This window comes from Lygodium microphyllum, chromosome 3 (genome assembly GCF_053477565.2).
Source record: "Lygodium microphyllum isolate KBCC chromosome 3, Lygodium_microphyllum_v1.1.10, whole genome shotgun sequence".
Lineage (NCBI taxonomy): Eukaryota > Viridiplantae > Streptophyta > Polypodiopsida > Schizaeales > Lygodiaceae > Lygodium > Lygodium microphyllum.
In genome coordinates, this window is record NC_141137.1 from 136,720,307 (window position 1) to 136,792,395 (window position 72,089).

A 72,089-nucleotide genomic window follows, 5' to 3' on the forward strand; every position below is an offset into this window, starting at 1 on the left:
CTGATGGCTGCATTGTCTTCGGAAGGGGGGTAAAACTCCAAAACATCTACTCACGGGTCTCCTAGATTACTCCTTTTTTCTCTTCCAATTCAAAGGGCAGTTTTCAGCCTGTCAACAACAATCATGATGCGCGTGATTTCACCCCTCTTTCTTTTTTATAAAAAATCCAATAATTGGTTGAAAAAGCAACTTGTTTTTTGCATGCCATCCTAATCTAGAAGTTTTCCTACCTTTTTCATATTTTTACAATAAATAATATCCAACATATCTAAAATGGGCTAAAATTGTCCAAAAATCTAGTATTTTTGGACTATTCATGCCACTCACACTAGCACTAATGACTCAGATCACATTGACCCTCTTCATCAGTAAGATAGTCGGATGATGATGCATTCCATGCGTTTTTCACACTATGTCCGCATAGCATCATGACATCGTAAACATAAAGCACTTTGAAAACAAAGTTCACTCTTTAAATAATCAATCCAGAAGATGATAGATAAACCTCACCAAATAAACCCCAAGGAATTGAATATATAGCCCTACAGCTTAGGATACCTCACACTCTCAGCGTCAGATCATCACTCATACAAACAAGTGCTATGCATCAAGGATTTGATATCATGAGGTGCCTCAATGGAAAAGTGAATATGACCATTGTGCTCAAACAAATATTTATTGAAAATCAACAATGTGAAAGTGCAAAGACAATTCTTTTTATGATTTCCTTTTCTACGTGAGTGCTTCATTGCTAAGGGCTAGCACTAAGTTTCCTCATCCTACTAGTCCCTATAATTTCAAACAATAGCAAACTCTATATGATATGCAATATTAAACATCAATATTCAATGCACTTCAACTACTCGCAAACCTCCTAATCTCTACCGTTTAAGATTTTGCTTGCGTTGATAGGTGTAGGCATGGTTTTTTATGTATTTTTCTTTATTGAAAGCGGTATAAACTCACTCTAACAAATAAATGGGACTGGACTAAGGCTGACCTCATGCTTCAGCTCCATTATAGGATCACACACATTAATCTTATTTTTTCTTATTTTTATGATGTAAAAAAACTATTTTTTTCTTTTATAAAATTTCCTATTTATTTATAGAAAATTACAAAAAATTATTGATTTGAGATGTAGACTTATTACTCTTATAGAAAATGATTTTGTTATCATTTTTCATTCCATGAGAATAACAAATACATACCAAACCCAAAAGCCGCAAAATTTTTCCTTCACCACATAGTCACGGATTTTGTGTGTTTTGCATACAATTATTGTATGTTTAATTTTTTATGATTCTTTCAACATGAGTGATCAAACAAAGAATTGGCAATCAAATCTAATCATTACTAACCATTTCCAACAAGAATCCGTATAAAACGGTAAAATCTGCCTTTTTCAAATAAAATCACTCATTATGATACGCATTTTTGAATGTTTGAAGCCCGTTGATGCTCTTCCATGGCCCCACTGACAATCTATCCAACTCCGATTTACGTGTCTCTCCACTCATGCTTCATTGTTTAACCAAAAATGCTCATCTCAGCCCATCCCCAGGAGAAGAGAGAAATACTAAAAACATATATCTTTGTTTAATGCATCAAATCGAGTGATTTCAACGGTGATGAAGAGCAAAAAAATGGTGGAGATCATAGCCAAGAGTGTTTCTCTCATCATTGTAGGCTCCAAAAATAAAATTTTAATGATCGGAGAGGGCGCAAAAAAATGACACCCCCAAAAAAGAAACTTTTTTTCTTCATGCCTCCTCATTCCACAATCTTAAACCAAGCTTAAAGTTAAAACCCCAAAAAATTGGTTCAATTTGGGGGTTTCACACTATGGGAAGAGTGGTTTTTTCACCTTTGAGGGGGCAAACATGCTCGCAATTGCGATCTATCTGAATGGCTAGCTTCATGACATTAAAATCTATAAATCTGCCACCCACCATACACTTTTTGGCTTTTGGATCATGTAGCTACTTCATAACAATGTGAAACATTATGGGGATTAAATGGGGGTTCAAATGCACTCCGATCGACAAACTAAGACTTGTGTTGGGTTCCTCGTATTGAACTCCATCTAGGAAAACCCTAGCTCATCGATCTCCAACCGTTTCATCTTGCATGAAAATTTGGTCTTTGATAGTCTCCTAGACTCTTTTTGGCTTCAAAAATTGACTTTCAACTCTGCTCTCATTAGCGATCACAGAATAGAGTGACTCAGCCCTCTATCAAATCCCATGAACTAATCTAACAAACAACAACCAGAGAAAAAATCAAATTGCCACAAAAAATATACTCAGCAAAGCACAATAACTATTGAAAATACATGGATCTAGAGCATGGCTATGGTGGATGGAACAAAAAAATAATGTTCATGATGACATAGACTAGAGAGACCAATTGTTACTCAAGTGAATTAGGTTCCAAGATGGAAGCTTGGACTCATAAACACAATCTTGAGTATGACACATATTATGACTGAAAGAAAAAAGTACAATAGTATTTCTTGATTGAAGGATAAGAAGGTACATTACTTTACAGGCTCATGATGGTTCCATTTTTCTCCACTATGCTTATGGGATTTAGGCATCCTGTATTTCGAGCATCCTTTCTAGCAAACTGCTTGTGTCTTGCCCTATTGCTCCATATAAAGAGGCTGTCACATGGGTGTGATTGCATATTTCTCAACACCCCTCCTCAATCACAAACGTGAAAAAGGCACTAAGTGTACAGAGGCTCTCATGAGTAGAACGTTGCTTAGTGTGGGTATGCCACAAACACGGTAAACTCCATAGGCTGTCATAGAAAAGGCCAAATGTGGGTACCAAAAAACATGGCTAACATCCAGGGGCTATTATAAGGCCTCACTAAGTGTGTAGAGGCTGTTATGCATAAGCTTACATGAGGAGTTTTACAAGGCATATGTCAGGATCTTAATGGTAAGTACATTCAATACAAAGTTCTAGTAAAAAATAGAGACAAGGACTGACAAGCCCTTGTGATTTTCTTCATTAGATATGTCATGGTAGGCATATTAGATCTTCTTTTCTTTGTCCACTTCTTTAAGTAGTCCATTTTACTTTCTTTGATGCTCTTTTTGTCTTCATGGTCTTCTTTTTCTTGGTTTGTTTCTTTCTGGTATGTTATGTCTTTTTCTTCATTATGGTCTTCATTGACTTTGATTTCATTAATCTTCATGTCCCCCTCAAGGAAAGATATCACCATTTTTGAGATTTGCATGATGACCAAGGTAGTTGAAATGTCTTCAAAATCTTCAAATGGAAACATTGATTGTACTTGAGTGTAGCCAACTTCATGTCTTCCTACAAGTAAAATAGAAACATCTTTTATGTAATACTAGTTAGTAAAGATTGCATCTCTCTTTATGAGAAAAAATTTCATGCTCCTCATTCTCATTAATGAGAATCAGCCTCAAATCTCTAATTTTGTAGCAGAAGAATTGAAAGAATTTGTGTCAAGAAACACAAGTGCAAGGTAGTGTGAAGACACACTCTGTATGTAGTATAAAGAGATAATATGATGATTGTTGCTTGCACTCTTGTTAAACTTGAGGGCTTCTATCCTTTCAAATCCAAATATTCTCTTGAAGTTGAGCTTGCTAAACCTTCATATCTGAATGGAAGAGGATTGAGTGTTGCAGCAGATCTTTGAGTGGCAAAGATTGAGCTAAGAGAATGTAGTGGAAAATGAGGTTGAGACTATAGCAATGAAAAACTTGGTGTTGATGTCGTCTCCAAATCTTCCAAAGTCTTCACAAATTTTCCTCCTTGATGAGAAATTCTGATGCCAGGAGGTATATTCCACGGTGGATTCTGTGAGGTTTTACGGTGGATTCCGTAAACTTAGATGACCGGGGCTCATACGCAAAGAGGATTCTTTGTGCGAGAAGTTGATGGGGACGCCTGTCCTTTTCGGGCGTTTCATTAATTTAGTGTGTACATGGGTGATTCCATAGCGGGTGATTCCGCAAAATGCATATTAAATTAATAAACGTTTATGAGTTTAGAGTGCGCACTCGTAATAAATTAAGGTTAGGATTTATTTCTAACCAGTTGATTTATTTATGTAGCTGAAGACTGCTAGGTATTCACTTTTGTCGGTTTAATTGTGTTATTTTACTAACGATTGTGAATGCTTCAGTTGATGTGTAGAGATAGCAGCAGTGGCGGAGGAAAGCATTGGAGTCTAGCGGGTTTTCGACCTTTGGACTATATTTTGATAGGCGCCACGCCTATATTTTGTTATGTCTATAGAGACATTGATTATTTATTATTATTTTGTATGCGCTTATGTGCCTGGATATGTCATTTCTATTTGGACATTGAGATTGGGCGTGCCAGACACTATGGGCACCGTCCATTAGCTTTATTTTCCTATTTTTGGTAGAAAGCAAACTCAAAAGCTACAAGCTTGTCATATTTTTGTAATTGGGCTATTTTTGAGCACAAAGATTGGAAATATACATTAAATACATGCTTTGTGAAGCGCTCACACAAGGCATGGGGGAGATTGAACCCAATTTGTCTCTTGTCTCATGTCGTGCTTGCTTTTACATGGGTTTTTGTGCTAAAAAGTAGAGTACTTTGTTCTTGGGGACCTTCCGGGATTCACCACGTGAGCTATCTGCGACCGATCTGCACACCAAATTCTTTTTGGAATCTTCAAATTAGAGTGGCATTAAATTTAGTGTACCAAGTAGATTGAGAAAATGAAGGAGAGATGAAGCCTTTGAGTTTTGGCTATGGAGTCTGCATTAGGGTTTCTGGGGGCAGCCTGGTTTTTCACTCTATGTGCAGTGCATACTTCATCATTTTCAAAACCTTTTTTATGGATAGAAATCTTATCTCATGGGATTCCAAATCCCTATGATTCTTGGTCAAATCGTTGCACGTGCTAGGAGAGAAATCGGCCCAAATAGGATTGTGCTTGTTTTTGATAGCGTGACACAATTTCGGGAATGTAGAGGCAATGAGTAGCTAATGTCGAGCTCTAACTTGATGGAGAGTTGCACCCTGTCCTAGGAAAGAACCTTTTAGAAGAAATCTTGTTTAATTATGTCTTGTAGATGGAGATTTAGGTTCTCAAAGTTGGTTGGGTCATCTTGGCCATAGCAAGCACATAGAGCAAATGTTGGGAAAAATGATAATGTTGAGCTACGTGGTAAGCAATGTTGACCTCTAAGGTGATGAAAAGTTTGCTCTTGAGTCAAGGAACAAACCCACAAAGAAACCTTGAGGAGATATGCTCTAATTTTGGAGATATGAAAGCTCCAATCATAGGAGGTCCTGTCTAGCTATGGGGCAGACAAGGGATAGGGAGTGTAGATGAAGTTGAAAATGGAGGCATACACCAATTCAAAGTTGTCTAGAGATGAAGAGGAGCTGAAAAAGTAGAGAGGAGACCTACAATATTCTAAGCCATGCTCAATTGCACTCTGATACCATGTTTAAAATGCGTGGATCTAGAGCATGGCTATGGTGGATGGAACACAAAAACAATGTTCATGATGACATAGATTAGAGAGAACAACTATTATTCAAGTGAATTAGGTTCCAAGATGGAAGCTTGGATTCATAAACACAATCTTGATTATGACACACACTATGACTGAAAGGAAAAAGTACAATAGTATTCCTTCATTGAATGATAAGAAGGTACATCACTTTATAAGTTCATGATGGTTCCCTTTTTCTCCACTCTGCTTACAGGATTCAGGCATCTTGTATTTCAGGCATCCTTTCTAACAAACTTCTTGTGTCTTGCCCTATTGCCCCATACAAAGAGGCTATCACATGGGTGTGATTGCATATTTCTCAACAATAACAACTCTCACTCTACCCCTTGACATAATGAAGGCATGAAACTCCATAAAGGATAGGCCCAACATAATATGATAGAAAGCCAAAGTGAGTCACTAACCAATAGCTTCAACACAAACTAGCTAAAAGAACTGTCAAGAGGTTATCCTATTGATGGTTTGAAACTACCTACCTAACTTAGGACAAGTAGACCAAGAACTCCTACTAAGCGAGGACTTCTATAGCTTGGGCATTAGAAGTTTTCTTTTAACACACTTTTCTTTCAAAGTTTCCAAACTCGGGAATGTAATAAGGAGCGAGCTGAGTGTAGAGTGATCCAAGGAGAACAGGTCATCGGCCTCAAGTCCTGACTTGGTACCCAAGAACCCACCAAGCTCTCACAAGGTGGCACTTAATCCTTTTCTTTTTTTCTCACTTTTATTTTCGCTCCAACCTTCCCTATTTATTTATTTCATCTAGCTACTACCCCTAGAAAGACAAGGCATTAGCCCTGGTTTTGACTCATCCTCAGAACCCTACCAAGCCTCCACAAGGCAATAATCAAGTGCTCATAAGATTTTTCTTTCTTTCCTTTCTTCTTTTTCTTATTTCTTTCTTAAGGGGTTAGAACCTATTTTTACACACCTTTGTAATTTTATCTTTACATATAGTCATCACCTTTTCTTATTTTCTATTTTGGCAAGCTTCTCTAATTGCCTCACACCCTAGCAAGGTCTCCTACAATAGCTGCCTTGTAGCTAGGAATGATAGGGTCACTAGGACCAAGTCTTTAATGCTTGACAATGTCTTGATAGGAGGTAGAAAACTACTCGAATATCCCCCAAATATACCTAACCTAATCCTATGACTTCATGCCTTGATTTCCGATCCCCAACAAACAAAAAGAAAATAACTCCCACATACACATATAACATTATCAACTTAAGGAATAAATTCCAAAAGGCAATGACACAACCTAGAATGGCCACAAGAAGCTCCTGCGCAGCAAAGGCTCCCTCCAAGCACTTCATCAAGCATGTCTAATGCAATCACTAAAACAGAAAACCATTAAATGCACCCACACCAAAGAAACATATGGCTCTCTTGGCCTAAAGGAATATAATAGTTCACAACCAACAAACTATCCCTCTTGGCCTTAAGAAATAAAACACTAGAATAGAACAAAGACAGTCCTCAGCCTAAAGAAATAATACACTTCACTACCACTCAGCAACGTACTGCTAAAACAAATCCTTGGTCTTGACATAACTCTACTAAAGCACAAGCCCAACCAAGGATACGGGCTCTACAAGCCCTACACTAAGTGCATCACGTTATTAACTAATCCCCCTATAGAAACAACAAGGGGTGTCTAACGAATATGATGATACACAATCCTATGTCATGAGTGTCCATGACAAAGTAGGAAGGTGCTCACTTGCTCCTTGATTCATAACCCACATTAACCATCAACAGCCAAAATATGATGTGCCAATAATAAGAAGACCCCAAAGTAGTCTAGGGATAATGTTATGAGGAAATCGTAAAGGATCCCCTCCTAGACCATAATTGAAAAAGGCATCTTCAACAAAAGCATAATTGACTAGGGAATCTGAAAGCGTTTCCATTGTCAAGGAACTAACTAACAAATCGGCATCTCAAAGATATGCAACATGTCCAAGGCTGCATAGCAGTACATCCGTAAGATGGGATCCTACACACTATAGGTCCCATTTAATTGATTGATTACTAACTGCAAATAACCTTTAACCAATAATGAGCGGTCATCACCACATTAGGCTACATTCATCCCCATTATCAAGGCCTTGTATTCTACCATATTATGAGTAAAAGAGGGTCCTAAATACACTTCCATCTTCATAACAACCTGACATTGAGGATCTTTAATGACCACACCAACACTCGCATATTTAGCGAGCCCTCTAGAAGATCTATTGAAATACAATGTATAGACCTAGTCTTGCGTGTGATAGACCATGTCATAATCATCAGCTCACTCATACTTATGATAATCAAAATTAAGCCGAGAGAGAGGATGTATATTAGGTACAATACCTCCTTCCTCGCTGCTAAACTCAATAGGAGTGCTAGTCAAAATTTGTTGATAATGGTGGCAATAGACATTAATCTCCCATGTAAAAGATCCATCTTACCACTCAATAACCTAATACCCTTTACTTCACCAGATCACTCAACCTTGGTGGTAACGTTGTTCTAGATACACATGCTCCAGTTATGGAATGATTCATCCCATCCGCTCGTCTTGGTACCTACTATACATCAAAGCTAAATCCTGAAGGACCTAAATCAGCACCAAGCCTCACGTCAACCCTTACACATAGTAAGGCTTTAGCTTATTAAAGTTAACTTAAGTCTTAAAATCTACCCCTACAAATCTGCTAGAAGGGCCATAGAACCATTCTTTCCTAAACATACAATCTTGTATGGTCCATCCCATTTAGGTTCTAATTTTTTTGGAAAGAACTCCTGACAAGCATCATAATATATTACTAATTGGCCATTTGCAAATTTATACTTCTTAGCCCGAAGATCATAAAGGGCTTTCATTCTCCTCTTCCCTACTTCTTGATGTAGTAACACCTACAATCGAATCTCATCAAGATGTTCCAAAGAAGTATATCGTTCTTGTAATGCCTCTGCCTCTCCCAACAAATGATTGAGAGCGAATCACACAGTGGGAAACTCTATTTCCAATGGAAAAATGCACTCCTCCCCATACACTAGCTTGAACGAGGTGTGGCCTATGGCTCTCCTGAATGTTGTGTTGTAAGCCCACACTACCACATATAATCTCTTATCCCCATCATGCTTAGTTTTTGATACAATCTTGGATAAGATTCCAACTAATTGTCTATTTGTACTCTCAACCTGACTGTTCACTTGAGGATTATATAGGGTAGTCTTGTTGTGCTTAATCTTCAAAGATTCAGTCAAATATCGTGGAAGTTACTATATGTATATCCTCTACATCACTTGCGCTCAAGGCCTATTTATAAATATCCTTATCTATGAATTTTTCTTGAATAAAACATAACACTTTTCTATTCAATCTGTAGATAAACCCTTTATATTATACCCTTGTGTATGTAAAAATAAAAATAAAAATAGTATTTTAAAAATACCTTATTTTAAACCCTTTATATTATACCCTTGTGTATGTAAAAATAAAAATAAAAATAGTATTTTAAAAATACCTTATTTTGAATCCATGTGATGCACACATATATTCATGAGTAACTTACCCAAGAGTCAAATATACTATAGCTTTGTTCAAGAAGTGTGTCCCTCAATTAGACACAATCTCCTTCGGTGGACCAAAATGGCAAACAATTTACTCCATAATAAAACTTTCCATCTCCTCCTTAGTATTATCCTTCACCATTGCTCAAACTTTAGATTACTTTGTAAAGTAATCTATCGCTACAATAATATATCACTTATGTGTAGTTGATGAAGGGTATATTGGTCCCACAAAATCAATACCCCATTTTTTAAAGGGTAACATAACCAAAATGGGATTTAGAGGCAGTTTACTATTTTCCCTTGCATCGTGTCTTTGGCATACATCATGATGCTTAACATAGCCGAAAGCATCTTGGAAAATTGATGGCTACCAATAGCTAGCATGAAGGACTTTTTGGGCGGTAAACCATCTAGCAAAATGTCCCCCACATGCTGAATCATGGCACTCCTCAAGAATAAATGGTACATCATTGGGTACTACACATCGGTGATAAATATCATCTATACCTCTTTGATATAAGACACCCGTAAAATAAAAAAATTTAATGCTTGTTGCTTGATCTTCCTCTTTTTTTACTTCAATAAAGTAATCCCAAATCCTCCTGTAGATAAATAATGTGTTATAGCCACATACCAGGAAATGGATGGAAGTTGTATCAAGCTTGAAGAAACCTTCAATATCACTTCCTTCAGTCATAATCTCCTCTAGTTCCCCGAAGTCCACAAGACATTCCACAATACCTTAGAGCTTCGATGGCTTACTCCTAATCTCATAATCAAACTCCTGCAAAGTGATTAACCACTTTGCTAAATGGTCAGGTGGCTCGAACTTGTTCAAAAATAGTCTAAGTCCTTCTGTCTTTGTGAAAAATGTCACCTTCTCATAGAGAATATAATGCCTAAATTTTTTCGTCACAAATACCATACGAAGGCACAATTTCTCCATGTAAGTATACTTGATTTCTTCAGATATCCCCAACTTCCTACTAGCAAAGGCAATTGGATGATACCATTTCTCTTTTCAAATTTGGACTAAACAACAGGTAATACTATGCATTGTGGCTACTCAAAATAGATAGAAAACTTCATCTCTTCCAGGTGCTTTTAGAATTGGCACTTTCCCTAGTTCCTGCTTCGCATCCTGAAAGGATAATTGATAGGCATCATTCCACTCAAATAGATAGTTAAAAGATAGGATGTTCGTTAATGGTAATGCTCGTTTTTCTACTGTATTGGTAAATCTTTGATAATATCCCACAAAAAGTTATGTACCTCTTTTGGAGTGTGGTGATATTTTCAGGGTTAGTTGCAATATCAACCGAACTGACCATATGGCCTAATAAGAACCTATAGGGCACCCAAAAGATGCACTTTCTTGGATTAAGAGCAATGCAAAACTATCTCTACAACAGTCAAAACATTTCCTTAGAATGATCAACTATCTATCCCTTGTGGTGGCTGCCCCTAGATCATCAATAAAAACTTTTAACTCCTCTAGGGGGATGTCACCAAAAGTCTTATCAACTATTCGTTGCCAAGAACCATGCACATTGCATAACCCAAATGCCATCACATGATACACACTGGTAATGAAGATAGTGATAAATGTCGTTTTTAGCTTATCTTCCTCCACAATAACCATTTGATTATATCCAGCAAAGTAATCCATGAACAAATAGATTTTCCTACCTAGTAATTGATCCAAAATTTGATCACAATGATTGGCAGCGGATAGTAATCCTTAATCGTAAGCTTATTAAGCTCTTTGAAATCTATGCAAAGCTGAATTTGATTGTTCTTCTTCTTCCTGGTAACAATTGGTGAACAACATTCTATGTGTTGAGCTGGAAATATCAAGCCAATTCTTCATAGCTTTGTCAATTCTTCGAATAGACCATCCCCTATGACTCACTTTTTGTCACATAGGGTGGCTAACTTCCTTTAAGGGGATAGTATGAACAACCAGGCTGGGAGGAATGTTTTTCAGCTCATCATAACTCCAAGCAAAGATATCACAAATTTTTGAATCAAGGACACATAGTCCTTCCTTTCTTCCGAACTGAACATGGACCCTAATTTTATTGGCCATGAATCATTCAATGTGCCAAGGTCTAACTCAATCACATTCGCATCTCTTATTCTCTCTTGATCTTCTATTGGCTCATTCAAGGTTACTTGGTAGATTTCCTATGTAGTGGACCTCTCGTTGGATTCGTCACTTGATGACGATAACTTGCTAGAGCAGATGGAATATCTAACATATAAATCTTGGACAAAGATAAAGGACCTCTCTCAATTTGAGGAGATTCAAGATAGGCATCTACTACTACATGTCTAGCACCTTTACCGAAGATCAATTGATTACTACACGTCTGGTACCTCTAGTGGGTATATCAACTTGACAATATGCTTGTGAGATCCATGATCTGCTTAGCAATACTTGATAGCTAGGTTTCCCTACAAACCTAATGACCCTAAAGTCTAGAATGCATTCCACATTGGCAACAGTCACATGGACTTTAGTAATGCAACCTTTAGGTTGTCTTAAACTACATAAGCCATTTGGAGAATCGTGGAAGCATCTTTTTTTACTTCTAATCCCAACCTCTCTAACAATTCCAAACTCATAATGTTGATAGAGAATCCTATTTTCACAATAGCATGGTCCACTAATATTCCATCAACATATGCTGCTACCCTTGGGCAATGCTTTTTAGCATGTTCAAACCCTTGCACGATTTCCAAGGGTTCAAAGATATACCTCGTGTGAAGAATCTTTTGAAATTATTTACGTCTTGGAGACAACTTAATAAATTGTAGAAGGTTTACATTTGGCTTAACTTCGGAAAGAGAATTCACTAAATCGAATTCATGATAATTAGCAAGAGCTTTCTTTTCTTGCCAGACCATTCTCTCCTTTGGTCGTTGAACTGGCTTTGGTGCTTCTTTCTTGGATTTTGCCTTCTTCTTTGGCGACTCCTTATCCTTCTTGGGGTTGGCTCTACCATCTATGGCCTTGAGAGGTCCACCTTCCATATTATGATTAAGGACTTACATCCCCTTATCATCTTGCTTAGGGTTTTCCTTAATAGGTTTTACCTTGTCTTTATCAGCTTCTTTACCCTTTTCCCCTGTCGTAACAACTTGTAGATTAGATGCTTCATTGCCATTAATAAAACAACTTCTATAAGGCTAACTCCTTTGCCACTAGGTAGCTCCTCTACCATATCTTTTCCTCTTTGTAGTATTTGTTTTGATTCTTCATCTTGTTGTAGATTATCTCCTTGTACTCAATGGTTAACCAAACCTCAATGTTTACTTCCTTGCTGGAGAGAGCTAACCTTACTCCAAAATGTACTAGCTAGATGGCCAAACTTCCCACATATGTCACATTTAACATTTGGACAATTCGTAGGAAAATGTTGGTCACCACACCACTTATAGCTGAATCTTAAGGAGGCACCCTCTTTAGGGCATCAACTCCCTATCAAATTCTACTGTTTTTTAAGAAAATTGACATCAAGGTCTATTTGTCTATATTTCTCACAAATAATATCAGTATAGTACTTTATCATATCCTTAACATTGCTAAGGACATTCGAGCACTTAACTCATAGCTGCAATCGTCTACCTGTCATTCCATTGGTCTAACCACTTGGTTAGGAATTGGCTATTGATTTCCTAGAACAATGGTAGGGTTTATTGTTTGGCTTCCAACATTTGGTGGAGCCATCTGACTAGCCATAGGCATGGTCACACTAGGAGGGATGTGCAACATGGGTACATTTTCAATTGGGCTTCCTCTCCCATTAGGAGGACTCATACATATTCCTTGACCTCCATTCGTTACTGTTAACATATTTCCAAACCCTAAACTTGGATTCCAATTTTTCCTAGAGGTATAAGCTACTTGCAATCACAATTCTACCTCCTTTGCTCTTGTAATAGCCGTATGAATATCAACAAGAGCAACAGTGCTCAACTGTACTTGAATATTAAAATATAGCCCATTCAAAAAGTATTGCAATCAAGTAGTAGCTAGAATAGGAATATTTCAACTTATAGAATACTTTCTTCAGTTTCTTGGCATATCCATGAATATTCTAATGATTTTCTTGACATGTTACATTATGGATATGTAGCCAATACTGACCTCCCCTTTCAAGGGCAAGCTCTCTTTGAAAGGCCGCAAAGAATAAGTCAATCATAGTTATAGTTCCAATCTCTAGGCTATGATACCATATTGTAGCTGTCCTTTCAGAGTCATGTTAAAGTATATCATCAAGTGTCCATCTTGAATTCAAAAGTTAAACATTAACTTTTGGAATTCATTGATATGCAGTTCCACATCTTCTTCTGCTAACCCATTAAAATGGATAGAGAAACCCTTAGGGCTGGCAAGTTTAACATCCCTGTTGGGATTGCAATGGGTTGCACCATGGTAACAATAGGATTTACTAAAGGAGTTTGAATGATTGGAACTACTACTCCACTTGAAGTGGAGTAGTAGATTGATTGGAAGAGGGAAAGTACTACTACTTCCTCCCACTAGACTATGCATCGAGCTACGGTTACTAAGACCCCACCCTTGTAAGAATATTGGACCACTCCTTTGCATAGAATATCTTCTACTTATTTTGGCACGTTATCTAGCCTGTTCAATTCTTTCTTGCTTTTGAAGCTTGGCTTGATGGTCTTCTGACTCTATCTCACTGCCTTTTGCCATACACTAATGAATTGGTCCTTATTGATTGAGTTCAAAAACTTCCCCTTATTAGTGGCTCCTAAAAAAATGCACCACCTATCGAGACCTAAAACAGGCCCGCTGACACTGGTTCTAAGGCACTAGTCGAGCCTCTATTACTCATCTAAAACCACCCCACATAGCCTCGCAGTAGCTAGGAGCATCAAAGACTTTGCATTTATACATTTTTTGCAGTCCAATGAATATTTCCACTCCTTAGAGGGATTCCCTAAATATCTTGGTGTTATACACCACATAGCACACATAGAGGGAGAACCCCTCGGTTCATCATCGTGGCTCCAGTTATTACGACTCTCTTACACCTTGAGGATTGGCCCCAAGATGCGCCATGAACATAAAGCACTTTCAAAATAAGGTCCACTCTTTTAATAAATGATCCAAGAGATGATAGATAAACCTCACCAAATAAACACCAAGGAACCAAATATTTAGCCTTATAGCTTAGGATACCTCACACCCTTAGCGCACGGGGGATTCATTAGTAATAATAAGGAGACGTCATCTGTGTGCAAGAAATATATGAAAATACCCCTTATCTACCCCCTATTTATGGGACCTTACCTTATAAAATATACATTCCTTCCCTTAAATAACCCCCCTCCCTTACACTCACGTGGTACCATACGGTAAACCCTAGTGGACCCCTCAGGCCTTAGCGTTAGGTCCTCACTCATAAAAATAGGTGATATGCATTGGGAATCCAATACCATGAGGTGTGTCAATGAAAAAGAAAATATGACCATCATGCTCAAACAAATATTCATTGAAAATCATCAATGTGAAAGTGCAAAGACAATTCTTTTCATAATTTCCTTTTCTACGTGAGTGCTTTGTTGCTAAGGGCTAGCACTGAGTTTCATCATGCTACTAGTCCCTCTAATTTCAAACAACCGCAAAATCTATATGATATGCAACATCAAACATCAGCATTTAATGCACTTCAATTGCTCACAAACCCCTTATTCTCTACCATTTAAGATTTTGCTTGCATTGATAGGTGTAGGAATGGTTTTTAAATGTATTTTTCTTTATTGAAAGTAGTAAAATATCGCTCTAACAAATAAATGGGACTAAAATGAGGCTAAACCATATGCTTTAGCTCCATTATATAATCACACACATTAATCTTATTTTTATGACATGAAAAACTTATTTTTTCTATTTCTTCTTAATTTTTTTATTTATAAAAAATTACAAAAAATTACCGAATTTGAGATGTAGACTGATTACTCTTATAAAAATAGATTTCCTTATCATATTTCATTCCATAGGAACGACAAATTCACACCAAACCCAAAAACCGCATATTTTTTCCTATACCACCTAGTCTCGAGTTTTGTGCATTTTACATAAAATTATTATATGCTTTATTTTTTATGATTATTTCAATATGATTGATCAAAAAGATAATTGGCAATAAACTCCAAGCATTACTAACCATTTTCAATAAGAATCCATCATAAAACGGTAAAATATACATTTTTCTCATAAAATCGCTCATTATGACGTATGTTTTTTTATGTTGGAGGCCCATTGACGCTCTTCCACAGCCAGTAATGATGTCTCCAACTCCAATTCACGTGTCTCTCTACTTTCGCTTCATTATTTGACCAAAAACATCCATCTCAGCCAATCTCCCTCTCTTTTACATTGATCCATAAGAACAATCCACAGGAGGAGAGAGAAGGGAGGAGATAGAAAGATTAAAAACAGATCTCTTTGTTTAATGCATCAAATCTGGTGATTTTAGCTGTGTGATGAAGAGTGAAAAAATGGTGTAGATCACAGATAGGAGGGTTCTTCTCATCATCGCATGCTCCAAAAATAAATTTTTAATGATTGGAGAGGGCACCGAAAAAATGGCACCCCCCAAAAGAATGTTTTTTTCTTCATGTCCCTTCATTCCACAAGCTTAAACCAAGCTTTAATTTAAAAGCCCAAAAAATTGGTTCACTTTGAGAGTTTCACACTATGAGGAAAATGGATTTTTCACTTTTGAGGCCACAAATATACTTGAAATTGTTATCCATCTAGATGGCTAGCTTCGTGATGCCAAAATCTATAAATCTAGCACCTACCACGCACTTTCCATATTTTGGATCATATAGCTACTTCAGAATGCAAAACATTGCGGGTGAATTGAGACTTGCATTGGGTTGTTGGGATCGAACTTCATTTAGGAAAACTCTAGCTCATCAATCCACAACCGTTTCATTTTGCATAAAAATTTAGTCTTTGACGGCCTCCCGGGCCCCTTTCCACTTTAAAATATGACTTTAAAAATCTACTCTAAAATGGATAGGTAGATGATCACGGCAATGAGTCAAGTGCCTCAAATGTCCTTCGCAAAGTTAAGGATATGATGAAGCACTATACTGACATGATCACTAAATGATATAGACAAATAGCTATTGATATCAATTTCCTTAAAAAGCAATAGAATTTGATAGGGAGCTGATGCCTTGAAGACGGTACCCCCTCAAGATTCATCTGTAAGTGGTATGGTAGCCAAGATTTCCTTAGGAATTGTCCAAATATTAAATGTAACATATCAGGAAGTCCGGTCACTTAGCTAGCACCTGTTGGAGCAAGATTAACTCTCTCCAACAAGAAAGTCAACAACTAGGTCCATTAATCATCAAGCATGAGAAAATAACCTCCAGTAAGATGAGGGAATGAAACAAATACTACAAAGAAGGAAAGCTATTGTAAAGGAGCTGCCTAATGGTAATGGAGTTAGTCTTATAGAAGTTGTTTGAGTCAATGGCACTGAAGCTTCTAATCTATTGGTATTATAAGAGGTCAAAAGGGTAAAGACATTGACAAAGATAAGGTAAAACATATTGAGGGAAACCCTAAGCAAGATTATAAGGGGACACAAGTCCTCAATCTCGATATGGAAGGTGGACTTCTAAAAGCCATTGATGGTAAAGATGACCCCAAGAAGGATAAGGAATTACCAAAGAAGAAGGAAAAAGCCAAGAAAGAGGCACCAGAGCCACTTCAAAGACCAAAGGAGAGAATGGTCTAGTGGGAAAAGCAATCTCTTGCTAGTTATCATGAATTTGATTTAGCGAGTTCTCTTTGCGAAGTTAAGCTGGATGTAAACCTCTTGCAATTAATTGTTGTCTCCAGGAGTGTATAAAGATTTTAAGCAGATTCTATGCACTCCGTATATCGTTGAGCCCTTGGGAATAGTGTGAGTAGGTGATGATTGGTTTTAACATGCTGAAAAGCATTGCCCAAGAATAACAACATACATTGATAGAATATTAGTGGATCATGGTATTGTGGACACAAGATCCTCCATCAACATTATGAGTTTGGAATGGATAGAGAGACTGGGGTTAGAAATAAAAAAAGATGCCTTCATGATTCTTTGAATGACTGATGATAGTTTAAGACAATATAAAGGTTGTATTACTAAAGTCCATGTGACCATTGCCAATGTGGAATGCATTTTGGACTTTAGGGTTATCGTGTTTGCAGAGGATAGCCTAGTTATCAAGTATTGCTAGGTAGGCCATGGATCTTACAAGGAAAGTGTCAGGTTGATATACCCGCTAACCGGTTGATTTTTGGCATATGTGCTAGACATGTAGTAGTAGATGCTTATCCTGAATCTCCTCAAAGGGAGACAAATCCTTTATCCTCATTAGAGTTAGACACATTAGATGCTCCATCTATTAGTGAGACTGTTGAGATATCGAGCTCCACTCGTGATACGCTAGGGTGACCGTTGTGTATTTATGTCACCGACTTTTCAGTTGCAGACGCGGTTGGTACACCGCCCATGAATAATAGCTACATGATAGCTATCCTTATCTACTCTAGTTTGTGGCTCAGTTAGTATGCCACCTTAGTTAGTTGAGTTTGGTTTGAGACCCATATATAGGGTTCTTCTATTTCTTTGTACTTGAGTTCTTTTTTGGCTTACACAACTAAGAAGAGGAAAACTGTTTTCAGCCTCCACCCTTGTGTGTCTTCCCCCATTGTGCAAGCAAGAAAGCTTCAAGCGAGACTCCTTCCTTCTCTCCCACAATCTTGACATGGTATCAGAGCCTTGTTCGTGGTAAGGAGCTCAAGAAAGCAAGCCAAGCTCGCGGTGTTCTGGTAAGAGGAGTAGTGTTGCTTTCATTTTCTGTTTTGGGAGCAGATCTCTGCAGGTAGCACAGCCGGAAAGTGCAGGAGTGCATTGTCTCAGGTTGAGACGCCCTTCGCGGTGAAGCAAGAGGGCAGTATATGCTGCGGGAGAAGGCTTTACCCTCGGCGACCTTGTTTTTTTGATTTGAGGCCATTTCGGGGCCTGTTTTGGAGGAGGAAGTTTTCTGCACGCACTCAGGAAAAGGCCCAGTTTTATGCTGTGCAGCCACTGTTCTACAGGTCGGTGAATAGTTACTGTAAAAATTGCATTGTATGCTTGTGCGCAGAGACATTGGGAGTTACAGAATCATCCCTGTTGCCTGTTGATGCAAAATCGTCACTAGGAAGTGACTGTGTGGTCAAATACCACTTTCGCCAGTTTTGCAGATTTTCCCTTGTGAGGGTGAAGCTGTGGTTTTTGCAGTGACAGAATTTTTTGCAGTCTTCTGTAATGGCATCTGATTCTCTTTCACAGATTGTCACTGAAAAGCTTGACAAGAACAACTTTCAATCATGGAAGTTTAGAATGATGAATTTCCTTATGGGAAAAGGATATTGGGAATTTGTTGCAGGAAATGAAGAAGAACCAGTTCTTCCTGATGTTCCCAATCAACAGCAAATGCAGGCATTTAAAGCATGGCATGAGAGAGCCAGGAAAGTTATGTATTGGCTGTCTATCAGCATTTCAGACTCTATGATTGTGCATATTCAGGATGCAAGTACGCCAAAGGAGGCATGGGATACTTTGTCAAAAATATATAGCACAAATACGCAAGCCAGGAAAATGCAGCTCAAGCAAGAGTTGCACAATGTGCAAAGAGAAAATATGAGCATCAACGACTACCACATGAAGGTGAAGAAGATTGCAGATGCACTTGCTTCCATTGGGTCACCAGTGGAATATGATGATTTAGTTTCTGTGACCTTGAATGGTCTAGGAAAGGATTATGCACAGTTTCGGACATCCATTTCAGTTCGTGAAAGATTTCCTGATTTTGAGGAGCTGATTGCTCTTCTAATTTCTGAGGAGCAAAGAAATGGTGGTGCATCTTCTTCAGGAGGAACTTCAAAAGAAGCTGTCTTCTACTCAAATGCTGGAAGAGGTAGAGGCAGAGGTAGAGGAGGCCGATATGGAGGCCGTGGTAGAAATCAGAATATGCAGTAAACTCAAGAAAATGAGTCCTATGGAGGAGGATGTGGTAACTCTAGAGGCATGGGGAGCCAAAGAGGTCGTGGTGGATGGCAAAGAGGCCAAAATGCAAACAATAATGTTGAATGCTACTATTGTGGTAAAATGGGTTATATGGCTAAAGACTGCTATAAAAAGCAGAATGACATCATGAATGGAAAACTGCAACAAGGAAATTATGCATCCTCTAGTAGACAGGGTGATGACAGAAATGAGCATCTGTTTATGGTGCAACACATGAACAATTCTGTGACAAGTGCAGAAGAAAGCAACGATGTATGGTCTGTTGACTCAGGTGCATCAAACCATATGACAGGTCATGCAGAATGGATGGAGGATGCAAGGAAAATGGAAAAACCAGGATTTGTGGAGACTGGTGATGATACTGCACATCCTATTGTGCAGATTGGAAAAATTCCTTTGTCTATGTAGGATGGGAAAAAGAAATACCTGTCCGATGTATTTCATGTCCCGAATATCACCAAGAATCTGGTTTCTGTTGGTCAAATGGTTGAGCAGGGCTTGCAGGTCAGATTTAATCCTCATGGATGCTTTGTTGAGGATATGAAAAATAAAGGTCGCTTGATAGCAAAAGGAAAGAAGAAGGGCAGAATGTTTACATTGGATGCAGACATGTCTGAATTGAGTGCAGCAATGTTTGCACATGGGACCGGTGTAGTTGCAGATATTGATATCTGGCATAAACGCATTGGTCATGTAAATGTATAGCGACTTAAATCAATGTAGACCCAAAATATTGTTGCAGGTTCGCCGAAATTCAAGGTTGTAGAAATGCATAAGGTATGTGAAGCCTGTCAGTTTGGAAAATAGGCAAGGAAACCATTTCCTAGACATGTTCAAGAGAGTAAGAAGCCATTGGAATTAATCCACTCTGATGTGTGGACAACTAAAGCTGCATCTCTTGGAGGCTGTCATTATTTTGTCAGTTTTATTGATGACTATAGCAGAAAACTTTGGGTGTATTTAATGAAAAAGAAAAGTGAAGTTTTTGGGCATTTCAAAACTCTTAAAGCTATGGTTGAAAAAGAAACAGGCTTGCAGATAAAATGCCTAAGGTCAGATGGAGGGGGAGAGTATCTCTCAAATGAGTTTGCAAGGTTCCTGCAGGAGCATGGCATAAAGCAGCAATATTCATGCAGTCATACCCCACAACAAAATGGAATTGCAGAAAGAAAAAACAGGCATATTGGAGAGGTATCTCGTGCCATGCTCAATGAAAAAGACTTGCCAGATTTTTATTGGGCTGAAGCAGTTGCTACAGCAGTCTACATAATGAACAGGACTCCCACTGCAGCAATACATGGAATGACTCCAGAGGAGAGGCATACTGGTAGGAAACCAGATATTTCTCATTTGAAAATTTTTGGTTGCATTGCCTATGTACATGTGCCAGATGAGTTGAGATCCAAGTTGGATCCAAAAGCTGAGAAGTGCATCTTTATTGGTTACTCTCTACAGCAAAAAGGGTATAGATGCTATAACCCTTCTACTCGTAAGTTTACAGTGAGCAGAGATGTTGTTTTTGATGAGATGAGTAGCTGGTATAAACCAGTAAATGTGATTGATGATGTAGATGCACAAAATGGTAATGCTGCACAAAATTCACAGCAGCAGTCACAAAATATTAGTGGACCTGGAGCGTCCTCTAGTAGTGGTTCACATTCTTCGTCATGGACAGGCAGATTGAGATCAGGAGAATCTTCTCAAAGTAATGCAAATAGTGGTATGCAGGTATCACGAAAAGGAAAAGAGAAGGTTGATCAACCCATGTTTGATGTGAATGCAGGTCACTCTTATGTGGATGGTGAATCCAGTGGCTCAGAACAAAGCATTGATGATGAGTTGGGTATTCCTTCTATTGTTACACCTAGAGTAAGGAAGACCAGGGATGTTTTGAGAGCACCTGGGAGTGAACCTACTTTGCGCAGGTCTACGAGAGCTAGGTATCCTGTGGATAGGCTGAAATATGATGGATTTACAGCCATTCACTATGCATATATGGTTAAAGTGATACAGGAACCAGAACCCACTTCTTTTGAGGAAACCATGGGAAAAGAAAAATGGGAGAAAGCCATGGATGAAGAAATGGATGCCTTGGAAGCAAATGCTACATGGGAATTGGTACCTTTGCCTAAAGGTAAAAATGCAATTGGCTGTAAGTGGGTTTATAAGGTGAAGCACAATGCAGATGATTCTGTGAATAGATACAAGGCAAGATTAGTAGTCAAGGGGTATGCACAAACATATGGCATTGACTATGAAGAAACATTCAGTCCGGTTGCAAGGATGGCAACCGTAAGAGCAGTCATTGCTATGGCTGCATCAAAGGGATGGTCTTTACATCAGATGGATGTAAAGAATGCCTTCTTGCATGGTGATTTGCAAGAAGAGATCTATATGGAGCAGCCACCAGGTTATCTGCATGCTGTTCATCCTGAGTTTGTTTGCAGATTGAAGAAAGCCTTGTATGGCTTGAAGCAAGCACCTAGAGCATGGTCTGACAAGATAGGACACTATCTTGTCACTATTGGCTTTCAGATTTCCAAGGCAGATTTCTCACTTTATGTGAGAAAAACAGAGAAATGTATTATGCTACTTGTCATTTATGTTGATGTTTTGATTATGACAGGTGACAGTGATGAAGATATCCTTCATGTGAAAATGCTATTGAAGCAGAAGTTTGAGATGAAGGATTTGGGAGAGTTGTGTTATTTCTTGGGCATTGAGGTGATTAGATCACCAAGTGGGATACAGCTCTTGCAGAGGCAGTATGGATTGGACATGCTATCCAAATATGGGATGATAGGCTGTAAGCCTATTTCAGTTCCTTTGGAGCAGAATGTGAAGCTGAGCACAGATGCAGGTGAGCTTCTAGAAGACCCTACTATGTACAGACGCATAGTAGGAAGTTTGATTTATATGACTATTACCAGGCCAGATTTGAGCTATGTTGTTGGATTGGTAAGTCATTTTATGCAGGCTCCAAGGAAACCACATTTGGATCCGGCTAGATGCATACTCAGGTATGTGAAGTCCACATTGCAGTATGGACTATTTTATGAGACTGGGGTTCAGATACAGTTGCATGGATACACTGATGCTGATTGGGCTGGTAGTATTTCTGATAGACGATCTACCAGTGGATATGTGTTCTCTTTTGGGAGTGCTGCAGTCACTTGGAGTAGCAAGAAACAGCCTACAGTTGCCTTGTCGAGCACAGAGGCTGAGTACAGGGGTGCAGCAATGGCTGCATGTGAGGTAGCTTCGTTGCATAAGCTACTTTATGATATGCATCAGTCTACAGATGGACCAGTTGTCATTTATTGTGACAACATGAGTAGTATACACTTGGCAAATAACCCAGTCTATCATGCTAGAACAAAGCAGATTGAGGTGCATTATCACTATGTGCGAGAGAGGGTTTTACTAGGTCTTATTGATCTAGTTTATGTCAGCACAGAGGATCATGTAGCTGACATATTCACGAAGGCATTGGGCGCAGAGAAGCTGCGCAAGTTCAGAGACCTGCTTGGTGTGCAGGAATTGGGATTGAGCTCGAGGGGGAGTGTTGAGATATTGAGCTCCACTCGTGATACGCTAGGGTGACCGTTGTGTATTTATGTCACCGACTTGTCAGTTGCAGACGCGGTTGGTACACCGCCCATGAATAATAGCTACATGATAGCTATCCTTATCTACTCTAGTTCGTGGCTCAATTAGTATGCCACCTTAGTTAGTTGAGTTTGGTTTGAGACCCATATATAGGGTTCTTCTATTTCTTTGTACTTGAGTTCTTTTTTGGCTTACACAACTAAGAAGAGGAAAACTGTTTTCAGCCTCCACCCTTGTGTGTCTTCCCCCATTGTGCAAGCAAGAAAGCTTCAAGCGAGACTCCTTCCTTCTCTCCCACAATCTTGACAGAGACATCATCAAGTGATGAATCCAACGAGGGGTCCACTACAAAGGATATCTACCAAGTAACTTTGAACGAGCCAATAGAGGCTCAGGAGAGAATAAGAGATGCAGATGTATTTGAGCTAGACCTCGGTACACTAAATGATTCACGGCCAATTAAATTAGGATCCATTCTCAATTTGGAAGAAAGGGAGGACTATATGCCCTTGATTCAGGAATTCTATGACATCTTTTCTTGGAGTTATGATGAGTTGAGAGGTATCTCTCCCAGCATGGTTGTTCATACTATTCCCTTAAAGGAAGGTAGTTGTCCTGTGCATTAGAAAGTAAGGTGTATGCCTTTCAAATTAAGGGACGGGCTATTCAATGAGTTGACAAAACTACAGAAAGCTAGCTTGATATTTCTGGTTCAACACATAGAGTGGTGTTCACTAGTTGTTATCAGGAAGAAGAAGAATAACCAGATTCAACTTTGCGTAGATTCCAAAGAGCTTAATAAGCGGATGGTTAAGGATTACTATCCATTACCATTCATTGATCGGATTTTAGATTAATTAGTAGAAAGGAAAATCTATTCATTTATGGATGGCTTTGTTGGATATAACCAAATGGCTATTGAAGAGGAAGACAAATTAAAAACAACATTTATCATTATCTTTGGTACCTTTGTGTATCATGTGATGGCCTTTGTGTTGTGCAATACGTCTTGTTCTTGGCAACGTACAACTCTAGTAAGACTTTTGGTGACATCTCCCCAAAGAAGTTAAAAGTTTTCATCGGTTATGTGGGGGCAACCACCATAAGGGAAATATAATTGATCATTCTAAGGAAAAAATTTGAGCATTGTAGATAGTTCTAGATCACTCTTAATCCACAAAAGTGCATCTTTGGGGTGCCCTATGGGTTGCTACTAGACCACGTTATTAGTTCATCTGGTATTGCAACTAACCCTAAAAAGATAAAGGTTATAGTCGCTATGAGCCTCCCACGTACTCCAAAAGAGGTACACAACTTTCTGTCTCATCAATGGGATATTATCAAAGATTTATCAATGCACTAGTAGAAAGAGCCTCGCACTTGTTATCCTTTAACTGTCTCTTTAATTGGAGCAAAGCTTGTCAGGTGTCTTTTGAGGATGTGAAGTAGGAAGAATTAGCAAAAACGCCAATCCGAAAAGCATTGAAAATAGGTGAGTTTTCTATATATCTTTTGCTGGCCACAATGCATAGTATCAGCTTGCTAATGTTGTTTAATCCAAATTTGGGGATAGAAGTGGTATCATCCAATTGCCTTTCCTAGTCGTAAATTGGGGATATCTAAAGTTAACTATACTTACATGGAGAAATTATGCCTTGGAATGGTTTTTGTGACAAAGAAATTTAGGCACTACATTCTCTATGAGAAGGTGATATTTTTTATGAAGGTGAAATGACTTAGATTGTTGATGAACAAGTTGCAGCCGCCTGACCATTTAGCAAAGTGGTTAACACTCTTCACAAGTTCAGTTATGAGATTAGGAAGGAGCAAGCCACCAAAACTGCAGGGCATTAAGGAATGTCTTGTGGATTTTAGGGAGCCAAAGGAAATTCTAGCTAAAAGAAGTGACATTGATGGTCTATTCAAAATCAATACAGCTTCCATCTCTTCTTAGTATATGCAGCTATAACACAATATCAATCTACTGGGGGATTTGGAGCTGCTTTATCAAAGTTTGAGAAAAGAAAGATTAAGCAACAAGCACTATGCTTTTTGATTATAGCGGGTGTCTTGTATCAAAAATTTGTGGACCACATTTATCGCCATTGTGAAGTACCTGATGAGGTATCATTCATTCTAGAGGAATGCCATGACCCAGCATGTGGGAGACATTTTGCTGGATGACTTACTGCTCAAAAATCTCTCCCTATCGGATATATTGAATATTAGTGGCCATCGATTTTCCAAGATACTTTCAGTTATGTTAAGTGTTGTGATGATTGTCGAAGACACAATGCCGGGGAGAATCGTAAGTGACCTCTAAATCATATTTTAGCTACATTACCCTTTGAAAAATGGAGCATTGATTTTGTTGGACCAATATACCCTTCATCAACTACGTGGAAGCTTTATATTATTGTAGTGATAGACTACTTTGCAAAGTGGTCTAAACCTCAAGAAATGATAAAGAATAATGCTAAGGAGATTGCCAATCTCATTATGGAGCAGATTGTTTACCGTTTTGGTCCACCTAAGGGGATACTGGATCTAATGGAGGGGCATACTTCTTGAACAAGATTATCGTTGCCTTGATGGAAGCTTTGAGGATTAAGAACAATAAAACAACCTTGTATAATCCTCAAGACAATGGTCAAGTTGAGAGTACGAATAAACAGCTTGTTGAAATCTTATCCAAGATAGTGTTGGAAAGTAAGCGATATTGGGATAAGAAATTATATGTGGAAGTTTTGGCTTACAATACAACATTCAAGAGAGCTACATGCCACACCCTGTTCAAGTTAGTGTATGGGGAAGAGTATGTTTTCCATTGGAAATAGGGCTTCCCAATGTGTATTTTACTCTCAATCATTTGTTGGGTGAGATAGAAGCATTACAAGAAAGATTTACTTCTCTTGCACATCTTGATGAAATTTGGTTGCAAACTTTATTACATCAAGAGGTAGGGAAGAAGATTTGGTGCTATACTATGAAGCTCACCATGAGCTATTTCATGGTAAGTTGGAACCCAAATGGGATGGGCCATATAAAATTATATGTCTAGGAAATAATGGCTCTATAGCCCTTTTAGCAGACTTCAGGGGGGTAGAATTTAAGAATAAAGTTAACTTTAATAAGTTGAAGCCCTACTATGTGTATAAGGGTTGACGTTGGGCTTGGTGCTTGTGGAGGTTCTTCATGATTCAATTTTAACTTGCAATAGGTACCAAGATGATCAGATGGAAAGAATCATTCCTTATCTTGAGCATCTATATTTAGAGAAACATTATCACCAAGGTCGAGTGATTTGGTGGAGATAAGGGTTTTTAGTTTATTGAGTGGCAAGTTGGATCTTCCACGTGGGAGATTAGGGTCTACTAACACCATTGTCAAAGAATTCTGACTAGCATTCATATTGAGTTTAGTGAGTAAGAAGGGATTGTACTTGTTATACGTCCTCTCTTTTGGCTTGACTTTGATTATCATAAGTATGAGTGAGCTTATTAATATGGCATGGCCTATCATTGAAGTCTCAGTCTACACTTTGTATTTTGATGGAGCTTCTAGAGGGCCCGCTAAACATGCAAGCATTGGTGTGGTCATTAAAGATTCTCGATGTAGGGTTGTCATGAAAATGAAAGTCTACTTAGGATCCTCTTTTACTAATAATATGGTAGAATATAAGACCTTGATTATGGGGTTGAATGTATCTTGATGTGGTGATATCCGCCAATTATTGGTAAAAGGTGACTCACAATAAGTGATTAATCACTTAAATGGGACCTATAGTGTGTGACATCCCATCTTACGGATGTACCATTGTGTAGCCTTGTATATATTGCATATTTTTCAGATAGTGACTTGTTAGCTAGTTCCTCGACAATGGAATCACTTTGCAAATGCCCTAGCCAATTATACTTTTGTTGAATATGTCTTTTTCAATTGTGGTCCAGGGGGAGCTTTTACAATTATCTTCTAACATTAGCCATGGACTACTTTGGGGTCTTCTTACTAACACATCCTATTTTGATCATCGATGGCTAGTTTGGATTATGAGTCAGGTTGCAATTGAGCACCTTCCTATTCTATCATGGACACATAGGATTGTTTATCTTTATATTCGTCAGACACCCCTTGCTATTTATGTAGGGGGTTAGCTAATAACATGATGCACTTAGTGTAGGGCTTGAGGAGCCCTTATCCTTGGTTGACGGTCTTGTGCTTTAGTAGAGTTATGTTAGGACCAAGGGTCTGTTTTAGTAGTATGTTGTTGAATGGTAGTAAAGTGGATTATCTCGGATGGCCAATAGGGTCATTTCTGTTGAGTTTTAATATTTTATTTCATAAGGCCAAGAGGGCCAATTTTTTGATTGTGACATGTTATATTTCTTTAGGCCAAGAGGGCCATGTGTTAGTTTGGTGCAAGTGTGTTTAATAGTTTTCTATTTTAGTGATTTCATGAGATAGGTTTGATAAAGGACATGGAGGGAGTCATTGCTACGCGGCAAGAGCTTATTGTGGCCATTCAGGTATGGTGTAGTCACTTTTTCGAGTTTTTTCCTTAAGCTAATAATGTTATATATGTATGTGGGGATTATTTTATTTTTGTTTGTTGGGGACTGGTGATCAAGGCATGAAGTCTTAGGGTTTGGTTAGTTATATCTCAGAGAGGTTTGAGTAGTTGTCTACCTCTTGTAAAGACATTGCTAGGCGTTAAAGTCCTATTTTTAGAAGGCAGTCCTAGTGACCCTGTTTAGCTAGCCTACTAGGTGGTTGTTCTAGAAGTCCCTACTACTAGTGTGCTGAGGCAATTAGAGAAGCCTGCCAAAATAGAAAGAATAGAAGTTCTGAATATATATGAGAATAAAACATTATAGAGGTATGCAAAAAGGGGTTCTAACCCCTAAAATAGAAAAGAAAAGAAAGAAACATCCTAAGAGCAGTTGATTATCGCCTTGCAAGCACTTGGTAGGAGCTTGGGACCCGGGGCCGATGCCTTGTCTTGGGGTAGTAGCTAGCTGGCATGAAATAAATAATTAAGGAACGTTGGAGCAAAAATACAAGTGAGCAGAAAAGAAAAGGATTAAGTGTTTCCTTGTGAGGGCTTGTTTATAGGTCCTTGGGTACCAGTGGGGACTTGAGGTCAATGCCCTAATCTTCTTGGGCCACTCTATGCTTAGCTCCATCATTTTTAGAGGCTTGAGTATGGAAACTTTAAAAGAAAAGTGAGCTAAAAGAAAATATACGATGACAAGGCTATAGGAGTTCTTACCTAGTAAGAGTTCATGGTCTAGTTGTCCTTAGTTTGATAGGTAGTCTAGGCCACCACCTAGGATGACTTCTTTGATGGTTCTTTTAGCTAGTCTATGTTGGAATAGTTGGTTAGTGACTTGCTCTGGATTTCTGTCAAATTATGTTGGGCCTATCCCTTGAGGATTTTCATACCTTGATTTTGTCAGGGTGGGGTAGGGTGACAACTATTCTTGTGCTTTGTGGAGTATTATTTTTTGTGGGCAGCTTGGTGCTTTTTATGGTTGTTGTTTGTGTAGATCATTTGTGGGATTTGATGGGAAATTTTTCCCTATCCCACGGTTGCCAATGTGAGAGTGTATTTTTAGAGCCCATTTTGAAGCAAAAAAGTGACTCAGAGCCGTAAAAGACCAAATTTTCATGTAAAATGAAACGATTGCAAATCCATGAGCCAGAGCTTTCCTAAATGGAGTTTGATGCTAGGAACCTAATAAAAGTCTCGGTTTGTCAATTAGAGTCCATTTGGTCCCCCCATTTAATCCCCACAAGGTTTGGCATTATAAACCACCTATATGACTAAGATCTAGAAAGTATATGAGATGGAGGCTAGGTTTATAGTTTTCGATGTCACAAAGTCAGCCATCTAGTCCATTTGGGAATCAGAATTTGTTCAGACCGGCGAGAAACTACTTATGCCAAGTGTGAACATAGAAAATTTAAACTAGTTTTGTGTTTAAAACTTAATAATCTTGTTTAGAGTAGGGGAAAGGGGGCGCCATTTTTTTCAACGCCTCCAAAAATGCTTTAAATTTTGCCTTTTTCGGTTAGATGAATTAGTAGGAATGCTCCACTCCATGAGATCTTCAATTTCTTTGCCCTCCACCATCATGAAAAACTGATTAGAAATTGATACACTGAATGAGAAGTCTGATTTTATTCTTTTTCTCCCCTCTCTCTCCTCTCTCCTCTTGTTGTATATGTGTCTATGGGTTAATGTATGAGAGAAGGGGGTGGGTTGAGATGAAAGATTTTGATTGTGTAATGATATGGGAGCACAAAGAAGTGTAGATTGAGGTTGAAAGGATCATCAACGGCTCTTGAACAGCATCAATGGGCCTTCAATTTCAAAATACGTACGTCATAAGGTGTGATCTCATGGAGTAAGTCGTAGATTTCATTGCTTTATGATAAATTTTGATTGAAAATGGTTCGAAATGATTGTATTTAGATGCCAATGCTTTGATTTATCAACAATGTTAAAGTGATTTTAAAAATTAGTCATTTGATAATGTTATGCTAAACACACAAAACGCAATATTGTAGTGTCATGCCGCTACACGTGGATACAATGTAAAAAACTCTAGAGTACATCGTCATTTGGAAATCTTATTAATCTAGAGAGTCAATGCAATATTAGTCATTAGTGTCAATGTCCATAGTATGGATGGTTCAAAAATACTAGATTTTTGAACAATTTTAGTCTATTTTTTATATTTTGGATATTATTTCTTGTAAATATCCTAAAAAGTTGTAGAAAACTTCGAGAATAGGGTGACTCCATTCCATTCTCGAAGTTTTCTATTGTAAATAATACCCATGGAATATTATTTCTCGAGAATGGAGTAGAAAACTTCGAGAATATGTCCATTGTAAATAATACCTTTGCTCAAAAGATGGAATTATTTGGGGTGGCTCAACTTGCATCATGGAGCCAGTACTTTGTATGGGTCACTGTACATGAATTGAAAGCCCGAGTTACTGAATTGTACATGCAGGATGGAGACTGGGTAGCTCTCAAGAAGACACACATGGAAGAATTTTTCATTAAAGATACTAGTCTGATTACTTGCAAGACTTTCTAAGAGTGGGTTATAAAACCCAATAAGGGTCCTGTGGGGCTACATAATTATTGAGAGAATTTGAAAGTTGATTTGAGCAGTTAGATCTTGCAAAATAGCAAGCTCTTACAAGCTAGAAAATTGAATTGTTTCTACAAGCAACAAATCCTAAGCTTCAAGAGAAGCTTGATGATTTGCTAGAAAATCAAACTACAGAGATAGGTCTTAAAACAAAATGGAGGTATGTTAAGGAAGTTTTTACTGCATTGGTGAAAATGCATAGAAGAAGAGAAAGGTTTCATGTATCTAGCTTGCCCACTATTACGGGCAAAACTGTTGATGTATCGAGTAAGCCACCCATTTCTGTGGCCAACCCTATGGCTGCACTTGCTGTTATTCCCAATGTTAGGGAAGATGTATTAGATGAATTGGTCAAAGGCATGCGTGATCTTCAATTGAAGGTTGCAAAACTGGATGATAAAGGACAAGAGGAAAGGGGACGGGCAACATCCCCTAAACCAAGGAAAATATGTATGTGGTGTGATAGTTTGTAGCATGAAATGAAGGATTGTGCTATTTATTAGGAGGCCTTGGCATGGCATCTCATTGGAAAGATAGCAAGATCCATGCATAAGAAACCAGATTGCCTCTTCCTTTGAATTTTGGAAAGGGAGGTATGTAGAAGTTATTGGAAGACTTGGCTATCCGAAATGCTTATGCGGTTGTACATGCTTCTACTTTTGGTCTATAGTTAGATAGAATGCCTGGCCATGGTCCAAAGGCTACAATATGGACACATGCTTTATATGCAATTGAAAAGAGAAAAGTTACTGATAGTGAAATGTCTCATGCAGTGCAAGACATTCATGACATAACTGGCTAGGAATCACTGGTGGATGCATATTCAATGTATGCATATTTAGCAAAGGTGTAAAACACGGATGTACTTGTGGAAGAGAAATGAAAGAGAGATGAAGATAATGCATGGACATCTAAAAGAGTGACAAGAAGAAATGTATTGAGAGGTGGATTTTTTTCCCCAAGAAAGTGCTAAAAATTTGCCAAAAAATCCAAATTTCAAGGAATAATTAAATCACGTCGAAGGAAGCAAAGGTAGTTGGGCTGATTTTAAGCGGCAAGCAACAAGACGGGTTTCAAAAGTGCTTTAAAGACCAACCAAGCAATGGCTACGGAATTTTCATAATTTTTTTGAGTGTAGATCGTACTCCTAGAAGTGACCAGTAGTGGGGGACCCCAAGACGGTCAGGCAAAAAAATTTTGGCTCATCGATCGGACGTCCAATTAGGAAGAGGCAATGCCCGAGGTGGTGGAAAAAAAGGAAGCAATGTAAATGATCTTAATGGGAGAGAGGTGTGGCCCTTGGGGCCTCCCTCAAAATTGAAACGTGACTAGGGGGCATTTTTTTTACGATTAAAAAACGAAGATGGAGGAGGGCGTAGGTGACGTTTTTGAGAGAGAGAGAGAGGGGAGAGGGCCCATGGCACCTCAATGTACCCCTATGAACCAACTACATCCGCAGGATGCATAATTTCTACACTCTCCATTGCCACTCTTGTCTTTGGAATTGGTTTCCCGAATGGCCTGATATAGACCTAGTCTTTCTCTCTCCTCTCTCTCTCTCTCTCTTCCAAGTGGTAGTTCATCTGGATGGAATAAAAAAGAAGAGGGGATGAAGGATGCTTGTCTGCGAATCACTCCAAGATTAAGATCAGGTTGAGGGAACGTGTTTAGAACTAAAGAATGATCGGTGGTTGGTCCATTGGCAGTCTGTATTAATTATCAAAAAACCTGCAACATGCACATAAGCAGTATGCCTCACTTTTACAAAGGAAATTTGATTCTTTTTTATGGTTGATGGTTGAACTTAAATTCATATGGAAAAAAAAAAATTGGATTTTTTTTGCATCATTATTGAGGGCTGCACATAAAATAAGTGCAGAACCATAATGATATATAGTCGCAATAATTAAATTACAACCCATAAAGTACATTTTTTGAGGAAAAATGAAGATTTTGTTGGTCTCGAGTGGGAAAAAGAGATGCACATGGGATAAAATTTTCACAAAAATCATCTTTCAGCTGTCATAATTAGGTAATAGTCATAGATCATAAATACCCTATTTTATGAATAAATAAATAGAGAAAAATAGGAAATATAAGAGAAAAATAGGTTTTTGTGCTTTAAAAATTAAGAAAAAATATGATTAATGTTTGTGAATGTTTAGCAAGGTTGAGGCATGCTTTATAGCATCAACTCATCCTTTTCTTGATGTTTTAGTGTATTTTTATTGCTTTATACATTGAAAATGACAAAAAACAAAACCCTACATCTATGCAACGATGCAACACATAAAAGGTAGGGAGAAAAGAGGGGTTGTGGAAGTGTTTAAGTGCTAGAAATGATGCAAAGTATGATCTTCTGTTTGTGCACGTCATATAGGATGATAAAAACTTAAGTCTTAAGAGACTATAGCATGAGGAAACTCGGTGCTAGTCTTTAGCAATGCAGCAATAACGTATAGATTGAAAATCATGGAAGGGCTGATGTTTACCCTCCACTTTGCTTATTTGTTTTGAAATAAAATGTTTGTGCACAATAGGCATCCAAATTTTCATTTCACATGCCACATGGTATGAAATCCTCGATGTATAGCACTTGTATGCCAAACATTGACCAACATTGAGAGTGTGAGGAAGTCCTTGTTGTAGGATATAGATGAGCAGTTCCTTGGGGTAAGTTCATTGAGAAAATATCAACTCCTAGATCGTTTGATAAATCAAAGAGTAGAGCTTGTACGCTTTTTCTTTATATTGAGGCAGTGCATCAAGGGGCCAATCCTCGAGATGTAGGAGACCTGGAGTGAGGCCACGGTGTCAAAGAGTTTTCTGTTCATGATATAAATCATAGAATTCTTATATTTGTAGAAGAACTTCATTAGGATTCACATGAGGAACTTTTATACATAACTCAGTCATTGTTACCCAACATCCAACTTAGATATCACTTAATTTCATAATTTCTTTTGTAACTGTCAAGCAATTTCAGTTGTACCATGTATATTGACAAAAATTAACTCTATGAGAACCCACAACTTGATCAATTGGAGGTAATTTACAGTTTTCAGACTAAGTCACATTGGTTCAAGAGGAAAATTTTCCTGGAAATCAAGAGAAATGCCAAAAGTCCACTAGGTTTGTATGGGACCTGGAATAATTGACTTATATGACTTAATGGTGACCTAAATGGTCAAACTGAAGTGTGAGAGCTGAAGGGAGTGTAGCCCGCATTTTTTGGTGCAAAAATCAGGCTTGCATTCCTGTGGCAGATGGAGGGTGAGCTGAAGGCTATGGTGCATGCTCCAAAGCATGCAAACTCAAGGCAAACTGAAGCTAAAGAAGGAGATACAAACAAAGAAGGTGAGAGCTCTTCTTGCCCGTCCATTTGGTATGACAAAATTGAGTGGTATGACAGTCCATAAAAGGGGGAAACCTGAGAAAAAGCATTCAGCCTACTCTTATGTACGTCTTCTTCCATTCTTTTACCATATTCATGATCCAATGAAGCCCATCTTGTACCCAAGTACTTGAGTGACTTTGGGGCAAGCAAAGGGGAGGATTTTGAAGGTGTATGGGCTGTTTTGGACTGAAAAAACGAGTCATAAACAGGGCATCCCACTGTTCTTGTCCATTTTGATGAGAAAACAAGTGGTCTATGTGGTTGTAAGAGAAGGAATTGACCTCTTAACATCAGGGCTTCATTTGTAAATGATTATAGAAGCTTATTCTTGGGATTATGAGCATTTTTGGAGCTTGTTTATGAGCTGGAAATTACCGTTTTAAAATAGAGCTGAAGTAAATTTTATGCTTTGAAAATTCATTTCATGAGTTTTTTATCTATGTCTTGGATGTAGTAGAGTCTACCACCAAAATACTTGTATCTTGGAGTTGTTGTTCATTAATATTCGTGAAATAGAAACCATTTGAGCTTGCATTTGAAGTATGCATTTGGATTAAATATGAGATAATCCCTAAATGTATTGGCTTATTATCCGCATATGCATTTGATGTAATCAAGACAAAGTCTTTCATTCCATTCATGTATGCTAAGTAAAAGAAAAAGCTTGAGGTCTTCTTCTTCAACTAAGTCATCTCAAAAACCCAAATCTTATCAAACCCCAATATTTTCTCCCTCTCCTAACCTTGAATCCCACACTCCTCTTCTGCTCTAAACCCAGGTGGAAGACCTTCAACCCCCAACACGACGACAGTGGTGAACCCGATGTGAAGGTCCACCGCAGAAGAGAAAGTACAATGGGAGAATCATCAAGTTTGTGAGGAGATGCCTTGCAGCAGTTGGTTCGTCTGATGCAAGAGAGCCAACAACAACAATTGCAATTTCAACAGCAGTTGCAACTACAACAAGAATGGAGACAAGATGAAGAGTTGAATTATGCCGCTGCCATTAAGGCTTTGAAAGCAGTTGGGCAGGAGCTCAAGCAATTTAATTAGCAAAATGTGTCCTCTTTTATCTGCCTCTATACTGACAAGATGGTCTTCTTTGGAGTTCCTCATCATGCTTGGAGCCGATACTTTGCCCGTTTGGTCGTGCATGGCCTCTAGGACCGGATTCATGGTCTTTTTCAAAAAGATGCAGGATGGTCTGCATTCAAGAAGGCTCTTTGAGAAGAATTTTTTCTTGAAGATTCTGGCCTTATGACAAAGAAAGTCTTCATTGAATGGGTTAAAAGGCCCAATAAGGGACTAACCGCCACTTCTCTTCACCGCAAATTTGCTCAACTAGATCCAGACGATCAGCAGGGTATGGAAAGTCAGAAGATTGAATTGTTTCTGAAGGCTGCGGATCCTTTTCTTCAAGAGAAGCTAACTGATCGACTTGAAGATCCTGACTCTGAGACCGGATTGAAGACTGCTTGGGGTGATGTCATTGAAGCAATTAATATGATTGCTCAAAGAGAGCGGATGTGCCTAAGGTGGGGGTCTACCTTTGCACCAACTGAATCCATGAAGGAGCATGTTCCTGTATCTCGACCTCCTGTCTCTATGGCCAAGCAACCAAGAAATCCTGTTGTTCCACCTCCAAAGAAGGATGTTATGGACGAGTTGATCAAGAGCATGCGGGATCTCCATCTTAATCTAACAGAGATTAATTCCAAGGTGGAAAGGCTTGATGTGAAAGCGGAAGAAAGAGGATGGGACAACTGCCCAAAGGCCCATACGAGAAGGATTCAAAAGACGCTATATCTGGTGTGATAGCCTACAGCATGATAAGAGGGAGTGCAGTGCATTCCTTGAAGCTGAAGTGCAAAAATCAGTGTTTTGGAAGGATGGTAAAATTCATGCAACCAAAACTGGGCTTCCTCTTGAGCCAAATTTTGGTAACGGTGGCATGAAGAAAAGATTGGAGGATTTGGCAACAAGAACAACCTATGCAGCTGTTGATGCAGCTACCTATGGGCTGCAAATTGAGCCAACTAATGAAATTGTTAAAGCATGTAAAGTTGATGCAAAATCTAAAGTGTGGATGTAGGCCTTAGATCGCATGGAGCGAGGCAAGGCAACCAAAGATGATTTAACTACTGCCAGTCAATGCATCCGAGGAAGAATCAGATGGACCGAGTGAGTTGATTCATTTTTTGCTCGGTTGGCTAAAATTAATAATCATGAATCTATGATAGAAGAAAAAAGAAGAAGAGATGAAGATGTTGCTGGTCCCTCCTCTTCGGGGCCAACTAAACGTGTGACAAGAAGTAAACCGGATCAGCAGAAGGCTACTGAAAATCCACCACCACTAGAGCTTGATATGGGAAATGCCCCACAAGCAAAGAAGACGGAAGGAAAGAAAAAAGGTAAACATCCCAGCTATAAGTTGCAGTCCGACATAGAGACTGCGACGGATCTCAAGAGGATCCTGGAAAAAAGGATTCTAGGAAGCATAATTGAATTTACATTGGGTGAAATTCTCGGAATTGCAAAACGAGGATTTCATGATGTAATAATTGATGTAATTAAAAGGAAAAGACAATATGTTGGTGAGGAAACTGAAGAATCTGTGCATGCTTTTTTGCAAGCACTTCATGTGTATTTGCAGGATGAAGAGAAGCTGAATACTCAAGGGACTCGATTGGAGGCAATCAAAGAATTGATTGCAGCCATAGAAGCCATAGATGAAGCCATCTATGAAGTAGAAATTGAAGAAGCCATAGTCAAAGGAAGGAATCAACGTGGACTGCCTTCTGAAAATCGTGGACTGTCTATTGAAAAACAACAACCAGTATCTGAAAATATGCGCCTGCTGATCTGAATGGACATCAACCTGTATCTGAAAATCTGCGCCTGCTGATCTGAGTGGACAGCAACCTGTCAATCTTTAGTGGGGCACCTGGACAAGGTTCATAGAGCATGTATGCTCACTATTGAAGGTATTTGAAGTGTGCAAGGAGTAAATGCTTGTGTGGGAGCTCCGTTATGAGCTGGAGTGACAGACACTGACCTGTAATCATTTTTGAACTGCTGTAAACATGAATGGACAGCATGCATTCAGTCATTACTGACACACATGAGCCTTGTACTACACTCAGAAGGCATCTTTGGAGCACAAGAATGTGTCAAAGCATGTATACATTGGATCAAATGTCTTGAAGCTGATATCTCTTGCTCAGAATACTCAGATTTGAAAATCAATGACAAGTTGAAAACTGTCATACACAGTCAATGACAGAATACTCAGATCTGAAAATCAATGACAGGTTGAAAACTGTTATATACAGTCAATGACAAGTACTGTGCATTACTGAAGCAATACAGGTCATCTTGGGGGTTCCATCATCTATATGAACTAGCCTATACATGCTGAATGCATGGAGAATTGAAGCAAGCAATGAGCATCATTGAAAACTAAATTTTGAAGCTGAAATAAATGCAGTTATACTGTCCTGGTTAATTATAAACAGCTCATGAGGTTTATGCCATTGGTTAATGAAGACAGGTTGTCTATGCCTACTCAGATGCTCATGTATTGAACTTGCCACTACAAAGTAAATGTATGCCATGGTCAAAAGACATTTTGGAGCTGCTTGGAGCTTGGTATGCTGAATTTTGGACCTGAAACTGAATTTGTTGACACACTCAGTTTTGGACTTGAAATTGCTGCTGGTTACTCACAGTTTACAGTTTTCAGACTGCATGTATGTACCCTGGCAGTGAGGTTACATAAGCTTAAGATGAAGCAAACACGTAGCTTATGTATTGACAGTTATATCTACAATTGAGACCACTTGTTTGTGGGTTGTTTTGGAGTGTCAGTGGGCTGAAATACCCTGGTTTTTTTTGCAATTTAGTGCAGAAAACTGTCATAAACTGTTACTGACTGAATTTAGTCAGTCATACTTATTGGACTGCAGGGAGTCAGGCACTTGATAGACAGTCTATTGCATCATGGCTAATGCACATGGGACTTACAATATCACTCAGATAGTTGGAGAGAAGTTGGATAATAAGAACTTTACATTATGGAAATTCAGAATGAAAAACTTTCTGGTTGGCAGAGGTTATTGGGATTTATGTGCAGGAGATGAAGTTGCTCCTGAGTTGCCTGCACACAATCCAACAAATGAACAGAAAAGAGCCTATAGGCTATGGAATGAAAGAGCATGCAAGGTGTTGCATTGGTTTTCCTTATGTATATCTGATGCTATGGTAATTCAAATCATTGGATGTGAGACTCTGAAGGATGATTGGGACATACTGATGAAAAATTATGGAACCATGACACATGCAAGAAAGATTCAGTTGAAACAGTAGTTCAACAACATGTCAAGGAATGGCAAGAGCATCCAGACGTATACCACGGAGATTAAGCCCATAGCTGATCAACTTGCTACTATTGGCTCAAGTGTATCAGAAGATGATACGATTGTTGTTGCTTTGAATGGCTTAGGCAAAGAGTACAAAGCTTTTGACACTTCCATTTCTGTCAGAGAAGAGCCCCCTAGCTGGGAAGAGCTAGTTGCTTTGTTGCTGCATGAGGAAGTCAAACTTGGTTTGAATACAGGTTCTAGTGCATCTCAAAGTAGAGACACTGTGTTGTACTCTAGCCAGCGTGGCAGAGGATCTAGAGGTCGTGGTTCATTTTGAGGTCGTGGTGACACTCGTAATAGTTATGGACATCAGCAGCAACAGAGTAATTGGCATGGTGAAAATACACAAGGCCAGCGTGGATCTGGTGGGTTTAGAGGCAGGGGGAGATCACCTCGAGGAAGAGGAGGTGGATCTGGATCTTGGCAGTCTACTAATCAGTCCAACAAGGACAAGGACTGTCATTATTGTGGTAAGTATGGGCACATAGTGAAGGAATGTTACAAAAAGTAGAATGACATGAAGACAAAAGGGAAATAGCATGGGCATTATGCATCCTCTAGTGGTGGTCAAGATGATCAGGTTGATAGACTCTTTGCCATGCAGCATGTGTCCAAGACTGCGTCAAGGCAGAATAGAGATGATAGGTGGTACATTGACTCTGGTGCGTCAAACCACATGACCCCGCATGGAGAGTGGTTTGATGAGATGGTTGCAGGTACACATGGTCATGTATGTACTGGGGATGATACCCAACATGACATAAAGCATAAAGGGATTGTTCCATTGATGATGCCTGATGGCAAGAAGAAAGGCATGCATGATGTCTTACATAGAAGCGACCATTCCTGAACTTAAAGCAGCTATGTTTGCTCATGATGAGAGTGCTATCAGAGATGTAGAGATCTGGCACAAGAGAATCGGACATGTCAATGTACAAAAGCTGAAATCTATGCAACAAAAAGAAGTAGTACTTGGATTACCTAAATTCAAGTATAATGATTTTGGTCATGTATGCCCTGCATGTTGTTCAAAGAGTGGAGAGAGAGAAAGGGAAAGACTCCATATCCATGAGCCTTCAGGCTCTCAAGCTCATTCCTTCATTTCCACACACTATACTGAAAAGCACTCACACTACAAGATAAAGTGACCTAGTGTAAACGTAGACTAGACTGACTAACTCTAGTCAGGTCACTGACTGACTACTAACCCGACTTATTTAATGTAGTCACATGTAGACAGCTATACACACTAGCTGTCATAGATGTCGGTCATAGATGAAGACACACTGACGGTGAGCTTGATTTCTAACACTCCCCCTCAAGCTCAAAAACAAAACTCAAATCATCTGCATCACTCCAAGTAGCTGTCTAAAGTGAATGAACTTATCTTTACCAAGTGATTTGATAAAGATGTCTGCTACCTGGTCTTCAATCTTCACATGCTCCAAGTCAATCTGATCTGCTAAAACCATTTCCCTGATGAAATGGTAGTGAACCTCAATGTGTTTTGATCTTGCATGATAAACAGGATTTCTTGCTAACATAATACTGCTCAAATTGTCACAATACAGCTTGACTTTGCTATCCAAGTGTACTCCCAAGTCAATCAGTAACTTCTGTAACCACTTAGCTTCACAGGCCGCTAAGGCCGCACCACGTTACTTTGCTTCCGTACTAGACAATGCAACTATAGGCTATTTCTTACTCTGCCAACTGATCATGCTACTACCCAATCCAAATGCATAGCCACTGGTCGACCTCCTGTCATATGTGCAACCAGCCCAGTCAGCATCAGTGTACCCCATCAAGTCAAGGGTTTTTCCATATGCATAAAACAGCCCATGATCTGTGGTACCCTTTACATATCTCAGAATTCTTCTGACTGCATCCAAGTGTGGTTTGCGAGGCTTCTGCATGAACTGACTGATCAGCCCCACAGCATAACTCAAGTCAGGTCTAGTGATCGTGAGATAGATCAAGCTGCCTACCATCTGTCTGTACATAGTAACATTCTCAATCTCTGTCCCAACATCAATCTGCAGCTTGACATTCTGCTCCAAAGGCGTATCCATAGGCTTGCAATCAGCCATACCATATTTCTGTAACATGTCATGAGCATACTGCTTCTGTAGCAGCCATATGTCTCAAGGTGTAGAGACAACCTCAATCCCCGAAAAATATTTCAGCTCTCCAAGATCCTTGACCTTAAACTTAGCCTATAAACATGTCTTTATTTCTGCAATCCCATTTTCATAATCTCCTGTAATGATTAATTCATCAACATAGACAACTAGAAAAACATAGCCACTATCTGTCTTCTTCGCAAACAGACTATGATTAGCATCTCCCAATCGGAAACCATGTTACTGCAAATAACTGCTGATGCGAGCATTCCATGCTCTGGGTGCCTGTTTCAACCCATATAATGCCTTTTTCAGCCGACATACATGTGCTGGAAATTCTGGATGTACATAGCCTTCAGGCTGTTCCATGTAAACCTCTTCCTATAATTCTCCATTGAGAAATGCATTCTTTACATCCATCTGCTATAGTTTCCAGCCTCTAGCTGCTGCCAAAGCAATCAAAGTTCTAACTGTAGCCATCTTTGCTACAGGACTGAAAGTCTCCTCATAATCAAGACCATACTGCTGCGCATACCCTTTTGCAACCAGCCTGGCCTTATATCTTTCCAATGATCCATCTGATTCACATTTTACCTTATACACCCACTTGCATCCAATAGGTGTTTTGCCCTCAGGTAACTGTACCAAATCCCATGTACAATTTTCTGCCAAAGCTGAATATTCCTCATCCATAGCAGCACGCCAATTCTCATCTGAAACTGCCTCATCAAACTTACTTGGTTCTCTAAAACCTGTTAATTTCGTCATATACGCATAATGACGGGCTGAATATCCAGTGTAAGTATACCTGTCAACAGGTCGTCTGACCCTCTCTGATCTCCTGAGCTGTGGCTCACTGTGAGCTTGCCTCTCATGAGGCGGCACGTAACGGCTCTGTCTAGCACCTGGCGTCATAATAGACGCAATTCCCAATTCACTATCTAAGCTGTCACTGCTAGATGAATCATAACCTGTAGTGAGTGGACCTATTACATCTTCAAAAACCTTTTCTTTTCCCTTATCTGTTCTCCCCCTCACTAACATATCCATGTCAGTGGATGCAGTAGTGCAACTCCGTATGCGTCTTGTCCAAGGACTCACTGTAGATGATACATCACCTGTCTGACCAGTCATGGAAGTACTCTATGTAGGAGTATTTTCAGCATGACTCATATTGGGTGAGCCATCAATAGGCACTGCAACAGGATTCCCATACCAAGATGCTAACTCATCAAATACCACATCTTTGCTTATGAGTGTCTCATGCGTAGAAGGTACATAACACTTATAAGCTTTCCATTCCTGTGCATATCCAATAAACACACTTTTCACTGCCTTAGGATCCAATTTCTTCCTCTTCTCATCCGGTATATGCACATATGCAATGCTGCCAAATACCTTTAAGTGTGAAATATCAGGTTTATGACCATATAGCCGTTCATACAGAGTGACATCATGAATCCCTCCTGTAGGGGTTTGATTCGGCACATATACTGCAGTCACCACTGCTTCAGCCCAATAACCATTTGGCATACATTTTTCATTCAGCATAGCTCTAGCTGACTCCATCAAAATCCTGTTTTTCCTCTCTGCAACATCGTTTTGCTGTGGTGTATAACTGCATGTGAGCTGTCTTCTGATCCCATGTTTAGCAAGATACCTGTCAAAGTAGTTTTGAGACATATTCACCTCCTCTATCTGATCTCAAACATGATATGTAACAGCCGAATTCATTTTCAGTATGTTTCTTGAAGTCTTTGAATGCATCAAACACATCATCCTTATGTTTCAAGATATAAAGCCAAGCTACTGAAATCATCAATAAATGAGACATAATATCGTGCACCGCCAAAGGAAGCATTATGTGAAGGACCCCAAACATCAGAGTGTACCAACTGTAAAGGCCTAATGCTATTTTTTACATGTCTCATGAAAGAAAACTGTGCCTGCTTCCCAAACTGACATGCAGGGCATACATGACCAAAATCATTATACTTGAATTTAGGTAATCCAAGTACTACTTCTTTCTGCTGCATAGATTTCAACTTTTGTACATTGACATGTCCGATTCTCTTGTGCCAGATCTCTACATCTCTGATGACACTCTCATCATGAGCAAACATAGCTGCTTTAAGTTCAGGAATGATCGCTTCCAAAGTAAACATCCTGCCATCCCTTCTGCCCTTGGCAATTAGCTTGCAGCCATTTCCATACTCCTCAATGAAACATCCATCCTTGTTAAACCTCACTTGCAGATTCTGTTCTGCCATTTGACCCACAGACAATAAATTCTTTGTCATGGTTGGTACATGTAAGACATCATGCAGGCCTTTCTTCTTGCCATCAAGAATCATCAATGAAACAATCCCTTTATGCTTTATGCCATGTTGGGTATCATCCCCAGTACATACATGACCATGTGTACCTGCAACCATCTCATCAAACCACTCTCCATGCGGGGTCATGTGGTTTGACGCACCAGATTCAATGTACCACCTATCATCTCTGTTCTGCCTTGACACAATCTTGGATACATGTTGCATGGCAAAGAGTCTATCAACAACTGACTCATCATGAGCACCACTGGATGATGCATAGTGCCCATGCTGTCTGCCCTTTGCCTTCATATCTCCTTGCTTCTTGTAACAATCCTTTGCAATATGCCCATACCTACCACAATAATGATAGTCCTTGTCCTTGTTGGACTGATCAGTAGACTGCCAAGATCTAGATCCACCTCCTCTTCCTCGAGGTGATCTCCCCCTGCCTCTAAACCCACCAGATCCACGATGGCCTTGTGTATTTGCACCATGCCAATTACTCTGTTGCTGCTGCTGTCCATAACTATTACGAGTGTCACCACAACCTCGAAATGAACCACGACCTCTAGATCCTCTGCCACGCTGGCTAGAGTACAGCACAATGTCTCTACTCTGAGATGCACTAGAACCTGTATTCAAACCAAGTTTGACTTCCTCATGCAGCAACAAAGCAACTAGCTCTTCCCAGCTAGGGGGCTCTTCTCTGACAGAAATGGAAGTGTCAAAAGTGTACTCTTTGCCTAAGCCATTCAAAGCAACAACAATCATATCATCTTCTGATACACTTGAGCCAATAGTAGCAAGTTGATCAGCTATGGTCTTAATCTTTGTGGTATACATCTGGATGCTCTTGCCATCCCTAGACATGTTGTTGAACTGCAGTTTCAACTGAATCTTTATTGCATGTGTCATGGTTCCATAATTTTTCATCAGTATGTCCCAAGCATCCTTCGGAGTCTCACATCCAGTGATTTGAATTACCATAGCATCAGATATACATAAGGAAAACCAATGCAGCACCTTGCATGCTCTTTCATTCCATAGCCTATAGGCTCTTTTCTGTTCATTTGTTGGATTGTGTGTAGAAAACTCATGAGCAACTTCATCTCCTGTACATAAATCCCAATAACCTCTGCCAACCAGAAAGTTTTTCATTCTGAATTTCCATAATGTAAAGTTCTTATTATCCAACTTCTCTCCAACTATCTGAGTGATATTGTCAGTCCCATGTGCATTAGCCATGATGCAATAGACTGTCTATCAAGTGCCTGACTCCCTGCAGTCCAATAAGTATGACTGACTAAGTTCAATCAGTAACAGTTTATGATATTTTTCTGCACTAAATTGCAGAAAAAGAAACCAGGGTATTTCAGCCCACTGACACCCCAAAACAACCTTCAAGAAAGTGGTCTCAACTGTAGATATAACTGTTAATACATAAGCTATGTGTTTGCTTCAACTTAAGCTTATGTAACCTCACTGTCAGGGTACATACATGCAGTCTGAAAACTGTAAACTATGAGTAACCAGCAGCAATTTCAAGTCCAAAACTGAGTGTGTCAACAAATTCAGTTTCAGGTTGTAGTCAACCAGAATTCAGCATACGAAGCTCCAAGCAGCTCCAAAATGTCTTTTGACCATGTCATACATTTACTTTGTAGTGGCAAGTTCAATACATGAGCATCTGAGTAGGCATAGACAACCTGTCTTCATTGATCAATGGCATAAACCTCATGAGCTGTTTGTAATTAACCAGGACAGTGTAACTGCATTTATTTCAGCTTCAAAATTCAGTTTTCAATAATGCTCATTGCTTGCTTCAATTCTCCATGCATTTAGCATGTATAGGCCAGTTCATATAGATGATGGAACCCCCAAGATGACCTGTATTGCTTCAGTAATGCACAATACTTGTCATTGACCGTCTATGACAGTTTTCAGCCTATCATTGATTTTCAGATCTGAGTATTTTGAGCAACTGTGTATGACAGTTTTCAGCCTGTCATTGATTTTCAGATCTGAGTATTCTGTCATTAACTGTGTATGATAGTTTTCAGCCTGTCATTGATTTTCAGATCTGAGTATTCTGAGCAAGAGATCTCAGCTTCAAGACATTTGATCCAATGTATACATGCTTTGACACATTCTTGTGCTCCAAAGATGCCTTCTGAGTGTAGTACAAGGCTCCTGTGTATTAGTAATGACTGAATGCATGCTGTCCATTCATGTTTACAGCAGTTCAGAAATGATTACAGGTCTGTGTCTGTCACTCCAGCTCATAACAGAGCTCCCACACAAGCATTTACTCCTTGCACACTTCAAATACCTTCAATAGTGAGCATACATGCTCTGTGAACCTTGTCCAGGTGCCCCACTGAAGATTGACAGGTTGTTGTCCACTCAGATCAGCAAGCGCAGATTTTCAGATACAGGTTCTTGTCCATTCAGATCAGCAGGCGCAGATTTTCAGATACAGGTTGCTGTCCATTCAGATCAATAGGCGCAGATTTTCAGATACAGGTTGCTGTTTTTCAGGAGATAGTCCACGATTTTCAGACACAGGTTGCTAATTTGCAGGAGGCAGTCCACAATTTTTAGAAGGCAGTCCACGCTGATTCCTTCCTTTGACTATGGCTTCATTTGCTAGTTGTCATGCCCATTCTCCCACAGCCTCATGGATGAAGTTCTGATACCATGTTGAAAGAGTGGAGAGAGAGAAAGGGAAAGACTCCATATCCATGAGCCTTCAGGCTTTCAAGCTCATTCCTTCATTTCCACACACTATATTGAAAGGCACTCACACTACAAGATAAAGTGACCTAGTGTAAAGGTAGACTAGACTGACTAACTCTAGTCAGGTCACTGACTACTAACCCGACTTATTTAATGTAGTCACATGTAGACAACTGTACACACTAGCTGTCATAGATGTCGGTCATAGATGAAGACACACTGACGGTGAGCTTGATTTCTAACACATGTCAATTTGGAAAGCATGCACGGTTTTCTTTCATGAGACATGTAAAAAATAGCACTAGGCCTTTACAGTTGGTACACTCTGATGTCTCGGGTCCTTCACATAATGCTTCCTTTGGCGGTGCACGATGTTATGTCTCATTTATTGATGATTTCAGCAGGTACACTTGGCTTTATATCTTGAAACATAAGGATGATGTGTTTGATGCTTTCAAAGACTTCAAGAAACATGCTGAAAATGAATTGGGCTGTTACATATCATGTTTGAGATCAGATGGAGGAGGTGAATATGTCTTAAACTACTTTGACAGGTATCTTGCTAAACATGGGATCAGAAGACAGCTCACATGTAGTTATACGCCGCAGCAAAACGGTGTTGCAGAGAGGAAAAACAGGGTTTTGATGGAGTCAGTTAGAGCTATGCTGAATGAAAAATGTCTACCAAATGGTTATTGGGCTGAAGCAGTGGTGACTGCTGTATATGTGCTGAATCGAACCCCTACAGCAGGGATTCATGATGTCACTCTGTATGAACGGCTGTATGGTCATAAACCTGATATTTCACACTTGAAGGTATTTTGCAGCATTGCATATGTGTATATACCGGATGAGAAGAGGAAGAAATTGGATCCTAAGGCAGTGAAAAGTGTGTTTATTGGATATGCACAAGAACGGAAAGCTTATAAGTGTTATGTACCTTTTACACATGAGACACTCATAAGCAGAGATGTGGTATTTGATGAGTTAGCATCTTGGTATGGGAATCCTGTTGCAGTGCCTACTGATGGCTCACCCAGTATGAGTCATGCTGAAAATACTCCTGCAGAGAGTACTTCCATGACTGGTCAGACAGGTGATGTATCATCTACAGTGAGTCCTTGGACAGGACGATTACGGAATCGCACTATTGCATCGATTGACACGGATATGTCTGTGAGGGGGAGAACAGATAAGGGAAAAGAAAAGGTTTTTGAAGATGTAACAGGTCCACTCACTACAGGTTATGATTCATCTAGCAGTGACAGCTTAGATAGTGAATTGGGGATTCCGTCTGTTATGACGCCAGGTGCTAGACAGAGCCATTATGTGCCACCTCATGAGAGGCAAGCTCACAGTGAGCCACAGCTCAAGAGATCAGAGAGGGTCAAACGACCTGTTGACAGGTATACTTACACTGGATATTCAGCCCCGTCATTATGCTTATATGACGAAAGTAACAGGTTTTAGAGAACCAAGTAAGTTTGATGAGGCAGTTTCAGATGAGAATTGGCGTGTTGCTATGGATGAGGAATATTCAGCTTTGGCTGAAAATTGTACATGGGATTTGGTACAGTTGCCTGAGGGCAAAACACCTATTGGATGCAAGTGGGTGTATAAGGTAAAATGTAAATCAGATGGATCATTGGAAAGATATAAGGACAGGCTAGTTGCAAAAGGGTATGCGCAGCAGTATGGTCTTGATTATGAGGAGACTTTCAGTCCTATAGCAAAGATGGCTACAGTTAGAACTGTGATTGCTTTGGCAGCAGCTAGAGGCTGGAAACTATGGCAAATGGATGTAAAGAATGCATTTCTCAATGGAGAATTACACAAAGAGGTTTACATGGAACAGCCTGAAGGCTATGTACATCCAGAATTTCCAGCACATGTATGTTGGCTGAAAAAGGCATTATATGGGTTGAAACAGGCACCCAGAGCATGGAATGCTCGCATCAGTAGTTATTTACAGCAACATAGTTTCCGATTGGGAGATGCTGATCATAGTCTGTTTGTGAAAAAGACAGATAATGGCTATATTTTCCTAGTTGTCTATGTTGATGACTTAATCATTACAGGAGATTATGAAAATAGGATTGTTGAAATAAAGACATGTTTACAGACTGAATTTAAGGTCAAGGACCTTGGAGAGTTGAAATACTTTTTGGGGATTGAGGTTGTCTCTACACCTCAAGGCATATGGCTGCTACAGAAGCAGTATGCTCATGACATGTTACAGAAATATGGTATGGCTGATTGCAAGCCTATGGATACGCCTTTGGAGCAGAATGTCAAGCTGCAAATTGATGTTGGGACAGAGATTGAGAATGTTACTAAGTACAGACAGATGGTAGGCAGCTTGATCTATCTCACGATCACTAGACCTGACTTGAGTTATGCTGTGGGGCTGATCAGTCAGTTCATGCAGAAGCCTCGCAAACCACACTTGGATGCAGTCAGAAGAATTCTGAGATATGTAAAGGATACCACAGATCATGGGTTGTTTTATGCATATGGGAAAACCCTTGACTTGATGGGGTACACTGATGCTGACTGGGCTGGTTGCACATATGACACGAGGTCAACCAGTGGCTATGCATTTGGATTGGGTAGTAGCATGATTAGTTGGCAGAGTAAGAAACAGCCTACAGTTGCATTGTCTAGTACAGAAGCAGAGTATCGTGGTGCGGCCTTAGCAGCCTGTGAAGCTAAGTGGTTACAGAAGTTACTGAATGACTTGGAAGTACACTTGGACAGCAAAGTCAAGCTGTATTGTGACAATTTGAGCAATGTTATGTTAGCAAGCAATCCTGTTTATCATGCAAGATCAAAACACATTGAGGTTCACTACCATTTCATCAGGGAAATGGTTTTAGCAAATCAGATTGACTTGGAGCATGTGAAGAATGAAGACCAGGTAGCAGACATCTTTACCAAATCACTTGGTAAAGATAAGTTCATTCACTTTAGACAGCTACTTGGAGTGATGCAGATGATTTGAGTTTTGTTTTTGAGCTTGAGGGGGAGTGTTAGAAATCAAGCTCACCGTCAGTGTGTGGAAATGAAGGAATGAGCTTGAGAGCCTGAAGGCTCATGGATATGGAGTCTTTCCCTTTCTCTTTCTCTACTCTTTGAACAAAAGAGAGAAGCTCGTCTTCACAACATGCAAGAAGAGATTGATGCTCATTTTATTCCTAGTAGTCACTACTCCCGTACCCATTGGGCAAGGGTGACCACCGAAACCATTGTCAAGATTGGAGAAAGAGAGACTCCATGCATTGCCCTTATAGACCATGGCTCAGAGATCAACGTCATGTTAAGAAGTCTCTACGAGAATGGCAAATGGCCCATAGATGTGGACTCGGGATGGCGCATGAAAGCAACCAATAATTCCTCTGGCGATCTCTATGTGGCATGTCCTTATGTACGTGTTACTATTGGTAATGTAAAAGATGAATTTCATTTCTTTGTTCAAGATTCCTGTAGCTATCCTATCATTCTTGGTCAACCTTTTATTTCTGAGTCTCATTTGGAGACAAAGGCCCTTAATGATGGTTCATCATATGCTTGAATAAGAAGTAAGGATAATGACAAAGCTGTCCAATTTCTGATTGTGTGTGTAAATCATCATTGGAATAGAGATCGATTGAGAGATCATCCTATACCTCCTAATGCTCGAGAATTTAAGGGTTTTCAAGTAGCATTGCTGTAAGTGGAGTCTATGGCGATGCTTCATGTCATAAAAATTTGCCTCTGCATATAAAGGGGGCTATGCCAAAAGCTGACTTGCAGGTATTTACGGCCAGCAGTATGGGCTGTTATAAACAGTTTTCAGCCGTGAATAGGGATGAAAGAAAGCATTTATGTCATGTGGAATGAGAGCTAAAGCAAGTTGATGTTTTGGCTGAAAATGAAGAAATTTCAGGTCTATTTCATGGGCTGATTTATAATGATACATTGGCTGAAATACATACAGCTGTTCATGCAAAAAATCAGGCTGGAAATCAATCCATACACGTATGCACAATGGATATTTATGACATAATTCAAGAATTTTCAGACCATGAAGCTTTTGGAAGGACAGCCAATCAAGGTTGAGGTAAGAGTAGAGACGAAGTATAAGACAGTTGACAAGAAGGTCAAGCCGATGGCAACTCCACTACCTCCCAAAAGTGAAGGACTGGCAAAAAGGGCATCCAAACAGCCACGCCTTCATGACCCCAAAGATATTGGTCACCAATTTACAGCTGAAAGTTTACAAGAGCTAAAAATTGGTAAAGACTCTTTTCTCTTGCCAGCTGAAAAGCAAGCCTTCATGCAGATATTAAAGAAACATGGAAAATCTTTTTCATTTCAGCCTCATGAAATTGGCTGTGTGGATCCAAGTGTTGTGGCACCAATGGTGATTTTCGCAGTCCCACATGTTCCTTGGAATCTTAAACCAATTCCGGTACCAAGGGCTCATTTGCCTAAGTTACTGGAGCTTTTAAATGAAAAGATAAAGATGCGAATATTGGTGCCATCTTCAGCTCCATATTCCAACCGATGGTTTACTGTGCCTAAGAAGAATTGATCTTTGAAATTCATTCAAGATTTACACCCTGTCAATAAAGTCACTATTAGAAATGTTGGTTCGGGGCCAATTGTTGATGAATTTGCCAGGGCTTTTGCAGGTAGAGCAATTTATTCCATGGGTGATTTATATTCGGGTTATGACCAATTTTAGCTTACTTTGGAGAGCCAAGACATTACCACAATGAAGACGCCTCTTGGTTTAGTCCGCATGTGTACTCTACCTCAAGGAGCTACAAATTCAGTAGCTCACATGATGAATGCCATGCATAAAGTATTGAGAGATTATATTCCCCAACTAACTCTTCCTTTCCTTGATGATGTACCGATCAAAGGATGTGAAATTCATGAGAAGAATGAAGAACTCAATGAGCTTGGATGCCGCAAGTTTGTTTTTGATCATATTAATGATTGTGCTCAAATCTTGTCTAAATTGGAAGAAGTCCATCTTACTCTTTCAGGCGCTAAATCTGTTATTGGAGTCAAAGAAGTTCTTGTGGTAGGGCATATGTGTGACCCATATGGCCGAAAGCCTTCTCCAACCAAGATTGATGCTATCAGCAAAATGCAGGAAATATGCACAAATGTTTCGGAGGTGAGAAGATTTCTTGGAGCATGTGTTTTCTATCTTATTTGGATCCCACATTTTGCTCATGTCGCTGAAAATCTTTATCAACTGTTAAGAAAAGGCGAAACATTTATATGGGAAAAAGAGCATACTCAAGCTATTCGAAAATTGAAGAAATTGTTGATTTTTGCCCCCACCTTAAAGAGGGCTAATTACTCTAATGGACAGCCTATCATACTCACAGTAGACACAAGTCCTATTGGGATAGGATGGGCAGTCGGTTAAGATGATCTTGAGGGTAACAAATATGCAATCTACTTTGGAGCGAAGGTTCTTAATGAACGTCAAAGAAGGTATGCTCAAATTAAAAGAGAACTTTGGGGAGTTGTAACTGCATTGAAATGTGACCAGGAGTACTTCATGGGTGCACATGTAATAGGTGAAATAGATTGTCTTCCACTCTTGGGCATGATTGCCAACTGCTCCACTCCCGACATAGCTATGCTAAGATGGATAGCCTATATTAAATCCTTAAATCTTGATTTGAAACATATTGCAGGAAGAGATGAAACATGCTTTCGCATGCCAGATAGAATGATGAAGAAGAAATGATGGATGAGGAAGAAACAGAGTCTATATTTGCTAAAAATGATGCTATAATTACAGATTCAGATCTGAAAACAGCAAGTACAATTGTACCTAATGATGGTTCAGCTGTCAAAAATGCAGGTACATCATTAATTACAGCAAGTACAATAAGTTCAGCTACTGTAACAAAATTTATAGCAGCAAAGAAAGAAGAAACAACCATGGAAGGACGGTGGGCAGCTGAAAGACAGCATGCTCAATGTTTTGTTTTGGTTTGTTTGCACTTTAAAGAAGAATATTATGTAGATGATTGGCTAAAAATTGGCCAATTTCTGAGCACTATGACAAAGAAGGAAGATTGGACTAATGAAGAGTTCAAGAGAATCAGGAGAAAAGCTTATGGCTTCTTTCTCAAAGATGGCTACCTTTGGAGGCATGTGAAAAAGAAAGGAAGAGCGCTTGTTTGTGTCTTAGGCGATAAGAGGACTCAAAAACAAGTCATGCAAGAATTTCATGAAAGCCTATTGGCTGGCCATAGAGGCATATGGGGCACTTTTGCCAAAATAAAAGAGAAAATTTGGTGGCAGAACATGTATAAAGACATTGAGCATTTTGACGAGACTTGTCATGTTTGTCAAATGTACTCTATGATTAAGCATAGAGATGAGCTTCGCCTACCTTTCCTTTATCTATTCATTACAAATGGGTTGTTGATTTAGTAATCATGCCTACAGGAATTTGGAACATGAGATATCTAGTGCTTGCTAGAGAAGATCTCACAAATCAAGTGGAAGGAAAAGCCTTGACAACAAAGTCCACTCAAGCCGTTTGTAGATTTTTACTTGAAGAAGTATTTTGTAGGTATGGCTGTGTTGCCAAAGTAAATGCTGATAGAGGAGAATTGGATGTCAATGAGGCTCACCATTTCTTTGCTCAATTGGGAATCAATCTATCTCTTACATCAGCCTACAATCGTGAAGGCAATGGTAAGAGTGAAAGAGGTTATCAACCAATTCTCAAAGCATTGGCAAAATCTTGTAGAGGAAAGATGAGAGAATGGCCTAGAATGCTTCCATTCGCGTTATGGGCTGATAGAACCACCCATAGTGCAGTAACAGGTTATATGCCAGCTGAACTAATATATGGGCAGCCACCTATCATGCCTATTGAGGAGTTTATTATCACATGGAGTATCTTGCCTTGGGATGAAGGCATAAATAGAGAAGAGCTGCTGATTTTGCACATAAGGCAGCTTGAAAGAAGGCCAGAAGATGTCAAGATAGCCATTGAAAGGCTGAAGGCAGCAATATTGAAGAATAAGAAGAGATTTGACAAGCATCATCTATTCAAGAGAATGATTGAGTACTTGTCTATGACAACATCCTGGACAATCAATATAGTGCTCGTAGGAAGTTAGCCAAGAGATGGTTTGGACCATATGTGGTGAAAGTAGTATATGATAATGCTACTCATACTTTGGCTGAAATGGATGGGACCATGGTCAAGGTACCAATAGTCGGTAAACTTATCAAGCTCTTCAAATGAAGAGAGTCTTCTACTTATGACCTTGATGACTTGGATGTGAGCCATCTACTTGAAGACAAGAAAGATGAAGAAGGTTTAGAGAATGAAGATGAAGATATGTCAGAAAAAGAGCCTCCTTAACCCGCAATTTTGTAAAATGGCACATGCCGGAGGATGTGCAGGTTAGGAGGGCGTGAATGTCAAAGAGTTTTTTGTTCATGATATAAATCATAGAGTTCTTATGTTTGCAGAAGAACTTTATTAGGATTCACATGAGGAACTTTTATACATAATTCAGTCATTGTTACCCAACATCCGACTTAGATATCACTTAATTTCATAAGTTCTTTTGTAACTATCATGCAATTTTCAGTTGTACCATGTATACTGACAAAAATTAAGTCTATGGGAACCCACAACTTGATTAACTGGAGGTAATTGACAGTTTGCAGGCTAAGTCACATTGATTCAAGAGGAAAATTTGCATGGAAATCAAGAGAAATTCCAAAAGTCCACTAGGTTTGTATGGGACCTGGAATAATGGACTTATATGACTTAAGAGTGACCTAAATGGTCAAACTGAAGTTTGAGACTTGAAGGGAGTGCAGCTCGCATTTTTCGGCGCAAAAATCGGGCTTGCATTCCTGAGGCAGATGGAGGGTGAGCTGAAGGGTATGGTGCATGCTCCAAAGCATGCAAACTCAAGGCAAACTGAAGCTAAAGAAGGAGATACAAACAAAGAAGGTGAGAGCTCTTCTTGCCCATCCATTTGGTATGACGAAAATGAGTGGTATGATAGTCCATAAAAGGGGAAAACCTAAGAAATAGTATTCAGTCTGCTCTTATGTACGTCTTCTTCCATTCTTTTACCATATTCATGATCCAATGAAGCCCGTCTTGTACCCAAGTACTTGAATGACTTTGGGGCAAGCAAAGGGGAGGATTTTGAAGGCGTATGGGCTGTTTTGGACTAAAAAAATGAGTCATAAACAGGGCAGCCCACCGTTCTTGTCCATTTTGATGAGAAAACAAGTGGTCTATGTGGTTGTAAGAAAAGGAATTAACCTCTTAACATCAGGGCGTCATTTGTAAATGATTAGAGAAGCTTATTCTTGGGATTATGAGCATTTTTGGAGCTTGTTTATGAGCTGGAAATTATTGTTTTAAAATAGGGCTGAAGTAAATTTTATGCTTTGACAATGCATTTCATGAGTTTTTTATCTATGTCTTGGATGTAGTAGAGTCTACCACCAAAATACTTGTATCTTGGAGTTGTTGTCCATTAATATTCATGAAATAGAAACCGTTTGAGCTTGCATTTGAAGTATGCATTTGGATTAAATCTGAGATAATCCCTAAATGTATTGGCCTTTTATCCACATATGCATTTGATGTAATCAAGACAAAGTCTTTCATTGGTTTCCCAGAGTCCACCCCACGAAAGGTACCGGCCGTCCCCATGAGGATCAACCTATAAGCTCTAGATCCTAGTTTGACAAATTGAGGTCTTGATGCATCAGCCAGCTCGTTGGAGGTTTCCCACAAGGGCTTCTTGTCCAATTGGAGCGATTGTAGTTACCCTTGGTTCATGGAGTGCAACACTTTTTTCCAATAACTAGTTAGGATTCAGAGAACCTTAACGGAGTTCTAGCACAACCACTGCACCTTTTCCCTAAGATAATTATTGATCAAGGTTTTAAGACCCGACCCTAGGTAAGTCAATGCTCGGCTCTACATGATTTCCCCTAATTAACGTTTCATTCAATCTCTTGAAAGAAGTTCCCAGCTTATCGAGACCACCCATCCATGGGACGAATCCATCAAGGATCTCACCCACCCGCTTCCCACAAACGGTTTTCTTTAGTTCTCTAATTACCTATCGCATCAAGTTATGACATATAAAAGTAGCTTCGTTAATTAACCCGTTATCATAGGTTCCTTTGCGTAATTTTATGATACAACACAAAGACAGAGAAAAACAATCTTTTAGCAACACATATTGATTTATTATCTCACAAAATTTATTTACAATGCTTTTTCCCTTCTGCCTATGCAGAAGATAAAACCTCCATTCATCAAAAAGTCCCTTCTGTCTGTGTAGAAGAAAGCAAACCCTCCAAACAGACTTGGAAAAGCATTTGAAATCCTACTAAGTATGGGTTAGGAAAAATAATCGCATGAGTTGCCCATCATAGGTATAACTGCCCATATTATCTTTTAGGGTGAAAATACCAAGTTTTCATAAGGATAAAATAGACTTTAGATTCGCAAAATAGCTTGCGGGATCTGGAAAAAAGAGTTGCAAGTAGGAAGAAAAACCCTAAAAATAAGGTGGGACCTTAAAAGAGAAACCCTATAATTGGGTGGGACTGCTTTTTATGCTAAAAACACTTATTGTGGTTTCTTTTTTTATTTGTGCATGTATTGATAGTTGCACAAGAATGATTAATTGTGCTTGTACCAATTAGATCTAATTGTAAATATATAATCAGGATAATAAGAGGAAAGATTGTGCTCTGCCTCTCCCATAGCTAGACGTGGAACCCTACTCCAAGGGGGATTGTTTTTTACCACCATGAGGAGCTTGGACCGGCCCTGATGGCGAGAGATTGCTTGGTGAGGAATCCATTAGGCAAGAGGAGGAGGGAGTGCCAAAGGGCTCTAGCCATAAATCTCTCGATCGCTCCTAGGAACTGTCTGACCCTTACGCGAATCAGGATGGGATCATGAAGTCCCTGGTACTAGTGAAGGGAGGGAAATAGACATTAGAACTTGTATCGACAAATTCTTATCAATGTCCAATAAGTCTTACCGAATTTCTATATTTATTTAATTAACTAATACTGATAGTTTCAGGGTTGCCAATTACTTCATAGTTATTTTTGCTTCAACGTCCTCGATATTTTAGGTAAGGTTTTCTCGTTGATTCATATGTGGATCGACTCATGATATTGACGCTCTCGCTAATATAACCATTAATATTAACATTATGTGTGTTTTCAGTAAGAAAATAGTTTTATTTTATTCTGCTCGTATTCTATGATTTAATGATGATGTCTGACCATTTGTCAAACTTTCAATATTATCTAGGAAGATAAATTTTCATTTAGCTATGTCACAAATGCAATGCTAATTATTTTTCTGAAAACTTTATTCTAAGCAATGCAAAAATCATAAGTGTAATTTTTCTTTCATCTTTTAGACATCAAATTATATTACTACGCACCTAACTTATGCGCGTCTATTATATATTTTCCTATACAATTTTCTATTGATTTAATGCATTGATTATTTCATGATATTATTTGAATGATTTTTTATAAATTATTATAAGACTCATATGCATCTCTTTATCCTTAGCAAAATGAAATATAGATAGTCACTTTTAGGAAAAAATTATAAAATATTCCCTTCCCTAACACCGTCTACTTTTTTTTAGTTATTATAATCACATGCATCATTAACGAAATAACAATAAATATCACGAAATAAACCATAATTACAGTATTTTCTTCATGATAGGTATATAATCCTTTTTCAAGTGAAAGAGTATTCTCGTTGAATATTTTATTATTACATTACTTAGGCCATTTTTCTAAGCGACAATTCATATGCATATTCTTTAAAATGCATTTATAATCATTTAGAGCCAAATATAGCGATAAGCTTATAAAACATTATTTTTTTCCAAATAGACGAGATGTTACCTCTATCAAATTTGTAGTAACAGGGGTTTCACCAATTCCTACCATGTCATTTTCTCCATCGGCTGCATTTCTTGCTTCTTTTGCTTCAAATGGGCTTCTTGAATTTTTGCGACCTCATGGAGCCATGGATGTTAGGAGAAATTAACGTGGTAGCTCAAGGAGAGTTGGTGGTCGTCTAGAAAAATTTCACGAGTGTTTTGGTTAGCGATATGGCTGTATGGAAGAAAGGCGTAAGAGGGGGTAGAGAAAATGGAAATGAGGTAGAAGAGGGGTATTTTCCTTCTTGAAGGCTCAAGCTAGAATGGAAAAGAAATGTAGAGAAATTTTTCCATCATCAGAAGGTTTTCCTTATTTCTTTCTTTGTGAAGGAGAGGGGTTGTATTTATAGCCATGAGGGGGAAGCATGCAGTCACTCATTCTTTTGGCTACTTGTGAAGAGCTAAGTAAGCTTGATAAAAAATGCTTTTCTATTGCCTATCTGTTGGATGGTGGCATAGGGATGATTCTAAAATGTCATGATTTTTTGCTTATTTTTTCAAAAAAAATTATTTCTTCCAAACGACTTCATCTGGTAGTTTTTGGCCAAGTTACTTCATGACCTATCTAGTTTATAAATTCATGCCATACTCTTTTATACTGAACTTACTCAATATCATGCTTGTTCTTGCATGTTCTTTGTCTACCGATTAAGGCTTTTGCGATTTGTCTTGCCATTGCAAAATCAATGTGATCTTTGATGCATTAAATGGAATCGGGAATGTTAAATCAAATATCATGCTGGAAATATTATGATGAAGCTGTCGTAATATTATTTATGAGGGATATTTGCTTTTTTCTTGGTTGGGCTCATTGAGGCATCTTCTCGTGTCGGATTGCAGAATTGATTTAATGTCAGATTTGATATTACATGCGGTCACTTATGTGATAACTCAACGAGTAAATTTTTCAAAATTTCAAGCCCGATTTTGTTTTATGAAGTGCTATGGAGGGAATATTACAAAATTCATCAACCATAGGACTTGCATCCACATTTCTTATGGTCACTTTATTGACTAGTTGCATGTCTAGAATAAATCTCAAAGCTCCATTCTTTTTTGGCAAAGTAAACCAAGGATTTGAGAATGGGACTAAAGAGGGCTCCAAGATCTTCATGCATATCTTTTCATTTGAAAAATCCATTAGATTTTTAAAATAAGCTTTAGGCACATGAATAGGCCTCATGCTCCATGGTACATGTGGCATAGTAAATATTACCATAGGAGAGACAACATTTGGATCCACAAAACCTATTTTAATTGGATGAAATGCAAATGATTTTCCATGCCTAGCCAACATTTGCATGAAACAGTCTCTTTCAGCAAGTAAAAGAAACCCTTATGCACCAACTTTCAATTATTTTAATGTTTCAGATGTAAACTAATGACCTATATCTTTAGGATCCTATAAGCTTGGCTGCCTTGACACTTTTTCATATAGACCCTCACTTTCTGCTGAAAGTGGCAAAGCAACTCGTTTCACCTTTTTATCAACTATCTTATACTTTGTGTCCACAACTTCTTCAACCCATTGTAAACCTTCCTACTGAGCAAACAATGCTATAAAATCATACATGTCCAAAGAACATACTAACAACACTCTATTTTCAGCCTCATTTTCTACATGTATAGTTGCTAAAATTTTAGCCATAGGATCATTAATATTCAGCCCATAAAAGATGTCTAAAATGCCTTCATTTTCAGCTAACAAGTCTAGTACTCTTAGTTCCTTGGTAGCATGTTTCTTCATAGATATGCGTTCAATCTCTTGCACATAGTTTCCATAGGCTTAAACCAACATGAACTATTTGATGCAAATTGAGAATAACCAATAGTAAATTCATGCTTCATTTCATCAAGAGGTGAGTACATCCTTTGAACAACACTTCTGTAGCCCCACATTACATTAATTCTCAATGAAAATCCGAGTCTTTGAATTCCCTTGCATTTGGAGGAAAAGGAGACTCTCGAAGCATATCCAGATTCCTAGGATGATTAACATAAACTGTAAGAAATTGGAAAGCTTTCCTCCCATCCTTACTTCTAACTCTTGCATAAGTAGAACCACTTGTTTTCATACACACTCCTATAATATAGGGTTGTCCCAAAATCACTACATATGAGGAAATATCTTTTACAAAGAAGTATTGCTCTTCTTGTACATCACCAATCATCACTTTTACATTAGGACATGCAGCATAGAGCTCCCTCAAAGAATTATTTGTAGCCCACATACGCTAACCATTATGAGTGTCCACAGGCCATGCACCATTCTCATACAATCCATGCTCATTGACATTACTCTTAGACCCATGGCCAAGCGAATCAACAGAGTTTCATGCTCCCCTATTTTCACTACCATTTCAGTGGTAGCCCTAGCCTAGTGATTTCTTGTATAATGACTTTGAGGAATAAATCATAGAGTCTCTTCCCCATATTGTTACATCTGCCTTACTCCATCATGCATATCGCTACAAGACAATGTATTTTTACCCACTTTCTTCTCTTTTCCATATGTTTTCCACTGATTAGTAACATCCTACATAGATAAACCAACACTTGCATCATGCTCATATTCGGCCCGAATACCCAACAAACCAATTTCCTCTTCAAATTGTAGCAATGCACTAGTGGTACCACTAAGAAACTAAAGCTTTCTCTTAATTATGCCAATGATTTCGTTATGAAATTCCCGCTTGGCGATGCCAAGCTCCTCTCCCAAGGTGAATTCCACTCGACTACTTAAAATTCATTCTTCAAGAACCTTCTTAAGATCCATGGCTGTCTCAATCTCAGACTGCAACTTATATCCTAGCTGCTTGCCCTTATTTTTTCTCTCTTCTTTGCTATCTTGTTTTTGTTCTTGACCAACCTCTTCCATACTATGCTTGGGAGGTGGCTGATTTGTAGCTTTAGGTTGATACACATATCGGGACCTAAAACGGGCCTGATTGTAGCTCTCTAGCACTAGTCGGACCTCTAAGTCACACAAGACACCCCACATGGCCTTGTAGCTAGGAGCATCTAAGGCTCACACTACACTAAACTCCAATATCCATTTTGCATTTGTAATAGGACATAGTCCAACATTTTCCCTTACCTACTCCCGAGAGGGAGATCCCATACACATTGGTATAATGCACCACGTATTGGCATACACAGGAGGGAACCTCTAAGCTGAAACACCGCTGTGGTCGTGTTGGGGGTTAAAGGTCTTCCACCGAGGTTTAGAGCAAAAGAGGAGTGTGGGATTCAAGGTAAGGAGAGGGAGAAAATATTGGGGTTTGATAAGATTTGGGTTTTTGAGATGACTTAGTTGAAGAAGAAGACCTCAAGCTTTTTCTTTTACTTAGCATACATGAATGTAGATGATAGATCCTATGCATTGTCGCAAGTGTTGGGTGAAGCCATCTAGGATAGTTCCCCGATGGACCACTAAAACGTGCTACTGGGGAACTGTTAGGTAGGCACGTGACACATGGAATCAGAGCCTAGTTGAAATTAAAAATATCTATGGTTTTTAAGAGTAATTGTTTTAAGTAATAATCAGTGTGTTGATTGTTAAGGGATAAACTTTGGAAGAATAATGAAGCCTGGAACCACTTCCTTGCTTTTCGAGCAATGTACACATTTGTGTTCAACTCCACGGATAATGAGTGGAGAAGAGAAATGATGGTGATACTCGATCGCCTATATGATTAATCCCCCGTGAATCGCGAAAGAAGATGGTTCTGGGATGAGCATTATTGTTACATCAAGGCCGCGACATGCAGACTAATCAAAAACACCTTGAATGGATGGAAAATTTAAATGTAGTTTAGGCATTTATCTTTTGTCTGTCTAGAAGGAATCCACTTATGATTACTAGTGGCCGACAGATATATCTAGACCGTTATGTCTATGACAGGATACTGGAGGTAATCCCAACCGACATGATTATAATCCAAGGACGTCGCAAGTATCGAGATTATCGTATCCATGGTTTTCTAGATCTGCCATTTTCATAGTATAGGTTTCTGGACATAGACAGCAATTGGCCTACTTTCTTCTACATGAATGTAACTGATATCCATCCTTAAAAAAGAAAGATATAATGATCTCGTATTTTGGAAATTGTACATAGCATCTAGCCTATCCTATCGATGTTGATGTATATCTAATTGTAAACATCTGCCATTTGTAAATATTCATTACTTGTAAAAATCATAACACATGGCTACTGATTATAAAAGATAACAGCGACTAGATTTTGTAAAAATATTATGCTCTTTGGCCCATCATTGTTTTACAAAACTAGTAAGATATGTTAATGTGGAAACGAAGCTGAAAAGTTTTAAGCACTAAACTAATTTGTGAAACTTATGATAACCCAGGGTAATACAACTATCCCTAGTCCGATTGAAATTCAGGAGAAGAAGTATCTCCTTAAGCAAGTTAAGCCACCAGAATTCGATGGAAAGGGCATGTTAAAATACATAGGATCTAGAGCATGGATATGGCGACTTGTAAGCATAGAATAAACTCATGATGACATTGACTGAAGACCACAACTGTTACACAAGTGAATTAGGTTCCAAGATGTAAGCTTGGACTGATCATAAACACAATCTTTTGTAGGACTGACAAGTCAAGACTAACACTAGGCTGATAAAGAAAAGCATCATCATGTATTCATTCATCTATCAAAAGTGGTAGTCAAGTACAATGCTTTATAGTTGTTGGATGGGTACGGTTTTCCCTTTCTGTGCATATGGGATTCCTGCAACCTGCATGTCTTCATCTCAAACTACCTCATATAAAGAGGCTACATTAGGTGTGATTGCTAATATCTCAACAAGGCAAAGACGTTGAAGCCGAGGCAGAGATTTGGATTGAGACCATGGAGGACTACTTACTGCCACGGGAACTAGCGCTGCTAATCAGGCTATGATTGCCAAGTTGAAATTGACTAGTGAGGCATGCCTGTGGTGGAAACAGTGCTGTAAAGACCAGGGACTTGCTGACAACTATCACTTAGGAAAAGTTAAAAGAAGCTATTTGTGGTTGATATTTGCCACCAGCTTATCGCACGCTAAAAATGAATGAGTTCTTTAACTTAAGACAGTTGGGAGTGAGCCGGCATATTACTCAAAGTTTATCTCATTGCTTAAATATGTGCCTTTCATGACTATTTCTTAGTAGGTATCTAAGTTTTGTCACGGATTGAATGCTCCTCTGAACACACACCTTAAATCTATGCGCCCAGTAGATCTACAAGATGCTTTGATTCGCGCAACACCTCTTATTCAAGAGATTCAATCAAAGCCAATGAATAATAAGCTCTAGAATCAAAACAAAGGGACTTCATGGGGCTATGTTAAGCAAGCCCAAGGTCAACGTCCACTTAGTCAAGGAAAGAGGGCAAAAAAAAATGTAGTCGAGAACTTCATACATATGTGAAGTAATTCAGGAGTACCTAGCAGTTTCCACTGTAATGAGCTAGGTCACTTTAAAAGACAATGCCCAAAGCTTGGCCAAATTCCTCGCCAAGGATAGTACAGAGGTCAGAACCAAGCTTTACTTGCAAAAGGAAAAGCATCTACTATAATTCTTAAAGAACTTGAAGAAGAGGGAAACCCAACTATGGAAGCTGATACGGAGAGGGCATGAGTTCATGCCACCCTCCATAAGAAAGGCCCAAATCACCAATTTTCAGTGATTCAAACACTAGCAAAATGAGGGTAAGTCCTTTAAAACCTTGATTGATTGTGGAAGCACACACTCTTTCATGTCACCAAAGTGTGCCAAGAAATTAGGTATAGACACAATACCTACATCTAGGTTACTTGTGGAACTTGCTAATGGAAAAGAAATCATGTCTACTCAGCAATCTTGCAAAGTGACATTTAGCCTGGGAAGCAATCTCTCTAAAATGGGATTTAGGATCATGAATTTAGGGGCCTACAAATGTCTATTGAGTATGGATTGGTTAATTCCCAATGACACACATATTCAGTGCAGAAAAGGCCAGGTGACTTTTCAAAACCTAAAGGGAGAAACAATGATGACCCAAGGTGAGGCAGGAAAACCCAATGTTCAACTAGTCAAATCATCTCACATAATAAAAGGGTTAAGAAAAGGACTACCAGTGTATCTCATAAAATCAAATAAGGTTGAGCAGAATAAACAAAATGAGGGAGAGCCATATTGGCTGAAGGAATATGATGGAATCTTCCCAGAAGAGCTGATTGAATTACCACCTTAAAGAGAAGTCGATCACGAGATCAGACTTGAACTAGGAGATGCTCCAATTGTTAAGAGTCCATATAAAATGTTTATCCCTAAAGCAATTGATCTGAAAGAGCAACTCAAGTAGTAACTGGATCAAGCATACATCAAACCCAGTAATTCGCCATGGGGAGCCCCAGTACTGTTTCAAAAGAAAAAGGACAGAACTCTCCGCCTTTGCATTGATTATCAAGGTCTAAACCAGGTAACAATCAAGAATAAATATCCATCCCAAGAATAGACGAGCTATTTGATAGGCTGTAAGGGGCGAAAATCATTTCCAAGATTGATCTTCGATCTGGTTACTACCAAATAAGGATCAAGGAAGAAGATATCCCCAACACTGCCTTCAATACCAGATATGGTCATTTTGAATTCCTTGTGATGTCTTTTGGTCTAACTAATGCCCCTACTACATTTAATAGATTAATGCATGACATTTTTCGACCTTATCTTGATGAGTTTATCCTAGTCTTATTTGATGATATCCTTACATACTCCAAGAGAGACGAAGACCATGAGCTGCAATTGCGCATTGTGCTGGACACCATGAGGAGGCGCAAGCTCTATGCGAAGAAAAAGAAGTGTGCCTTTTTCAAAAGACAGATGGAATATCTTGGATTCATAGTATCTGTTGAAGGAATCTCTGTAGATCCAGTCAAAGTTAGAGATGTTCAAGAGTAGCAACCTCCAACAACAATTACGAAAGTTAGAAGCTTCTTAGGACTAACTGGATGGTATAGAATTTTCATAAAAAATTATGCCCTAATAGCTGCACCTCTCACTGATTTTTCTGAAAAAGCAAAATGTTATTGTGTGGACACCCATTGAGCAATCCAGTTTTGAGCAGCTCAAGAAAATTTTGGTAACATCACCCATATTTAAAGCTACATGACCTAAGTCAAGAGTTTGAAGTCGTAACGTATGCAAGTTCTCTTGCACTAGGTTGTGTGCTTATGCAGCAAGGTCATCCAATAGCCTATTCCTCAAGGAAACTAAAAATCCATGAGAGGAATTATGCCACCCATGATTTCGAGCTGTTAGCTATGATCCATGCTCTCAAATTGTGGTGAGACTATTTGCTTGGAAGCAAGTTCACTTTGATCAGTGTGACCACAAAAGTCTCAAATAGATCTTTACTCAACTAGACCTCAACATGAGGCAGCGTCGGTGGATTGAAGTCTTGCAAGAATTTGATTTTGAAATCAAGTTCAGACCTGGGAAAGAGAATGTGATTGATGCATTAAGTCGTAAAGCTTTTTGAATGCACTTATCATGGAAGATCCATCTAAAGGAGAGACTTTAGCTACCATGATATCTGTGCCTAGCAATCCAGTCGAGCTAGCCAAAGAAGAAGCAAACAAGGATCCTAAGTATCACTTAATGCTTAGAGAAATCCTAGTTAAGGACACTGATCCTAAGCTTAGAGTCAAATACCAAAATTTCATTGTGGATGATGGACTTGTCTATTCCAGGACAAGGCTCTACATTCCCCTCTATCAAGTGCTGAAAAAGAAGATATTATGGGAAGCCCATGACTCCCCATTCTCAGGACACCTTGGCTATGCAAAAACTCTTAATGCAGTTAGCAAAAGTTACTACTGGGAAAGACTGAAGCATGATGTACTCAGATATGTTATTGAATGCCTAAGTTGCCAGCGGGTGAAAGTTAAGCGGGTCAAAATGCCAGGTAAGCTCCAGCCACTTGACATTCCATAGATGAAATGGGAGTTAATTAGTATGGATTTTGTAGTTGGCATACCTTCCGTTCAAGGAGGGTATAATTCAGTCATGGTGATTGTGGATATGCTGACAAAGGTCACTCATCTTATCCCAGTCAAGACCAACTACAAAGCTTCAGATATTGCACGATTGTTTGTGAAAGAAATCTTTAGGCTCCATGGATTGCCTAAACGAATTGTTAGCCACCGTGACTCTCTCTTTACGTCACATTTCTAGAAAAGCCTATTTGAAGCAATTGGAACCCAACTTTGCTTTAGCACAACTTACCATCCCCAAACTGATGGTCAAACAGAGCGAGTTAATCAGTTCATTGAAGAGATACTAAGAGCTTATTGTTCTAGAGAACTAACAAAGTGGATACAGTATTTTCCCTTAGTAGAATTTTCCTACAATGCATCATATCACCAGAGTATTCAAATGACTCCATTTCAAGCATTGTATGGACAAGATTGTTTGATGCTATTGAATTTCTCTGATCCAACCCTAAAGGTTGAGGCTTCTAAGAAAATGCTAGAAGACATGGATGATCAATTCAAAACTATCAAACAAGACATCCAAGCTCCCAAAGATCGCCAGAAAGCTTATGCTGATCTAGGACGGCAAGAGCACATCTTCTGAGAGAGACATGGTTTTCATCCGTGTACGCCCAAAGAAGAGTTCTCTGTCATTGGGAAAGTTCAAAAAGTTGAGTGTCCAAGGTATTTTGGACCATACAAGGCTCTCAAATGCCTAGGAGCTAATGCCTACAAACTACAACTTCCTGATCATGTGAAATTCCACAATGTATTTCATGTTAGTCTTCTGAAAGCTTATGTGGCAAATCAAGATCATATTCTTGATGACCAAATGCCTAGTCAACGAGCCCTTGAATTCCAGCCTGATAAGATCCTAGATGTAAAAGAGAAACCTCTTAGAAACAGAACCATTAGAGAGTATCTTATCTAGTGGAAAGACTGTCTTGAGGAGGATGCTACTTGGATAAAAGAGACAGCTCTAGAAAAACCGTTTCCCTAGTTCTTTTCGAGATGAGGACATCTAGATTCCTCTAAGGAGTGGAGAATGTAATATTCCTGCCATAGCACTTCATAAAACAAATTCGGGCTTGAAATGTTTTAAAAATTACTCGTTGAGTTATCACATAAGTGACCGCATGTAATATCAAATCTTGCATTAAATCAATTCTGCAATTTGACACAAGAAGATGCCTCAATGAACCTAGCTAAGAAAAAAGAAAATACGCCTTGTAAATAATATTACAATAGCTTGATCATAATATTTTCCACATTATATTTGATTTAGCATTCCCAATTCCATTTAATGCATCAAAGATCGCATTGATTTTATAATGGCAAGACAAATCACAAAAGCCTTAATCAGTAGACAAAGAACGTGCAAGAACAAACATGATATTGAGTAAGTTAAGTATCAAAGAGTATGGCATGGCTTTATAAACTACATAAGTCATGAGGTAACTTGGCCAAAAACTACCAGATGAAGTTGTTTTGAAGAAAAAAAGACATTTGTGAAAAAATAGGCAAAAAATCATGACCTTTTTTACGCCTAGAGGAAGAGAAAGCATTTTAAAATAATACCCATGGCACCATCCAACAGGTAGGCAATCAAAAAGCATTTTTTATCAAGCTTACTTAGCTCTTGGTGACAAGTAGCCAAAAGAATGAGTGACTGCATGCTTCCCCCTGATGGCTATAAATACAACCCCTCTCCTTCACAAAGAAAGCAAGAAGGAAGATCTTGTGATGATGAAAACATTTCTCTACATCTCTTTTCCATTCTAGCTTGAGCCTTGAAGAAGGAAAATACCCCTCTTCTATCTCATTTTCATTTTCTCTACCCTCTGTTACGCCCTTCTTCCATGCAACCATATTGCTAAGCAAAACACTGGCAAAATTTTTCTAGACGACCACCAACTCTCCTTGAGCTACCACGTTAATTTCACCTTACATCAATGGCTCCACGAGGTCACAAAAATTCAAGAAGCCCATTTGAAGCAAAAGAAGCAAGAAATGCGGTCGATGGAGAAAATGATATGGTAGGAATTAGTGAAACCCCCATTACTACAAACTTGATAGAGGTAACATCTCCTCGGTTTGGAAAAAAATAATGTATTATAAGCTTATTGCTATGTTTAGATTTAAATGATTATAAATGCATTTTTAAAAAGATGCATATGAGCTGTCACTTAGGAAAATTGCCTAAGTAATATAATAATAAACTATTCAGTACCAAAAAGGCTCTTTCACTTGAAAAAGAATTATATGCCTATCATGAAGAAAATATCATAATTATGGTTTATTTTGTGATATTTATTGTTATTTCGTTAATGATGCGTGTGATTATAATAACTAAAGAAATGTAGACGGTATTAAGGAGTGGAATATTTTATAATTTTCCCCTGAAAGTGACTATCTATATTTCATTTTGCTAATGATAAAGAGATGCATATGAGTCTTATAATAATTTATAGAAAATCATTTAGATAATATCATAAAATAATCAATACAATAAATCAACAAAAAATTGTATAGAAAAATATATACTAGACGTGCATAAATTAAGTGCGTAGTAATATAATTCGATGTCTAAAAGATGAAAGAAAAATTATACTTATGATTTTTGCATTGCTTAGAATAAAGTTTTCTGAAAAACAATTAGCATTGCATTTGTGACATAGCTAAATGAAAATTGATCTTCCTAGATAATGTTGAAAGTTCGACAAATGGTCAGACATCATCGATTAAACCATAGAATACGAGCATAATAAAATAAAAACTATTTTCTTGCTGAAAACACACACAATGTTAAAATTAATGGTTATATTAGCGAGAGCGTCAATATCATGAGTCGACCCACATATGAATCAACGAGAAAACCTTACCTAAAATATCGAGGATGTTGAAGCAAAAACAACTATGAAGTACTCGACAACCTTGAAACTATCAGTATTAGAAAATTAAATAAATATCAAAAGTTTGTAAGACTTATTAGACATTGATAAGAATTTGCCGATACAAATTCTAATGTCGAAACAGACTTGGAAAAGTATTTCAAATCCTGCTAAGTGTGGGTTAGCACAGGGCAGTGCGCATGAATTGCCTGCCATAGGTATAAATGCCCATATTATGTTTTAGGGCGAAAATACCAAGTTTTCATAAGGATAAAATAGACTTCAGATTCGCGAAATAACTTGCAGATCCAGAAAAAAGAGTTGCAAGTAGGAAGCGAAACCCTAAGAATAAGGTGGGACTTAAAAGAGAAACCCTAGAATTGGATGGGGGTACTTCCTATGCTAAAAACACTTGTTGCCGTTTCTTTTTTTATTTGTGCATATATTTATGGTTGCACAAGAATGATTAATTGTTCTTGTAGCAGTTAGATCTGATTGTAAATATATAATCAAGATAATAAGAGGAAAGAACACGCTATGCCTCCCCCACGGCTAGACGCGGAACCCTACTCCAAGGGGGATTGTTTCGTATTGCCGCGAGGAGCTTTGGACTGGCCCCGATGATGAGATGTTGCTCGGTGAGGAATCCATTAAGATGGAGGAGGTGGGAGTGCTAGGGGGCTCTGGCCGTAAATCTCTCCATCACGCCTAGGAACTGCGTGATCCTCACGCGAATTAGGATGGGATCCTAGAGTCCCCGATACTAGTGAAGGGATGGAAATCTTGGAGGGTTTTCTTTCTTCTGCACACAGACGAAAGGGATTTTTTGATGAATGGAGGTTTTATCTTCTACATAGGCAAAAAGGGAAAAGGATTGTAAATAACTTTTGTGAAATAATAAATAAATATGTTTTGCCAAAAGATTGTTTTTCTTTGTCTTTGTGTTGTGTTGTAAAATTATCCAAAGGAACCTATGATAACGGGTTAATTAACGAAGCTACTTTTATATGTCATAATTTAATGTGATAGGTAATTAGAAAACTAAAGAAAACCATTTGTGAGAAGCGGGTGGGTAAGATCCCTGATGGATCCGTTCTACGGATGTGTGGTCCTGGTAAGCTGGGAGCTTCTTTCAAGAGATTGAATGAAATGTTAATTAGGAGAAATTAGGTAGAGCTAAGCATTGACTTACCTAGGGTCGGTTCCTAAAACCTTGATCAATAATTATCTTAGGGAAAAGGTGTAGCGGCTGTGCTAGAACTCCGTTAAGGTTCCCTGAATCCTAACTAGTTGCTGGAAAAAAGCCTTACACTCCATGAACCAAGGGTAACTACGATCACTCCAATCGGACAAGAAGCCCTTGTGGGACACCTCCAATGGAGCTAATTGATGCATCAAGACCTCAGTTGTCAAATTAGGACCTTGATCTTGTAGGTTGATCCTCGTGGGGACTACCGGTACCTTTCATTACGGAGTGGACTCTAGGAAACCTAGATGATAGACCTCGTGCATTCTCACGAGTGCTGGACGAAGTCATCTAGGATAGTTCCTCGATGGACCACCAAAACATGCTACTAGGGAACTCTTAGGTAGGCATGTGACAAATTTGCAAAGGCTTTTGCAAGTAGAGCGTTCTATTCTTTGGGTGACCTTTCAAGGTATGATTAGTTTCAGCTTGCAATTGAGAGTGGGGATATCACAACCATCAAGACTCCCTTAGGGTTAGTATAGATGTGTACTCTCGCACAGGGTGCAAGAAACTTAGTGGCACACATGACAAATGCTATGAATAGGGTACTCATGGATTTTATACCACAATTGACAATGCCCTTCTTGGACGATGTTCCAATCAAAGGGTGTGAAGTGGATGAAATAATGAAGAGATGAATGATCATTGGTGTAGACATTTGTTACTACAAACCATATTATTGATTGTGAAAGGATTTTGAAATGTATAGAAGAGGTGCATTTAACTCTTTCTAGAAAAAAGTCACTCTTTGGAGTTGAAGAGGTTTTGATTGTTAGGCATCTGTGTGGGCCTTATGGGTGAAGACCATCACCAGCAAAAATAGATGGGATTGATAGAATGCAAGATTAATGCACAAATGTATCAGAGGTGCGTAAATTCTTGGGTGCATGTGTGTTCTATTTGATATGGATTCCTCACTTTACACATGTAGCTAATGCTCTATATCAGCTCTTGAGGAAAGGTCAAAGGTTTCATTGGAAAAGGAAACATAAGAAAGCAATGAAGAAATTGAAGCATCTCTTGAAATCTACTCTTACATAAAGGCTGATTATTCACTTGGAAAGACTATCATTATTACTGTTGATACAAGCCCAATCAAGATTGGATAGGGAATTGGGCAAGACAATGAGGAAGGGAAAAGATATGCAATTTTCTTTGGTACTAAAGTATTCATTGAATGAGAGAGAAGGTATCCACAAGTAAAAAGAGAATTATGGGGAACTGTGATAGCCCTTAAATGTGATAAGGAGTATTTTATGGGTGCTTGTGTAGTCATTGAGACTGATAATTTGTTGATATTGGATATGATTACTATTTGTACTATGTGGGACATTGCTATGCTTCGGTGGATTGAATACATCAAATCTTTGAACCTTAAATTTAAGCATATTGTAGGAAGAGATAACCCAATGGGGCAGATATGTTATCTGGGGCTTGCTATGAGAATGAAGATGGGATGATGGATGAAGAGAAAGAATATGACTTTCTTGTGGCTATAAATGATGTTGTAAGAGTGAATTTAGCAATGCAAGGAGTTGCTATATCACTAACACAAGCTTGGACAGCAAAGAGAAGACACTTTAGATGTTTTGTATCTTGCATAGAAGTGTTTCGGGAAGACAAATATGTAGGAGAGTGGTTGAGAACTGGTACATTAACAAAGATAGTTGAGTAGTTGGATGAGGAGTTTGAGAAGATCAAGAGGAAAGCTTATGGGTTTTTCTTAAAAGATGGATACTTGCAAAAACATGCTAAAAAGAAATAGGATCTGCCATTGCGAGTATTGGGTGACAAAGCTTCACACGTTATTCAAGAATTTCATGAATACTTATGGGTTGGCCATAGAGGTGTTTGGGGTACTTTTGAAAAGATCAAAGAAAGATATTGGTGGTAGGGTATGTATAAGGATGTTGCTTACTTTGTGGAAACATGTACAACATGTCAAATGTATTCATCTATGAGACATCAAGATGGATTGCAGCCCACATATCCCTTGTCTCTTCATTTTAAGTGGGTGGTGGATTTAGTCACGATGCCTACAAGTCTTTGGAAAATGAGATATCTTATACTTGTCAATGAAGACTTGACTAATCAAGTGGAAGGGAGAGTTCTACGTACTAAGTCAACAAATGCAGTGTGTACTTTTCTCTTATAAGAGATCTGTTGTCGGTATGGCTATGTGGAAAAAATTATAGTAGATAGGGGTGAGCTAGATGCAAATGAAGCCCATGATTTCTTTGCACGCTTGGGGATAAAGCTTGCTTTAACTTCAGCTTATAATTGTGAAGAAAATGGAAAAAATGAAAGAGATCATCCACCTATTGTAAAGGCATTGGAAAAAGCATGTGGAGAGAAGGTAAAAGAGCGGCCATGATTGCTCCCTTATGCTTTGTGGACTAACAAAACAACTCATAGTGCTGTTAAAGGATATATACCTACTGAATTGATGTATGGTCAAAAAACTATCATGCTAATAGAAGAGATAACAGTCACATGGAGTGTGCTACCTTGGGAAGAGGAGTTGAATCGAGAGGAGTTGTTGGCATTATATATTAGACAGTTGGAAAGAAAGTCAGAAGACATAGCGGTAGTAGGTGCAAAGTTAAGGACAACAAGGATAGTAAACAAGAAATAGTTTGAAAAAATACATAGATTGAGGCCAAGAACCATACAAGATGGGGATTGGGTATTGGTTTATGATAGTGGTTTAGAAAACCAACATAGTGCCATGCGTAAAGTTTCCAAAAGATATTTTGGACCCTATGTGGTAAGACAGGTGTTTGATAATGCTACTTATGTATTAATTGAGCTAGATGGGACAACCATAAAACTTCTGGTACTAGGGAAAAGAATTAAATTATTCAAGAGGCACGAATCTGTTGCCTATGAGTTGCTAGAATTGGAAGAAAATAGTGACCATGATATAGGGGCTAACCAAGAAAATATGAAAGATGAAGAAGCAAATGATATAGTTGTAGAGAATGAGGAGAATTCAAAATTTGGTGACAACTAGGACTTTGGCACATACCAGAGGATGTGGAGATTCAAAGGGGATGGATGTCATGCTGCTACAGAGACACATGTGAAAAATTCTAGAGTGCATCGTCATTCGGTTTTCTTATTGATTCAGAGAGTCAATGCCATATTACTCATTAGTGTCAATGTCCATATTAAGGATGGTTCAAAAATACTAGATTTTTGAATAATTTTAGCCTATTTTTGATATTTTGGATATTATTTCTTGTAAATATTCTAAAAAGTTGTAGAAATCTTCTAGAATAGGGTGACATGCAAAAAACAAGTTACTTTTTTAGCGATTTGAAAAATTTTCATGCAAAAGGAAGGATCGTCAAAATCACGCGTGTCGCGATCGTAATTTACAGACAGCAAACAACACTGTCAGAACTTGGAAAAGGAGTGATCTGAGAGATTTCTCACCAAGTGTCCTACTGTTTGACCCCCCTTTTTTTACCCCCTTTTAGAGCCAATAGAACCATGAGATTGGTGGTTTGAGCAGCAGAGAAGAAGCTAGTGTTTTATGCATGTTTTTGGTCTACAAGGGAGCTCTAAGAGATCTAATGCTTGGGGATTGCTTCTGAGTAGTGTCAGATAAGGAATTTCAAGTTCTATCAATACATAGTGCTATGATTCGTTGTGCTTTGTCTTTATCATGTATACCTCTTATCTATTCTTTCTTCTCTTCCATCTCCTATTTTCTACTTTCTTCTATCTCTAATCCCCAATGGATACGACCTTTCGACTAAACCTCCTTCGACAGGCGGTCTAAAGAAAATTATGTGTTTTTTGAGGTTTTGTCATGTGTATGTTGTTCCTATAGGTTGAAATATGATAATAAAATTATTCACAATAAGATCAATCAATCTAAATCAATAAATCAGTAAATATAAGTAATGTCTTGTAAATAAAT